Here is a 72,089-nt window from a genome sequence, read left to right on the forward strand (position 1 = left end):
GGGTAAGAAGGTAGAGACAACAATACATCATGCAAAGCAGCCACAGCTGTCAGTAAGAGTGTCCATTTTATTATTTTTCCTTTATTTAACTAGGCAAGTCAGTTAAGAATAAAAATGTATTTTCAATGATGGCCTAGGCTGCCTGTTCAGGGGCAGAATGACAGATTTGTACCTTGTCAGCTTGGGGGTTTGAACTCACAACCTTCTGGTTGCTAGTCCAATGCTCTAACCACTAGGCTACACTGCCACCTCTGTCCATGATTGAGTCTTTGAATGAAGAGATGGAGATAAAACTGTCCAGTTTGAGAGTGTTTTGCAGCTCGTTCCAGTCGCTAGCTTCTGAGCAGAATGTTTAGGTCTCTGGACAGAAGTCAGGCACTAAGTAGTGAAGACATCAAAACTATGAAAACACACATGTGGAATCATGTAGTAACCAAAAAAGAGCTAAACAAAATCAAAATATATGTTAGATTCTTTAAAGTAGCCACACTTTGCCTTGATGACAGCTTTTCACACTCGTGGCATTCTCTCAACCAGCTTTGTGAGGAAGTCACATGGAATGCATTTCAATTAACAGGCGTGCTTTCTTAAAAGTTCATTTGTGGAATGCCTTTCCTTCTTCATACGTTTGAGCCAATCAGTTGTGTTGTGACAAGGGGAGGGGGGGGTATACAGAAGATGGTATTTTACCAAATAGCGATAAGTCCATATTATGGCAAGAACAGCTCAAATAAGCAAAGAGAAACGACAGTCCATCATTACTTTAAGACATGAAGGTCAGTCTACTTTGAAAGTGCAGTCACAAAAACCATCAAGCGCTATGATGAAACTGGCTCTCATGAGGACCGGCACAGGAATGGAAGACCCAGAGTTCCCTCTGCTGCAGAGGATAAGATCATTAGAGTTTCCAGCCTCAGAAATTGCAGCCCAAATAAATGCTTCACAGAGTTCAATTAACAGACACGTCTCAGCATCAACTGTTCAGAGGAGACTGCGTGAATCAGGCCTTCATGGTTGAATTGCTGTAAAGAAACCACTACTAAAGGACACCAATAATAAGAAGAGACTTGCTTGGGCCAAGAAATACGAGTGATGGACATTAGACCGGAGGAAATCTGTCCTTTGATCTGATGAGTCCAAATGTGAGATTTTTTGTTCCAACGGCCGTGTCTTTGTGAGACGCAGAGTTGGTGAACGGATGATTTCCGCATGTGTGGTTCCCACCGTGAAGCAAGGAGGAGGAGGCGTGATGGTGTGGGGGAGCTTTGCTGGTGACACAGTGTGTGATTTATTTAGAATTCAAGGCACACTTAACCTGGCCTCCACAATCACCTGACCTCAACCCAATTAAGATGCTTTGGGATGAGTTGGACCGCAGAGAGAAGGAAAAACAGCCAACAAGTGCTCAGTATATGTGGGAAGTCCTTAAAGACTGTTGGAAAAGCATTCCAGGTGTAGCTGGTTGAGAGAATGCCAAAAGTGTGCAAAGCTGTCATCAAGGCAAAGGGTGGCTTCTTTGAAGAATCCAAAATATATTTTGATTTGTTTAACACTTTTTTTTACTACATGATTCCATATGTGTTATTTCATAGTTTCAATATCTTCACTATGTTTCTACAATGTAGAAAATAGTACAAATAAAGAAAAAGCCTTGAATGAGTAGGTGTGTCCAAACCTTTGACTGGTACTGCACTTTGACCCCTTTTGTAACTTAGGGGGACTGGGACAGCTGTGTTTGAACTACATGTTAATATCGAGCCTATGTGTACTAGTCTATCACCTAACTATCTGAGGTGCTGATAAAGCAACATGAAGAAAATACCAGGGGGAAAAGGGTCAAAACCACAAACAGATTGTAGCAATCTATAGTTGTATATCAAATAGAGAGAAACAAATCAAAATGGTACAATCTAAGGTGATTCATTCATGGAAAAACATTGGCCTATTGTCTCTGTTTGTACATTGTATGTACAATCAGTTCATTACTCTAATAACTGGTCAGATCAATAAAGGAACTAATTGTGATTTTATTAGTTTTGCAGAATTATTGTATGTAGTTAGATGATGTGACAAGCTAATATGTATCGAATAACTATGTTTTTAAATGATACCTGTGACCCATTGTTTTCTTGTCATTGGTTCTTCTTCTTGATGGTAAATCTGCCATACGATACACCATGTAACTGATAAAATAGTCAGAACACATGTTATGTTCATTTGATTAAAACAGTAACGTGTTGTAAATTATTTGTTTAAAACACTAACCACATTTCCATCCACAATTTTTTATGCAAAGTAAACTTGGAGTCACGTGATGATATGGTGAGTGGTCCTCCCACTACGGCTCGGGGAACCAGGCAGTTCATTAGCCCAAGGCCAGCCGATAGTGGGTGATATTGAGTCGTTTCCATCTTACCGTCCAGACGTAAGCCATTAAATCTAGTTAAGGAGAAAGTCGATGCCTTTGCAGCCTGAATGGAGAATGTTACTAACTGGCCCACGATGGGTGTGAGTGTATTGCCGGCTGCATACAATGAGTTCGCACAGTCAGATGAAACCGTCAATATCAGATTAATATCGCCATCTGCCGGCCTTTGGGCTTGCAGTTTATCAGGCTACAGATGAAATCAGTTATGATGAACTTCACAGGGTGGTGAAAGTGCTGAATCTTATTCTGGTGACATGATGTTCCATGCTTTACTGCCGTTTGACCAAATGGTGAGGGTTGGTGTAACAGTATAACTTTATTATACCCGGGCGCGAACCAGGGACCCTCTGCACACATCAACAACAGTCACCCACGAAGCCTCGTTACCCATCGAACCAGGGAGCCTCTGCACATGTCAACGACAGTCACCCACGAAGCATCGTTACCCATCGCTCCACAAAATCCGCGACCCTTGCAGAGCAAGGGGAACCACTACTTCAAGGTGAGCAAGTGACGTCACCGATTGAAACGCTATTTAGCGCGCACCACCTCTAACTAAGCTAGCCGTTTCACATCCGTTACATAGGCAACAACACATCTGCTACGCTGACCCTCAACACGGGGGTGCGTGCTCAGTCCCCATCCTATACTCCCTGTTCACCCACGACTGCGTGGCCAAACACGACCAACATCATCATTAAGTTTGTCGAGGACACGACAACGATGAGACAGCCTACAGCGAGGTGGTCAGAGACCTGGTGGTGTAGTGCCAGGACAACAACCTCTCCCTCAACAATGAGACAGCCTACAGGGAGGTGGGAAGAGGGGAAGGTCGAGCGCCATGCGTCTTCCGAAACACGAGCCCTCCGTGCACACAATTTGACAGAAATAAATATTTTGTGCATGAAACCAGCACTTTACATGTTGCAATTATAATACTGTTCAGTGTATATCCAAACCACATTGACCTCTTTACTGTATCTATCTATGCATGGAAACACGTTATAAGATCGAACGCCACACCAACAGTGTAGCGCGCAAAATACTGCACAGCGTCATTTGGATGTGTGCAACAAAAGTTGAATATTCGCATTATCAAATGTTATTTGTCACATACACATGGTTATCAGATGTAATTGCGAGTGTAGCGAAACGCTTGTGCATCAAGTTCCATTGGTGTCTCGAGCCGAACTGCGCATGTGTGCAGGCAGTCAAATCAAAAGGCACTCCATCAATATAAAGTTGTTTTTGACGAAAATGAAAAACGTGTCAGTTTGTCACTTTCACGAGGTTGGAGTAATAACATGTTCAACTATTTAAGACATTGGCTCGAATCGAGATTGTTCCTTTAGGTTTCGAGAAAATGAACAGCTAAGGAATAATGTTTCACTTCTCAAACCCAGGCCTGAGCTTCCCATTCTGTTTCTAAAGCGTTCCCGGAACTCTCGCGATGTTGCGCCTCCGAGTTTTACAAACCGTAGATAATTCTTCCGAGATCTTGGGGAAGAACTTCCTCCGTGCAGTCACAGCGGCATATGTAACCACTTAACGTGGCACTTCACACCATCTCAAGTCCATTTTATGTTCACACCCAGCCTTAAAAATGCTACTTGCCGCTTTACCGAGTAGGGTCAAGCTCATTTCTGGACGTTCGTTGGCGTTTACCGCCGCTCGGATGTGTTCTGCTGGCCCTGCCGCCGCCAACCCGGTCGTCTACTTTGACATTGCAGCTGACAACCAGCCCGTCGGAAGAGTAACATTCCAGGTGAGTTCAGTTGCCTTTACAAAGAACTTGATCCGATGGTTTACTTAACTGGGCTATTATTCAATAGTTAATTTGTGTTGGGCCTCGGCCTGTGAGATAACGAGTATGCGTCTGATAACGCATCAGATGCGACTGGAAACCGCCGTGAAGAATGCTCAGTTTGGACCTGAGTTACAGCACTAGTTAGTATGCCAGCCCTGTAGAACTGGGCCTACTGTACAAACTAGCTACTCGTCTGATTTCATCCGCAATTATCTGGTGTATATGGAGCCTGAAACGCATCTTTGCTAAATCTTATAAATATTCCTCATGTCCACCAGATGCATCAAACTCTTTGTGTTCCGGCGGAAGTCATTAATTGTCAAATGGAGCCGCATGTGTTCAATATGTTCAACTCGTGAGCTGTTTTACTGTGTGGTAGTACAGACTATAACTAACCAGAATTTAACTAGGGGAATGAAAAGCGAAGCCCGTGTGTCAATTGCGGGCTAGACATTAAGCAAAACAACGTATAATATGCTCCTGGTGGACATCGGAATTTAAACGCCAGAACGTTTAACAAAATTACATTTAAACGTATCCTTCAGTAGTTCGAGATTTTAAACAAAATAAAGTGTTGTTTACCAGACTTTTTAGTAGGTATATGGTTCACTTGGGCACCATGCCCACCAGATGTGTGTGTATGTTATGTTATGTATAACACACACAGTGCCTTCAGAAAGTATTCAGACCCCTTGACCTTTTCCACATTTTGATGTTATAGCCTTACTCTAAAATGGAGGACATATTGATTAAATAAATCTACCCACCATACCCCATAATGATAACAATGGGGTTTTAGTCATTTTATTAAAACAAAACAAATACAGATAAGTATTCAGACCCTTTGCTATGAGACTCAATTGAGTTCAGGTGCATCCTGTTTCCATTGATCATCCTTGAGATGTTTCAACAACTTGATTGGAGTCCACCTGTGGTAAATTGAATTGATTGGACATGATTTGGAAAGGCACACACCTGTCTATATAAGGTCCTACAGTTGACAGTGCATGTCAGAGCAAAGACCAAGCCATGAGGTTGAAGAAATTGTCCGTTGAGCGCTGAGATAGGATTATTTAGAGGCGCCGATCTGGCGAAGGGTACCAAAACATTTCTGCAGCATTGAAGGTCCCCAAGAACACAGGGGCCTCTATCATTCTTAAATGGAAGAAGTTTGGAACCACCAAGACTCTTCCAAGCGCTGGCCTCCCAGCCAAACTGAGCAATCGGAGAAGGACCTTGGTCAGGGAAGTGACCAAGAACCCGATGGTCACTCTGACAGAGCTCTAGAGTTCCTCTTTTGACATGGGAGAACTGGAAGGTCAACCATCTCTGCAGCACTCCACCAATTAGGCCTTTATGGCAGAGTGGCCAGACGGAAGTCACTCCTCAGTAAAAGGCACACAACAGCCCGCTTGGAGTTTGCCAAAAGACACCTAAAGACTCTCAGATCATGAGAAACACAATTCTCTAATCTGATGAAACCAATATTGAACTCTTTGGCCTGAATGCCAAGTCTGGAGGAAACCTGACACCATCCCTACGGTGCAGCATGGTGGAGGCCGCATCATGTTGTGGTGATGTTTTTCAGGGACTGGGAGACTGATCAGCATCAAAGCAAATATGAACGGAGCAAAGTACAGAGAGATCCTTGGTGAACCTGCTCCAGAGCGCTCAGGACCTCAGACTGGGGGTGAAGGTTCACCTTCCAACGTTACAAAGACCCTAAGCAGAGAACGGAAAATAGCTGTGCAGCAACGCTCCCCATCCAACCTGACAGAGCTTGAGAGGATGTGCAGAGAAGAATGGGAGAAACTCTCCAAATATAGGTGTACCAAGCTTGTACCATCATACCCAAAAGTAGACTTGAGGCTCTAATCGCTGCCAAATGTGCTTCAACAAAGTACTGAGTAAAGGGTCTGAATAATTATGTAAAATTTTGTTACATTTTTGCTAATTTATTCAAAATGTATGTGTGTGCGCTCCCGAGTGGCGCAGCTGTCTAAGGCACTGCATCTCAGTGCAAGAGGCGTCACTACAGTCACTGGTTCAAATCCAGGCTGAATCACATCCGGCCGTGATTGGGAGTCCCATAGGGCGGCACACAATTGGCCCAGCGTCGTTTAGGCAGTCATTGTAAATAAGAATTTGTTGTTAACTGACTTGCCTAGTTAAATAAGGGTGAGGGGAAACAATTTCAATACATTTTAGAATAAGGCTGTAAGGTAACATCGTGGAAAAAGTCAAGGGGTCTGAATACTTTCCCGAAAGCACTGATTTTGTTCTTCATCCTCTCATTGCTTCTGTTAGCTATTGACGAGAGAACTGCATATCCAACCGGCTCTCTAGAAAGTTAAAACAAAATACTTTCCTAACATTCCGTGCAGCAAAAGGACAACTGGTAGTGTTTTCTTTTTTAAATGTAATTGTATTCAACATTCACGTGATTTTTGCGGGCATTAGTTTCAGGCTTTATATACCAATTAATTGCGTATTACAGCATGATTTAATCAGATTGGCGAGCTGCCTGACTGACTGTCTCATAACGTATGCTATTTTTTTTATTTTGCAGCTGAATGCAGATGTTGTGCCCAAAACAGCAGGTAGGGGGAGAACAACTATTCATGATTCAGTCGTATTTAATCAAATCAAACTTTATTGGTCCGCATACATCATTTTTTTATCGCAGGTGTGGTGAAATGCTTATTAGGTGGTGGGCTGTACGAGGCCATCTGTTTGTACTTTTAGAGATTATCCATCTCTGTCGGGAGGAGCTGTGTTTTGTTTTTTTTACATATTGTGTATATTTATTTCTGAATGCATTTCTGTTTGTTGCCAATGTCAATTATGTATATTTTTTTAAATAAATACTTGTATGTTCTCAAGCTGGACATGCAAACAGACTCCCAAGTGGCGCAGCGGTCTAAGGCACTGCATTTCAGTGCATAAGGTGTCACTACAGTCCCTGGTTCGAAACCAGGTTGTATCACAACTGGCCATGATTGGGAGTCTCATATGGCGGCGTACAATTGGACCGGCGTCGACCGGGGTCGGCAGGAGCATTGTTTTGTGTGACACAACTGCACATTTTAGTGGCCTTTTGTCCCCAGCACAAGGTGCACTTGTGTAATGATCATGCTTTTTAATCAACTTTTTGATATGCCACACCTGTCAGGTGGATGGATAATCTTGGTGAAGGAGAAATGCTCCCTAACAGGGATGTACAACATTTGAGAGAAATAAGCTTTTTGTTTATGGAACATTTCTGGTATCTTTAGTTTCAGCTCATGAAACATGGGACCAACACTTTGCATGTTGTGTTTATATTAGTTTGATTTAGTAGGTTATAGTATATTTAAATTCTGCCTGAGACACCTTTGCTACATGCCACCGTACTCAAATGGTGACACACTTGACGATGATGGTCTTTGTTCGTATGTACAGTGCCTTCACAAAGTATTCGAACTCCTTGACTTTTTCCACATTTTGTTACGTTACAGCCTTATTCTCAAATGTATTAAATTTGCTGCCAAAGGTGTTTCAAAGTACTGAGTAAAGGGTCTGAATACTTGTGTAAAATGTGATATTTCCATTTATTTGTACTAAAATAGCAAAAATATCCCAAAAACTGTTTTTGCTTTGTCATTATGGGTTATTGTGTGTAGATTGAAGAGGGAGGAAAACTGCATTCCATTTTACAATAAGGCTGTAACGTAACAAAATGTGGAAATGGTCAAGGAGTTGAATACTTTCCGAATGATTTCAACTATTTGTATAATCATGCCAAATCCTGATTTCAACTATTTGAATTCACTGACAGGGGAGTGAGAGCTAATGAAACACAAATTGACATTTACAGTAGCTCGCTAGTCTAACCTGGCACATTGGCCAGCTGACAAATTGGCATTTACAGTAGCTCGCTAGTCTAACCTGCACATTGGCTACTGATAAATTGGCTAAATGCTCCACAGAGCTACCTCTTCATATGCTCAAGACAAGTTGTAATGCCTGCTCCATATTTCAAGTGCACTCAAACAGATATGTATCTAATTTCAGTCTTGGAGCAAGCTAGCTATATCTGATCCTCTTCAGTCTGGGAGCTAGCTAGCTAGCTATATCTGGTCCTCTTCAGTCTGGGAGCTAGCTAGCTAGCTATAGCTGGTCCTCTTCAGTCTGGGAGCTAGCTAGCTATAGCTGGTCCTCTTCAGTCTGGGAGCTAGCTAGCTAGCTAGCTATTGCTGGTCCTCTTCTAGCTAGCATAGCTGGTCCTCTTCAGTCTGGGAGCTAGCCAGCTAGCTAAATATAGCTGGTCCTTTCAGTCTGGGAGCTAGCTAGCTAGCTAGCTATAGCTGGTCCTCTTCAGTCTGGGAGCTAGCAGCTATAGCTGGTCCCCTTCAGTCTGGGAGCTAGCAGCTAGCAAAGCTGGTCCCCTTCAGTCTGGGAGCTAGCTAGCTAGCTAGCTATAGCTGGTCCCCTTCAGTCTGGGAGCTAGCTAGCTAGCTAGCTATAGCTGGTCCTCTTCAGTCTGGGAGCTAGCTAGCTAGCTAGCTATAGCTGGTCCTCTTCAGTCTGGGAGCTAGCTAGCTAGCTTATATAGCTAGCAAGCTATAGCTGGTCCTCAAGCTAGCTAGCTAGCTAGCTATAGCTGGTCCTCTTCAGTCTGGGAGCTAGCTAGCTAGCTATAGCTGGTCCTCTTTAGTCTGGGATAGCTCTATAGCTGGTCCTCTTCAGTCTTCAGCTAGCTATAGCTGGTCCTCTTCAGTCTGGGAGCTAGCTAGCTATATCTGGTCCTCTTCAGTCTGGGAGCTAGCTAGCTAGCTATAGCTGGTCCTCTTCAGTCTATATAGCTGGTTTCTAGCATAAGTCTGGGAGCAGCAGCTAGTTTATAGCTGGTTTTCAGTCTGGGAAGCTAGCTAGCTATAGCTGGTCCTCTTCAGTCTGGGAGCTAGCTAGCTAGCTATAGCTGGTCCTCTTCAGTCTGGGAGCTAGCTAGCTATAGCTGGTCCTCTTCAGTCTGGGAGCTAGCTAGCTAGCTATATCTGGTCCTCTAGCATAATCAGACAGCAGGTTCACGTTTTCACAAGAGGCTGTGTTTACGTCGTAGATAGAAGCATGTCATTGGTTGCCTTCATCACGAGGGGTATGTACATTGGCAAATTTGTCTGAGCAGCCGAGTGTTGAAATATACTTTTCATGAGAAAATGTGCAAGAGTTGAAGTTGCTAAGTTTTACTGTTTTATATACACAAAAAATCTGCTCCTCACTCGACAATCGATCGATCAACTTCAGTTTAATGCTTCACCACCTATGTTTCTAGCTCCAATAGTGCATACATTTCTAACAATACACATACAATCCAAATGTAAAAATAAAATAAAAGACATTAGAACCTATCAAAACGAGCAATGTCAGAGTTCAGTGTGTGTGTGTGTGTGTGTGTGTGTAATTCATACTTTGAATAAAAGTTATTGTATTCGTACATCCTGTTCATGTTGTAGCCCTATTAACAAGGGCTCTCCCACCGTGTTCCCGGAGAGCTACCGTCCTGTAGGATTCCACTACAACCTGGCAACCTCTAGCGCACCTGATTCTAATAATTAGCCGGTTGATTAACTGAAATCAGGTTAGTTTACAACTGGGGGTTAGAGTGAAAAACCTACAGGACAATGTCTCTCCTGGAACAGGGTTGGAGAGCCCTGGCTAAAGCATTATTTATCCCTCTCAGAGAATTTCAGAGCACTGTGCACAGGAGAACATGGTTTTGGCTACAAGGGATCCATCTTCCACAGGATCATCCCACAGTTCATGTGCCAGGCAGGTCAAGTAATGTTTTAGTTTGAGAACCCCTAATGATCACCCATAACTCTTTCATTATTATTGTGGTAGCTCATGGTATCTTTGCCCCAAACACAGCCTTTCTCTGGCCCCTCTAAATGTGTGTCGGTTTGACTCTGTAGGGGGGAGACTTCACTAATCACAATGGAACCGGAGGGAAATCTATCTACGGACTCAAATTCAAAGACGAGAACTTCAAACTGAAGCACACGGGACCTGGTAAGTGATTCACCCTTTCTCTTTTGTCTGGGTTCAAGTTGACCTGATCTAGCCTGAGTGTCAGTCTGTTTGTGCTATTATGCCAACTCCCAATCGCTCGTTATCATGTGAAAGAAATGGCTTGCCGACGACTGACTGCAATGGAATTGACAAGTGATAGATTAACATTCTAGATTAAAATGATCTGGGAACATTCTAGATTAAAATGATCTGGGAACATTCTGGATTAAAATGATCTGGGAACATTCTGGATTAAAATGATCTGGGAACATTCTGGATTAAAATGATCTGGGAACGTTCTGGATTTAAATGATCTGGGAACGTTCTGGATTTAAATGATCTGGGAACGTTCTGGATTTAAATGATCTGGGAACGTTCTGGATTAAAATGATCTGGGAACGTTCTGGATTAAAATGATCTGGGAACGTTCTGGATTAAAATGATCTGGGAACGTTCTGGATTTTAAATGTATTTCCAGAATACTGTAGCCTACCTTTTTTGGGTTATTTTTTGAGTCCCCTTCGTACCACTAGATGGCAGCATTGCATTGCGGATGTTTCAACGAGAGCCTTACTGCATAACCAACTTATTGTGGTTGAGGACGATTACATATTTCGGTTAACAAAGCCATAAAGAATCAATTGACCAAATCTAGCTGTTTCTGATTCTGAGTAATTAGGCCTCTTGATATTTCAGATCACGAACTTGAAATCAAGGATGTTGTCATACGAACTGAAACTCTGCTTGTCTTGAGCAGTGTTTGCGGACAGTACCTCAAGCTAACTTGACAGGCATCACTTAGTCATAATTACATAGTTATGTAATGTGTTGTTTGTTTTTCCATTTAGGCATTCTGTCAATGGCCAACGCTGGGCCCAACACCAATGGCTCCCAGTTCTTCATCTGCACCGACAAGACAGAGTGGTACGGACAGAGAAACAGACCGGGGCTGTGTTGAGTGTCGGACTGCAGATGTACAGCGCATTCTGAAAGTATTCAGACCCCTTGACTTTTCCCAAATGTTCTTACGTTACAGCCTTATATATATATATATATATATATATATATATTTTAAAGATCCTCAGCAATCTATCTACACAATACGCATAAACAGTTTTTTGTTGAAATTTTAGCAGATGTATTTAAAATAAACAAGTACCTTATTTACATAAGTATTCAGACCCTTTGCTACGAGACTTTAAAAACTCAGGTGCGCGGCCTCCCGGGTGGCGCAGTGGTTAAGGGCGCTGTACTGCAGCGCCAGCTGTGCCATCAGAGACTCTGGGTTCGCGCCCAGACTCTGTCGTAACCGGCCGCGACCGGGAGGTCCGTGGGGCGACGCACAATTGGCCTAGTGTCGTCCAGGTTAGGGAGGGCTTGGTCGGTAGGGATGTCCTTGTCTCATCGCGCACCAGCGACTCCTGTGGCAGGCCGGGCGCAGTGCGCGCTAACCAAGGTTGCCAGGTACACGGTGTTTCCTCCGACACATTGGTGCGGCTGGCTTCCGGGTTGGATGCGCGCTGTGTTAAGAAGCAGTGCGGCTGGTTGGGTTGTGTATCGGAGGATGCATGACTTTCAACCTTCGTCTCTCCCGAGCCCGTATGGGAGTTGTAGCGATGAGACAAGATAGTAGCTACTAACAATTGGATACCATGAAATTGGGGAGAAAAAGGGGTAAAATAAAAATAAAAAAAACCTCAGGTGCATCCTGTTTCCATTAATCATCCTTGAGATGTTTCTACAACTTGATTGGAGTTCACCTGTGGTACATTCAATTGATTGGACATGATTTGGAAAGGCACACACCCTTCTAGATAAGGTCCCACAGTTGACAGTACATGTCAGAGCAAAAACCAAGCCATGAGGTCGAAGGAATTGTCCATAGAGCTTTGAGACAGGATTGTGTCGGGGCACAAATCTGGGGAAGGGTACCAAAACATTTAGGCAGCATTGAAGGTCCTCAAGAACACAGTGGCCTCCATCATTCTTAAATGGAAGATGTTTGGAACCACCAAGACTCTTCCTAGAGCTGGACACCCGGCCAAACTGGGGACAAGGACCTTGGTCAGGGAGGTGACCAAGAACCTGATGGTCACTCTGACAGAGCTCCAGAGTTCCTCTGTGGAGATGGGAGAACCTTCCAGAAGGACAACCATCTCTACAGCACTCCACCAGCCCGCTTGGAGTTTTCCTAAAGACTCTCAGACCATGAGAAACAATATTCTCTGGTCTGATGAAACAAAGATTGAACTCTTTGGCCAAAATGCCAAGTGTCATATCTGGAGGAAACCTGGCACCATCCCTACGGTGAAGCATGGTGGTGGCAGCATCATGCTGTTTGGATGTTTTTCAGCGGCAGGGACTGGGAAACTAGTCAGGATCGAGGGGAAAGATTAACAGAGCAAAGTACGGTACAGAGATCCTTGATGAAAACCTGCTCCAGACTGGGGTGAAGGTTCACCTTCCCACAGGACAACGACCCTAAGCACACAGCCTAGACAATGCCGTTGTCTGTCTTCAGGTCAAGTTTCAATGTCCTTGAGTGGCCCAGCCAGAGCCCGGACTTGAACCTGATCGAACGTCTCTGGAGAGACCTGAAAATAGCTGTACAGCAACGCTCCCCATCCAACCTGACAGAGCTTGAGAGGATCTGCAGAGAAGAATGGGAGAAACTCCCCAAATACAGGTGTACCAAGCTTGTAGTGTCATACCCAAGACTGAAGGCTGTAATCGCTGCCAAAGGTGCTTCAACAAAGTACTGAGTAAAAGGGTCTGAATACTTATGTAAATGCATATTTCAGTTTTATTTGTAATAAATTAGCAAAAAAAGTGCATATTTTTGCTTTGTCATTATGGGGTATTGTATTGAGGGGAAAAGAGGATTTAATCCATTTGAGTCTGTAACTTAACAATCATGAAAGTCAAGTGGTCTGAATACTTTCCAGAGGCACTGTAGGATCAGTTTACATCATAAAGAATAATGTTGTGTGGGCAGGGAGGACCTGATCCTAGATCAGGACTACGCTGAGACGCTGTCTCCATACAGTACGTCCCCAGACAATTATAATTTTCTTTCTCAATCCAGGGGAAAGTTAATAAACCTCTTCCTCTTCTATCTCAGGCTGGATGGCAAACATGTTGTGTTTGGCAGCGTGACCCAGGGACTGGATGTGATCAGGAAAGTGGAGATGTTCGGATCTCGTTCGGGGCGTACCTCCAAGAGTATCACCATCGCGGACTGTGGAGAGCTTAAGTAGTCTGGGAGTCCCAAATTGTACCCTATATAGTGCAAGACATTGGGGAAATGGGACATGCCCACGAAGCAGGCATCATTGGTTTCTAATAGCCTGGTGTGATTTAAAAAATATATAATTTAATTTGTATAATTGTTGGACATAAAAGACCTAAAGACACGGGGAAATGAGTTCCAAGTTATTTTAATTTTAGAAATCTGTTCCCAAGTATAATATGATTGTGATTGTATACACATGTAAACAAGGTTTGAAATAAGATTTAGATCTTCCTCTTTAAACACAGTGACAATAGCGTGTTTAGTTTTTTTTTTCCAGGATATTGTGTCAAACACTGTTTTTAGTGGGAAAGTTATTCTGTGATTTGATCTTTTTTTAATAAATTATTTCTACCACTGGTCCTGTGTTAACTCATCCAATGTGAATGTTTCCAAGAAACAAGTTGTCTGTGCGTCAGGGGACCGGCACTAACATCGGAGATGTTTACATTTCCTCTTTATTGAGAAACGGCTTGGCTCTGAATGTGCTTTTTTTCTATGTTGTATTTCTCTCTTCCATTCCACCTTGGATCCTGTCAAGTCAGGAAGAACCGTTTTGGTTTGACTAATACAAGTAGGATACAAGAAGATTCAGTTTCTTATCGGGCTGATGTCTGAATGGAAGGATCTTTTGTTCCATCAGAACACCCTTCACAAAGTTCATTCAGAACACCCTTCACAAAGTTCATTCAGAACACCCTTCACACAGTTCCATCAGAACACCCTTCACACAGTTCCATCAGAACACCCTTCACACAGTTCCATCAGAACACCCTTCACACAGTTCCATCAGAACACCCTTCACAAAGTTCATTCAGAACACCCTTCACAAAGTTCCATCAGAACACCCTTCACACAGTTCCATCAGAACACCCTTCACACAGTTCCATCAGAACACCCTTCACACAGTTCCATCAGAACACCCTTCACAACGTTCCATCAGAACACCCTTCACAGTTCCATCAGAACACCCTTCACACAGTTCCATCAGAACACCCTTCACACAGTTCCATCAGAACACCCTTCACACAGTTCCATCAGAACACCCTTCACAGTTCCATCAGAACACCCTTCACACAGTTCCATCAGAACACCCTTCACACAGTTCCATCAGAACACCCTTCACACACAGTTCCATCAGAACACCCTTCACACAGTTCCATCAGAACACCCTTCACACAGTTCCATCAGAACACCCTTCACACAGTTCCATCAGAACACCCTTCACACAGTTCCATCAGAACACCCTTCACACAGTTCCATCAGAACACCCTTCACACAGTTCCATCAGAACACCCTTCACACAGTTCCATCAGAACACCCTTCACACAGTTCCATCAGAACACCCTTCACACAGTTCCATCAGAACACCCTTCACACAGTTCCATCAGAACACCCTTCACACAGTTCCATCAGAACACCCTTCACACAGTTCCATCAGAACACCCTTCACACAGTTCCATCAGAACACCCTTCACACAGTTCCATCAGAACACCCTTCACACAGTTCCATCAGAACACCCTTCACACAGTTCCATCAGAACACCCTTCACACAGTTCCATCAGAACACCCTTCACACAGTTCCATCAGAACACCCTTCACACAGTTCCATCAGAACACCCTTCACACAGTTCCATCAGAACACCCTTCACACAGTTCCATCAGAACACCCTTCACACAGTTCCATCAGAACACCCTTCACACAGTTCCATCAGAACACCCTTCACACAGTTCCATCAGAACACCCTTCACACAGTTCCATCAGAACACACAGTTCCATCAGAACACCCTTCACACAGTTCCATCAGAACACCCTTCACACAGTTCCATCAGAACACTTCACTTCCATCAGAACACCCTTCACAGTTCCATCAGAACACCCTTCACACAGTTCCATCAGAACACCCTTCACACAGTTCCATCAGAACACCCTTCACACAGTTCCATCAGAACACCCTTCACACAGTTCCATCAGAACACCCTTCACACAGTTCCATCAGAACACCCTTCACACAGTTCCATCAGAACACCCTTCACACAGTTCCATCAGAACACCCTTCACACAGTTCCATCAGAACACCCTTCACACAGTTCCATCAGAACACCCTTCACACAGTTCCATCAGAACACCCTTCACACAGTTCCATCAGAACACCCTTCACACAGTTCCATCAGAACACCCTTCAGAACACCCTTCACACAGTTCCATCAGAACACCCTTCACACAGTTCCATCAGAACACCCTTCACACAGTTCCATCAGAACACCCTTCACACAGTTCCATCAGAACACCCTTCACACAGTTCCATCAGAACACCCTTCACACAGTTCCATCAGAACACCCTTCACACAGTTCCATCAGAACACCCTTCAGTTCCACAGTTCCATCAGAACACCCTTCACACAGTTCCATCAGAACACCCTTCACACAGTTCCATCAGAACACCCTTCACACAGTTCCATCAGAACACCCTTCACACAGTTCCATCAGAACACCCTTCACACAGTTCCATCAGAACACCCTTCACACAGTTCCATCAGAACACCCTTCACACAGTTCCATCAGAACACCCTTCACACAGTTCCATCAGAACATCTTCACACAGTTCCATCAGAACACTTCACACAGTTCCATCAGAACACCCTTCACACAGTTCCATAGCCCTTCACACAGTTCCCAGAACACCCTTCACACAGTTCCCAGAACTTGTTCTCCTTTTACAGCCTTCACTGTGGCAGTTCCATCTATAGCCTTCACACAGTTCCCAGAACTTGGTCTCCTTCTATAGTTCCTGAACACCCTTCAGAACTTCCATCAGTCTCCTTCTATAGCCTGGTCACAGAGTTCCTGGTCACCAGTTCCATAGCCTTGTTCCCAGAACTGTGTTCCATCAGAACACCCTTCACAGCCTGTTCCCAGAACTTGTTCCATCAGAACACCCTTCACACAGTTCCATAGCCTTCACACAGTTCCCAGAACTTCACACAGTTCCATGAACACCCTTCCTTCCATCAGCCACAGTTCCCAGAACTTGTTCCATCAGAACACCCTTTTCCATCAGCCTGAGTTCCCAGAACTGTGGTCTCCTTCACACAGTTCCATCAGAACACCCTTTTATAGCCTGTTCCCAGAACTCACAGCCTTCACAGTTCCATAGCCTGTTCCCAGAACTGTCACAGTTCTCCAGTTCCATCAGAACACCCTTCACACAGTTCCATCAGAATACCCTGTTCCCAGAACTGTGTTCCATCCTTCACACAGTTTATAGCCTGGTCCCAGAACTGTGGTCTCCTTTTATAGCCTGGTCCCAGAACTGTGGTCTCCTTTTATAGCCTGGTCCCAGATATGTTTGTCTCCAGTTATAGCCTGATCCCAGAACTGTGGGCTCCTTCTATAGCCTGGTCCCAGAACTGTGGTATCCTTCTATAGCCTGGTCCCAGAACTGTGGTCTCCTTCTATAGCCTGGTCCCAGAACTGTGGTCTCCTTCTATAGCCTGGTCCCAGAACTGTGGTCTCCTTTTATAGCCTGGTCCCAGAACTGTGGTCTCCTTTTATAGCCTGGTCCCAGAACTGTGGTCTCCTTTTATAGCCTGGTCCCAGAACTGTGGTCTCCTTTTATAGCCTGGTCCCAGATATGTTGTCTCCTATAGCCTGGTCCCAGAACTGTGGGCTCCTTCTATAGCCTGGTCCCAGAACTGTGGTATCCTTCTATAGCCTGGTCCCAGATCTGTGGTCTGCTTTTACAGCCTGGTCCCAGATCTGTGGTCTGCTTTTACAGCCTGGTCCCAGATCTGTGGTCTGCTTCTATAGCCTGGTCCCAGAACTGTGGTCTCCTTTTATAGCCTGGTCCCAGATATGTTGTCTCCTATAGCCTGATCCCAGAACTGTGGTCTCCTTCTATAGCCTGGTCCCAGAACTGTGGTATCCTTCTATAGCCTGGTCCCAGATCTGTGGTCTGCTTTTATAGCCTGGTCCCAGATCTGTTCGTGGTCACCTGTCAAGCCACGGATTTGGCATGATAACACAGACTGGCACAAACAGATACACTTCCTTCTAATCCAAACATTCAAGAAGTAATGCATACACATGTAACCTATCCTATAACTGTAGGTACATTCAGGAAGTAATGCATACACATGTAACCTATCCTATAACTAGATACATTCAGGAAGTAATGCATACACATGTAACCTATCCTATAACTGTAGGTACATTCAGGAAGTAATGCATACACATGTAACCTATCCTATAACTGTAGATACATTCAGGAAGTAATGCATACACATGTAACCTATCCTATAACTAGATACATTCAGGAAGTAATGCATACACATGTAACCTATCCTATAACTAGATACATTCAGGAAGTAATGCATACACATGTAACCTATCCTATAACTAGATACATTCAGGAAGTAATGCATACACATGTAACCTAATGTAGGTACATCCCTTTTACTAGCAAGGAGGCAACATTTTTATTTCATACAAAAAGTTAACAAGTCAATTATTTTGTCAACAATTGCAGCATTACATTTTTTTTGTATTTATTTCATATAACACAGTGGTGAATTACTATCTAGTTCTGGTATCATTTCTGCTCTATTCATTCATGATAGCATTAGTGCTTCAATATCTTTAACAGAAACATCAATGGAATGGTAGCGTACATACCCTACACAATAAGCACCTTTTCACAGATAATAATATATAAGGCACTTGTTTGTTAATACAAATAGCATATTCCTAGATACACAGAACAGTTAATGGCTTTTCAAAGATATTCAAAATTATAATTGTTTTTTAAATTTAACTAGGCAAGTCAGTTAAGAACAAATTCTTATTTACACCCTTTGCCTTGATGACAGCTTTGCACACTCTTGGCATTCTCTCAACCAGCTTCACCTGGAATGCGTTTCCAGCTGTCTTGAAGGAGTTCCCACATATGCTGAGCACTTATTGGCTGCTTTTCCTTCACTCTGCAGTCCAACTCATCCCAATCCATCTCAATTGGGTTGAGGTCGGGTGATTGTGGAGGCCAGGTTATCTGATGCAGCACCTTCACTCTCCTTCTTGGTCAAATAGCCTTTACACAGCATGGAGGTGTGTTGGTTCATTGTCCTGTTGAAAACAAATGATAGTCCCACTAAGCCCAAACCAGATGGGATGGCGTATCGCTGCAGAATGCTTTGGTAGCCATGCTGGTTAAGTGTGTCTTGAATTCTAAATAAATCACTGACAGTGTCACCAGCAAAGCACCATCACACCTCCTCCGCCATGCTTCACGGTGGGAACCACACATGCGGAGATCATCCATTCACCTACTCTGTGTCTCACAAAGACACGGTGGTTGAAACCAAAAATCTCATATTTGGACTCATCAGACTAAAGGACAGATTTTCACTGGTCTAATGTCCATTGGTCTTGTTTCTTGGTCCAAGCAAATCTCTTCTTCTTATTGGTGTCCTTTAGTAGTGGTTTCTTTGCAGCAATTTGACCATGAAGGCCTGATTCACACAGTCTCTTCTGAACAGTTGATGTTGAGATGTGTCTGTTAATTGAACCCTGTGAAGAATTTATTTGGGCTGCAATCTGAGGTGCAGTTACCTCTAATGATCTTATCCTCTGCAGCAGAGGTAACTCTGGGTCTTTCTTTCCTGTGGCGGTCCTCATGAGAGCCAGTTTCATCATAGCGCTTGATTGTATTTGCAACTGCAAATGAAGAAACATTCAAAGTTCTTCAAATTTTCCAGATTGACTGACCTTCATGTCTTAAAGTAATGATGGACTGTCATTTCTCTTTGCTTATTTGAGCTGTTCTTGCCATAATATGGACTTGGTCTTTTACCAAAATAGGGCGATGTTCTGTATACCACCCCTACCTTGTCACAACACAACTGATTGGCTCAAACACATTTAGAAGGAAATAAATCCCACAAATGAACTTTTAACTTTTAACTTTTTCTAACAGGCACACCTGTTAAATGAAATGCATTCCAGGTGATTACCTCATGAAGCTGGTTGAGAGAATACCAAGAGTGCAAAGCTGTCATCAAGGCAAAGGGTGGCTACTTTGAAGAATCTCCAAATATAAAATTATATTTGTATTTGTTTAACACTTTTTTTGGGTTGCTACCTGATTCAATATGTGTTGATATCTTCACTATTATTCTACAATGTAGAAAATAGTTTTAAAAAATAAAGAAAAACCCTTGAATGAGTTGGTGTGACCAAACATTTGACTGGTGCTGTATAAGCATACCGCATCAGATTTAAATGTAAACTATTTGCCCTGCTTTCAAAAAGCTGCTGATTCCATAGTTTGATCCACATCTCGGAAGATGTATGAAAAGGGTGACACGATATTTAATCCTCGTGCTGATAACATTTCACAATGTAAAAACATAACTAGTAAATGACTCAATGAAATATGTTAGACTATTGAATACATAAACAGGAAACAACGTCTTCAGAATCCCTCTCTGAGTTGATATTATTTTATTATTGTATATTATTGTTATTATTACTATGACCCAACACCAACCTAATTCATTTCACTTGGGCCGGGATCCAATCAAGTGTGGGTTGTCAGCCAGTGTTACTGTGTCGCATTGCTGAATATGCCCCTTTAAAAAAAAGGCAATTTCTCTCCCCGACATTCTCAAGAGTTCTTATTCACGGTAAACGGTGTGGACGTCGACGCCAGCGTTAATGACTTTGAACAGTTAAGGCTATGCGCTTGTCGACAACACGCCTTTGGAATCCAGGGATATCGTCATAAAACACACACGACACACCAGGGTTTGGGTCAATTTCACTTCAATTCAGGAAGTAAACTGAAATTGGAACTTCAGTTTACTTCCTGAATTGACTGAGTTGAAATGGAATTGCCCCCAATTTACACACATGTAGGGAACACAAACAGGTAAATGTTTCACAGTACAACAGAGTACGGCAGGACAATCAGGCCTATTTTTACTGAGATTAAATATATATATATAACACATTTAGATGAGTTTTGCCTCTTCATAAACCACTGGAGGTTTAAGTGAACCTACGGCCAGGGCAGTGAACTTGGCTCCAGGATGAAGTTTACTCTAGGTACAGCTTCCCCTCCCCCAGACCTGACCTTAACCATTGGTGGAGAAAATGCTAAACTGACCCAAGATCAGTGTCTAGAGGGCAACTCCATGAACCAGATAACGACAGGTTATTATTGCACGCGACGACAGTAGTAGCCGAGGACCTTGCATCTTTCACACAGGTGCTGTGGGTGCTCTTTGCTCTGGTCTGAAACATCTAACCCATCAGGTTTCTCCAGAGGTCTCTACACAGAGAAACACAGGTAACACACTTTACATTAAGATATTTACAACACAATGTATTTAACCTTTTATTTATCCAGGCCCCATTGAGGTGTGAAGACCTCTTTCACAAGGGAGACCTGGCCACCGCTATTTATAGGATTTACAAAGGGCTTCATAAGTAGTTTATAAAGTGATAAGTATTAGTTTATAAAGTGATAAGTATTAGTTTATAATGCGCTAAGTAGTAGTTTATAAAGTGATAAGTATTAGTTTATAAAGCGCTAAGTATTAGTTTATAAAGCGCTAAGTATTAGTTTATAAAGTGCTAAGTATTAGTTTATAAAGTGATAAGTATTCGTTTATAAAGTGCTAAGTATTAGTTTATAAAGTGCCAATTATTAGTTTATATGTCAGTAACAAACACTTCAGTTACACAATCCGTTTAAATAATGAGCTATGTCCTTGAGCCAATAGGACAGTCTGATGGAGGAATGTCATGGTAACCTTGTCCTTGAGCCAATAGGACAGTCTGATGGAGGAATGTCATGGTAACCTGGTCCTTGAGCCAATAGGACAGTCTGATGGAGGAATGTCATGGTAACCTTGTCCTTGAGCCAATAGGACAGTCTGATGGAGGAATGTCATGGTAACCTGGTCCTTGAGCCAATAGGACAGTCTGATGGAGGAATGTCATGGTAACCTGGTCCTTGAGCCAATAGGACAGTCTGAAGAAGGAATGTCATGGTAACCTAGTCCTTGAGCCAATAGGACAGTCTGATGGAGGAATGTCATGGTAACCTGGTCCTTGAGCCAATAGGACAGTCTGATGGAGGAATGTCATGGTAACCTGGTCCTTGAGCCAATAGGACAGTCTGATGGAGGAATGTCATGGTAACCTGGTTTGAGCCAATAGGACAGTCTGATGGAGGAATGTCATGGTAACCTGGTCCTTGAGCCAATAGGACAGTCTGATGGAGGAATGTCATGGTAACCTGGTCCTTGAGCCAATAGGACAGTCTGATGGAGGAATGTCATGGTAACCTGGTCCTTGAGCCAATAGGACAGTCTGGTGGAGGAATGTCATGGTAACCTGGTCCTTGAGCCAATAGGACAGTCTGATGGAGGAACACATGGTAACCTGGTCCTTGAGCCAATAGGACAGTCTGATGGAGGAATGTCATGGTAACCTAGTCCTTGAGCCAATAGGACAGTCTGGTTAAAAGGAATGTCATGGTAACCTGGTCCTTGAGCCAATAGGACAGTCTGATGGAGGGATGTCATGGTAACCTGGTCCTTGAGCCAATAGGACAGTCTGATGGAGGAATGTCATGGTAACCTGGTCCTTGAGCCAATAGGACAGTCTGATGGAGGGATGTCATGGTAACCTGGTCCTTGAGCCAATAGGACAGTCTGATGGAGGAATGTCATGGTAACCTGGTCCTTGAGCCAATAGGACAGTCTGATGGAGGAATGTCATGGTAACCCTGCCCTTGAGCCAATAGGACAGTCTGATGGAGGAATGTCATGGTAACCCTTTCCCTTGAGCCAATAGGACAGTCTGATGGAGGAATGTCATGGTAACCTGCTCTCATATGTAGGCCTATATGCAAGACAGCACAAACAGATCTGAGACCAGGCTTATATCATGGATACTAAATGAAAATGTTACTATTTACCTGCTTCTGAGGGTAAACGTTGATGTGGCACTTGATGCATTCTTGTCCCATGTTGGCCCAGGAGTTTCCGCTCATCCACTTCCTCTTGCATTTAGGGCACTTGTATTCCCCGAAACATCTCTTCTTGCCCTGATATGGGGTCAGGCCTTCCCCTTTAGGCCGAGCCTGGAGACAAAGCAAATGGAAGAAAAGATTTTACAATGAGTTGTGCATTTATATCTGCATCTTGAACTGGCAATTCATCAGATAAATCAGCAAATGGTGATATTGTATTTACTGTAGGATATTGAGTGAATACTAAGTCTCTGTACACAGCAGGTTTTCTACATCCAGGCATTTCGCCGGACACAAGTAGTACTTAAAAAAACACAAGTAGTACTTAAAAAAACACAAGTAGTACTTAAAAAAACACAAGTAGTACTTAAAAAAACACAAGTAGTACTTAAAAAAAACACAAGTAGTACTTAAAAAAAACACAAGTAGTACTTAAAAAACAACAACAACTAAAACAGCGTAAAAACTACAAGCGACAGGTCCTGACTCTCAGTCCACATATATAGAGATATACTGTACATTACAAGCGACAGGTCCTGACTCTAGGTCCACATATATAGAGATATACTGTATATTACTTGCCCAAATTCTCAACGCTCACCCAGCTGTATGTAACACAGTACCTTCAGTAAGTACCCACAATACCCCATAATGACAGTGAAAACCTTTGCCAGCGATTACAGCTATGAGTCTTTCTGGGTAAGACTAAGAGCTTTGAGTCTTTCTGGGTAAGTCTCTAAGAGCTGTCCACGCCTGGATTGCGCAATATTTGCCCATTTATTAAATTCTTCAAGCTCAAATCGGTTGTTGATCGTTGCTAGACAACCATTTTCAAGTCTCGCCATAGATTTTAAAGTAGATTTAAGTCAACTGTAACTCAACAACTCAGGAACATTCCCTTTGTTCTCGGTAGTGTCACGTTTGACCTTTATGTCCTTTGTTTTGTCTTTATTTAGTATGGTCAGGGCGTGAGTTGGGGTGGGCAGTCTATGTTTTGTGTTTCTATGTTTTTCTATTTCTGTGTTCGGCCTAGTGTGGTTCTCAATCAGAGGCAGGTGTCGTTAGTTGTCTCTGATTGAGAATCATATTTACGTAGCCTGTTTTTCACTGTTGGTTTGTGGGTGTTTGTTTCCGTGTCTGTGTTTTTCACCACACGGTACTGTTTCGTCATGTCACATACTCGTTTATTGGTTTTCATAGTGTTCAGTGCTTTTGTTATTAAAAACGATATGGACACTTACAATGCTGCGTTTTGGTCGATCCCTGCTACACCTCCTCTTCAGACGAAATCAGGAAATCAGACATTACAGGTAAGCAATTCCAGTGTAGATTTACCCTTGTACTTTATGTTTTGTCCTGCTGAAAGGTGAATTACCCTCCATGTGTTCGTTGGAAAACAAGACTGAACCAGGTTTTCATCTAGGATTTTGCCTGTGTGCTGAGCCACCCTCAGATTACCATAACAGACTGTTATATTGAACGTGAGGATCCTGTCCACCAAGCTGCTGTACACCCTCTCCAGAACATTCTGGCACAACCCAAATCCCTTTCATTTCCTGAATATTTTTTTATTTTTTTTTAAGAGCAGGCGTTGGCTTGCTTTAAAAAAAAATAGTCTGCATTCTCTGTACAACTCAGCCTGTTATCAATTTGTGTCCCTCTGTATTTAAAACACTGGTTGGGAGAGTGGTTGGGACGTTGGTAAATTGTTGCCATTGATGATCAGCTCCTTTGTCTTTTCCACATTGATGTGGAGGGCCACTTGACCGACACCATTCTTGAAGGTTGTTGGTCTGTTTATAAATAGCTGTCCCCATCTGACGGAGCATGTTTAATAAAGAGCCCCACCAGAGCCATGTCATCCACGTACTTAAAAAGGCTCATATTGTTTCCTTGTTTCTTCATCTCGTTAGTGTAGATAGAGAACAACAACGGAGAAAGGACACACCCCTGGGGCGCCCCTGTATTCATGGTCAGTTCATCAGAGTATTAGTTTATAAAGTGCTACGTATTAGTTTATATTCATGAGGACCCTCTGTGGGCAGTAAATTAAAAAGTCCTTGATCCAACCAAGGAATGACGCCTGTATCTTTGTAGTGACTGGGTGTATTGATACACCATCCAAAGTGTAATTAATAACTTCACCATGCTCAAAGGGAGAGGTAATGTCTGTTTTTTGTTAGGTGCCCCTTGTGAGGCATTGGTCTTTGTATCTGTGTTTGAAATTCACTGCTTGACAGAGGGACCTTAAATGTATTTGTGCATGTGGGGTACAGAGATGAGGAAGTCACTCAACATGTAAACACTTATTGCACACGGAATGAGTTCATACAACTTATGTGATTTGTTAAGCACATTTTTACTCCTGAACTTATTTATTTGCCATAACAAAGGGGTTGAATACATATTGACTCAAGACATTTCAGCTTTTCATTTTTATTAATTTGTAAACATTTTGAAAAACATAATTCCACTTTGACATTATGGGGTATCAGTGACAAACGGCCTTTGGGTGGCCACATATCCTGGATCGGGGGGGACAATCCTGCATTTTGTCCCTTTGTCCCGCCAAAGAAACAATTATGTCCCAGATTTTATCAACAAACACCAGAAATTTAGATATATATATATTTTGTCCCGTATTTCAGTTAGACATTCCAAGCTGTCACTTGCAGTCACATTGTGCTTATGTAAAAAAAAATGTATATATGTATATGTATATATGTGGTAGCGGTGATGTTAAACACTTCTCCAATCGTTGCTGAGATCTGATATTCTGCGCAGAGCAAGAGGAGATGTAGGCCAATGTCATAGATCCCTCTCCATCCAATCACATTTCTCAAATCCTTTCGGGCTAAACTCCAGCCAAACTTTTGAGAGGACAGTTACCTATAACTACTTACAAAAAAAGCGTGCTTCTGACAAAGAGCTATAAAAGTTACTAAATAGCCATATTAGACTGAAAGATATGAGGTAATTTCATCAAACTTGTGAGACTCTCTACGCTCATTAGTTGCTCATTAAACATATGTGCTGCTACTTCACTCAATTCCATTTGAAAACGTACATTTGTCTCTCTGCCGTCAAGAGAAGGGCGACACATGTTTTGCACTTAGGTGGGTGCCCCCAAAACCAAACCTCACTTAGGGCCCCCAAATGTCTAGAGCTGCCCCTGCTCCTTCCAGCCTCTCTACCCACAACAAATAACCATGTTAAGTAGGTGACATGTCAAAACAATGTATTTGTTGGAGCTAGTATACTAACTGTAAATGTAATTGATTTGCAAGGAAAAAAAGTTTAGAAGTTTCTATAGTAAAAGTTTCCCAATAGAACACAAAGTGAGTACTATGGTTCCACTAGAACACCATGTGTGTTCTATGGTTCCTCCCTCCAGCTGTGTTCCTTGAGGAGTGTAACGGAGGCCCAGGCCCAGTGATGCACCAATCACAACTCTCCTCCTCTACAGGACACATACCTCAGCCTATCTGTCATCAATCCCAGCTGGCCTCTGTCGACCAATCAGGACTTGGGGGGAGGAAATCAACCCCAGATGCGCTTCACTCCTCTTGTATAACACGAGGAGAAGTCTAAGCCAATCAGAAATAAATCACTTCCACATCTACTGGCTTGAATTAAAAAGCATCCCGGAGGTTAAAAGAGCTGGGGCAACTAGACATTGTTAGGACAACCAGCCAAATTACATTGATTCTGTATCGTCTGATCAGTTGTCGTTAGGACACCCCTCAGAGCAGAGACACACTTTTGTAGGGTTGAATGAATATGAGTGACTTTTCTGCAACCATGTACAGTATCACTATAACAGTGAACAGATTTCAAAATGTCATTAAATACATTGTATTGAAATTATTGAAATAGTTGGGTACATTCATCCATCCAGCACATTGTATTCCATATCCACAAAGTCCAAGAAGCACCCCAGTGTTGTTCTGTTTGTGACCCTGCAGTATAGATGTTCTACCTCAGTGAGGCGCTGTCTATAGTCTAATTTTAAAAGCTCAGTTTATACCGCCGTTAACATGCGTCCTTCATCCTGATCTTGTCCTGATCTTGTCCGTTTACACTTATAAGATCTGATCACAATCAAATCACAATGCCTACACCTGTCTGAAAATGTGGGCACAATCAGAATGTGGACAAGATCAGGACAAAGGGCGCATGTTAGAACCAGGTGTAAATGGGGTTAGTGATGATGGCCTGTATCCTTTTTTTACCACTCTCCCTCTCATCAGCCCAGTTAGTCTGCATCCCAAATGGTACACTATGCCCTATATCGTCCACTACTCTTCACATATATGGGTGCCATTTGGGATGAGCTTCGACAGTGGGACAGCCAGAGAGAGAGCATGGTCTTCCTACTGAAGGTAACAGCTTTCACTCCACACAGCAAAACAAGCGATGCCACATAGAGAAGGTGAACAGGCCACTTCCTGTTGAAAGCGGAATGAGGAAGAGCTCGGCTTTGTTGTTTAGATAAGTTTTGAAAGTGGAAATTTCTTAGTAGCTAGATAACTTTTTAGTTTGGATCCCGGGACGCAGTTGGCATCAGTTGCTGGGACTGCTAGTCTCTGTCCAGTGATTCTGCCGACCAAGGACGGGTCTGAGGAGCTATTTGGCGTTGCTAGCTAGCTGTATATCAAGCTAGCGGGGTTTTCTTGAGGGCTTGAACGCAGCTCGTGACACAGTTAGCCATTGTGGCTGGGCCTGCAGATTATCCGGGGTTGTGGTTGTCTAGATCCCGGCTGGTTGTGTTTTCAATCTTCCCTGTGACCTGCCCTGTCTGGAACTGTGAGGAGTAACAGCCTAGCATACGTTGCCATGACAAAGACCAAAGCCGGTACCGTTGAAGACAGTGGTGTCTCTCTAACACAGGATGAAGGATCTTTTAAACAAACAAAAGTTCTGCAAGCAGTTGTTACAACAACAACAAAATAACTTCAAGTGTCCAAATACTGCAGGAGTCAACTAATAAAAGAATGGGCGACCTGACCAGAGAGGTTCAGGACCTGAAGAACAGTCTGCAGTTCTCCCAGGGTCAGTTAGACGAGTTGAAACAGGAGAACGGCAAGATGACAGCAACCTGTAAGTCAGTGAGGACGTCAGTTCTGTATGTGAATCCATGATAACAATGACGGATACATCAGACTCGAAGGACAATCAAGGCAGAACAACATGGTTGTGGACAGAATTGCAGAATCTTCACATGAGACCTGGACAGAGTCTGAGGACAAAGTGAGGGAAATGATCTCTGAGAAATTGAAGAAGACTGAGGTGGAGCGCGCCCACAGGACTGGAAAACCCACCACCGGCCCAGGTGACAGGCCCAGGCCGATGGTGATCCTGAGGTTCAAGGTAGCTGTTCTGGAAAGAGCCAAGAACTTGAGAGGAACGAATATCTTCCTCAACGAGAACTATCCTGAAGCTGTGCACCAGAAGAGGAAAGAACTGATCCCAGCCATGAAAGCTGCCAGAGCGCGTGGGGACATTTCTTACATCCGCTATGACAGGCTCATTGTCCACCCTTCATCCCAGAAGCCTGGAAGGGATGAGAGAGCCAAGCTTATGGGTTCGTAGCTTCAACCCCACAACACACACACACACACATCAATTGATTAATGGATTGATGAATGTATTTGTTTTGCTCTTTTCAGCATTATGTCTCTCTGATCAGCTACCCAGGAAAGGGCTGAAAATAGCCCATATTAATATATGTAGCCTTAGAAATAAGGTTCATTAAATCAATAACTTGCTAACATCAGATAACATTCATATACTAGCCATTTCTGAGACTCACTTAGATCATTAATTTGATGATACAGCAATAACAATACAAGGATATAACATCTATAGAAGAGACAGGAATGCTTATGGGGGAGGTGTTGCTGTATATATTCAGAGCCATATTACCTGTAATGCTTAGAAGATCACATGTCAAGTGTTATTGAAGTGTTGTGGTTGCAGGTTCACTTGGCACATCTAAAGCTTTATTTTAGGGTGTTGCTATAGGCAACCAAGTGCTAACAGTCGGTATCTAAATAATATGTGTGAAATGCTTGATAGTGTTCGTGATGTAAACAGAGGTCTACTTTCTTGGGGACCTGAATATTGACTGGTTTTCATCAAGCTGTCCGCTCAAGAGGAAGCTTCTTACTGTAACCAGTGCCTGTAATCTGGTTCAGGTTTTAATCAACCTACCAGGGTGTTTACAAACACTACAGGAACAAGATCATCCACATGCATTGATCTCATTTTTACTAATACTGTAGAACTTTGTTCTAAAGCTGTATCCGTACCCATTGGATGCAGTGATCACAATATAGTGGCTATGTCCAGGAAAGACAAAGTTACAACAGCTGGGCCTAAAATGTTAAAAATATTTGTGTCTGATGTGATTTATAAGGAGCATTCAGATGCTGGTCTGATGTGATTAATGAGGAGCATCCAGACGCTGGTTTGATGTGATTAATGAGGAGCATCCAGACGCTGGTCTGATGTGATGAATGAGGAGCATCCAGACGCTGGTCTGATGTGATTAATGAGGAGCATCCAGACGCTGGTCTGATGTGATTAATGAGGAGCATCCAGACGCTGGTCTGATGTGATTAATGAGGAGCATCCAGACGCTGGTCTGATGTGATGAATGAGGAGCATCCAGACGCTGGTCTGATGTGATTAATGAGGAGCATCCAGACGCTGGTCTGATGTGATTAATGAGGAGCATCCAGACGCTGGTCTGATGTGATGAATGAGGAGCATCCAGACGCTGCGGTTGATGTGGTTAATGAGGAGCATCCAGACGCTGGTCTGATGTGATTAATGAGGAGCATCCAGATGCTGGTCTGATGTGATGAATGAGGAGCATCCAGATGCTGGTCTGATGTGATTAATGAGGAGCATCCAGACGCTGGTCTGATGTGATGAATGAGGAGCATCCAGATGCTGGTCTGATGTGATTAATGAGGAGCATCCAGACGCTGGTCTGATGTGATGAATGAGGAGCATCCAGACGCTGGTCTGATGTGATTAATGAGGAGCATCCAGACGCTGGTTTGATGTGATTAATGAGGAGCATCCAGACGCTGGTCTGATGTGATTAATGAGGAGCATCCAGACGCTGGTCTGATGTGGTTAATGAGGAGCATCCAGACGCTGGTCTGATGTGATTAATGAGGAGCATCCAGACGCTGGTCTGATGTGATTAATGAGGAGCATCCAGACGCTGGTCTGATGTGATTAATGAGGAGCATCCAGACGCTGGTCTGATGTGATTAATGAGGAGCATCCTGATGTGATTAATGAAGAGCATCGGACGCTGGTCTGATGTGATTAATGAGGAGCATCCAGACGCTGGTCTGATGTGATTAATGAGGAGCATCCAGACGCTGGTCTGATGTGATTAATGAGGAGCATCCAGACGCTGGTCTGATGTGATTAATGAGGAGCATCCAGACGCTGGTCTGATGTGATTAATGAGGAGCATCCAGACGCTGGTCTGATGTGATTAATGAGGAGCATCCAGACGCTGGTCTGATGTGATGAATGAGGAGCATCCAGACGCTGGTCTGATGTGATGAATGAGGAGCATCCAGACGCTGGTCTGATGTGATTAATGAGGAGCATCCAGACGCTGGTCTGATGTGATTAATGAGGAGCATCCAGACGCTGGTCTGATGTGATTAATGAGGAGCATCCAGACGCTGGTCTGATGTGATTAATGAGGAGCATCTGGTCAGACGCTGGTCTGATGTGATTAATGAGGAGCATCCAGACGCTGGTCTGATGTGATTAATGAGGAGCATCCAGACGCTGGTCTGATGTGATGAATGAGGAGCATCCAGACGCTGGTCTGATGTGTTAATGAGGAGCATCCAGACGCTGGTCTGATGTGATTAATGAGGAGCATCCAGACGCTGGTCTGATGTGATTAATGAGGAGCATCCAGACGCTGGTCTGATGTGATTAATGAGGAGCATCCAGACGCTGGTCTGATGTGATTAATGAGGAGCATCCAGACGCTGGTCTGATGTGATTAACGAGGAGCATCCAGACGCTGGTCTGATGTGATGAATGAGGAGCATCCAGACGCTGGTCTGATGTGATGAATGAGGAGCATCCAGACGCTGGTCTGATGTGATTAATGAGGAGCATCCAGACGCTGGTCTGATGTGATGAATGAGGAGCATCCAGATGCTGGTTTGATGTGATTAATGAGGAGCATCCAGACGGTCTGATGTGATTAATGAGGAGCATCCAGACGCTGGTCTGATGTGGTTAATGAGGAGCATCCAGACGCTGGTCTGATGTGGTTAATGAGGAGCATCCAGACGCTGGTCTGATGTGATGAATGAGGAGTATCCAGACGCTGGTCTGATGTGGTTAATGAGGAGCATCCAGACGCTGGTCTGATGTGATGAATGAGGAGCATCCAGACGCTGGTCTGATGTGATGAATGAGGAGCATCCAGACGCTGGTCTGATTAATGCATCAGACGCTGGTTGATGTGATTAAGGAGCATCCAGACGCTGGTCTGATGTGATTAATGAGGAGCATCCAGACGCTGGTCTGATGTGATTAATGAGGAGCATCCAGACGCTGGTCTGATGTGATTAATGAGGAGCATCCAGACGCTGGTCTGATGTGATTAATGAGGAGCATCCAGACGCTGGTCTGATGTGATGAATGAGGAGCATCCAGACGCTGGTCTGATGTGATTAATGAGGAGCATCCAGATGCTGCAGTTGATGAATTTATGAAATTGTTTCTTCCAATTATTGATAAACATGAACCTGTTAAGAAACTGACTGTTAGAACTATTAAGGCTCCATGGATCAATGAGGAATTGAAGAACTGAATGGTTGAAAGCGATGGGGCAAAAGGAAGTGGCTAATACTGTAAGTCTGGCTGCACATCTGACCGGTTGACTTACTGCAAACTGAGAAATTATGAGACTAAACTCAACAAAAAGAAGAAACTGTATTATGAAGTTAAGATCACTGTTCTAAAGAACAATGGAAAAACACTTTGGAGTACTTTAAATGAAATGATGGGCAGAAAGACATTCAACTCCATCTTTCATCCAATCAGATGGCTTATTCATCACAAAACCATTTGATGTTGCCAGTTATTTTAATTATTATTTAATTGGCAAAGTGGGCAAACTTAGGCAGGAAATGCCAACAATGAACAGTGAGTCATCGTATTCATGCATAAAAAAAAACAAATAATGAAAGAAGTTTACATTTTGTAAAGTTATTTTGGGAGAGGTAGAAAAAGTATTGTTAATGATCAATAATGACATACCTCCTGGCATTGACAACTTAGAGTCAGCTACCATCCTCAGCTTTCCATCTATCTGTCATATCTTTAGTCTGAGCCTAGACAAAAATCTTTGTCCTCAGGCCTGGAGGGAAGCCAAAGTCATTCCGCTACCTAAGAGTGGTAAAGTGGACTTTACTGGTTCTAACAGCCGACCTATCAGCTTGCTGCCAACTTTTAGCAAATTATTGGAAAAAATAGTTTGACCAAATACAATGCTATTTCTCTGTAATCAAATTAACAACAGACTTTCGGCATGCTTATAGAGAAGGGCACTCAACATGTACTGCACTGACACAAATGACTGATGATTGGTTGAAAGAAATTGATAATAAGAAGATTGTGGGAGCTGTACTGTTAGATTTCAGTGCAGCCTTTGATATCATTGACCATACCCTGTTATTGAGAAAAGGTGTATATGTTATTGCTTTTCAACCATATCGTGGATTCAGAGCGATCTATCTAATAGAACTCGAAGGGTTTTCTTTAATGGAACCGTCTCTAATGTCAAACAGGTAAAGTGTGGTGTACCACAGGGCAGCTCTCTAGGCCCTCTACTCTTTTCTATTTTTCCCAATGACCTGCCACTGGCATTAAACAAAGCCTGTGTGTCCATGTATGCTGATGATTCAACCATATACACATCAGCAACCACAGCTAATGAAGTCACTGAAACCCTTAACAAGGAGTTGCAGTCTGTTTTAGAATGGGTGGCCATTAATAAACTGGTGCTGAACATCTCTAAAACTAAGAGCATTGTATTTGTTAAAAATCATTCCCTAAGTTCGAGACCTTAGCTGAATCTGGTACTGAATGGTGTGGCTGTTGAACAAGTTGAAGAGATTAAATTACTTGCCGTTATTTTAGATTGTAAACTGTCATGGTCAAAACCTATAGATTTAATGGTTGTAAAGATGGGGAGAGGTCTGTCTGTAATAAAGAGATGCTCTGATTTTTTGACACAACACTCCAAAAAGCAAACTCCATTTTGGTCTAATCTTGATTATGGTCCAATTGTGTGGTCCAAGGAAAGACCTGGCCCAGAACAGAGCAACACGTAATCAGAAAGAATGGAGATCAACGTGGTGATTGTGATCAGGAAGAATGGAGATCAACGTGGTGATTGTGATCATGAAGAAACCACGCCATCTGTAGATGTGAATAAAAAGCATATTTTCATGGTGCTTAGAGTGTCTGTAGAGTAACATGCTGCACATGACGTCAGAGCTCAGTTTCTCCACTTCACAGCTCTGTATGTGTTTTGACTGACCGCTGTTCTGAACTAGAGCGCTGTGAGTGACAAGAAGATGTCCCCTCATCCCTCCAGCTGACTGGGAAACTGTTGTTGTCTGAGTGGAGGGGAACTGCTGTAAACCGAGAGGAGAAACTGTTGAACATGTGTTGTTGTCTGAGTGGAGGGGAACTGCTGTAAATCGAGAGGAGAAACTGTTGAACATGTGTTGTTGTCTGAGTGGAGGGGAACTGCTGTAAACCGAGAGGAGAAACTGTTGAACATGTGTTGTTGTCTGAGTGGAGGGGAACTGCTGTAAATCGAGAGGAGAAACTGTTGAACATGTGTTGTTGTCTGAGTGGAGGGGAACTGCTGTAAACCGAGAGGAGAAACTGTTGAACATGTGTTGTTGTCTGGGTGGAGGGGAACTGCTGTAAATCGAGAGGAGTCGATGAATTTTGAAAAAATGAGACATTGAGGATTATAATAAATACCTCATAAAATAAATACAGCTCTGATGTCATACAAACACTTCAAAACACATCATAAAACTCACGTCGTACACTGTGCCAGCGTTCAGGTCCACTACGTGTGATGCAGAGCTCTGCTAAATGACTTAAATGTAATGTAATGTACAGTTACCAGATGACACAACGTCATTGTTGTTCTGAACAGCCCTGTGTTTGTTTATTGTGAAGAAAGTTTGGCGCACGCACCTGAATGCGTCATAACTCCGTCCTATAGATGAAGACTATTCTTTGAGTTATACAAGTGCATTGAAATGACTAAGGAATTGTGAACACTTTTGGAGAAGTGTGTGTGTGTGTGTGTCCACTTGGAGACACCATTTAGTCCTCTCACTCAAACCGTTGTCATTTTCTTGTCTTATGTTGCACATACCACAACATTTTTCCAGGAATATTCCTATCATGTTACTGACTGTATCCAGAGTATTTTCAGATTTCATTATTTTAACAAATGTGAAAAGTACAGTACATGCACATCAAATCAACAGTGTAATGTTAGGATTCAGTCTTGTGCCAGGTGAACTATTGTGTCCTCACATTTGGTCTATCGCCACCGGGCACAGCCAGAAGAGGACTGGCCACCCCTCAGAGCCTGGTTCCTCTCTACCCAGTACAGCTAGAAGAGGACTGGCCACCCCTCATAGCCTGGTTCCTCTCTACCCGGCACAGCCAGAAGAGGACTGGCCACCCCTCATAGCCTGGTTCCTCTCTACCCGGCACAGCCAGAAGAGGACTGCCCACCCCTCATAGCCTGGTTCCTCTCTACCCGGCACAGCCAGAAGAGGACTGGCCACCCCTCATAGCCTGGTTCCTCTCTACCCGGCACAGCCAGAAGAGGACTGGCCACCCCTCATAGCCTGGTTCCTCTCTACCCGGCACAGCCAGAAGAGGACTGGCCACCCCTCATAGCCTGGTTCCTCTCTACCCGGCACAGCCAGAAGAGGACTGGCCCACCCCTCATAGCCTGGTTCCTCTCTACCCGGTACAGCCAGAAGAGGACTGGCCACCCCTCATAGCCTGGTTCCTCTCTAGGTTTCTTTCTATGTTTTGTCCTTTTTTATAGGGAGATGTTCCCTAGCCACTGTGCTTCTACACCTGCATTGCTTGCTGTTTGGGGTTTTAGGCTGGGTTTCTGTACAGCACTTAGAGAAATCAGCTGATGTAAGAAGGGCTTTATGAATAAATTTCATTTGATAATGATGTTCCCATAATCTCCAAAACTGTTCCCTTTTCAATTACTACCATGGATATGCTTTCCATATTTCATCCTTCAGGAACATCTCAATTCAGCCCTATCCATAGAGGCCAATTCCCACGAGTGTAAAATGTTAATTACACTTGTCTGGTACATTCCTACATAATTATAGATATGGAAATAAAAATAGAAAATAATCCAAATGACATAAATAGCCGACAATTACGTCTGTTTTATGAGCTGTTCATTCCCAGTCTGCATCTCAAACACATCTCGGGCATATTTTGGGTTTTTTTCAACCAGACATTTCTGACTGATCACTGCCTTTTTTTTAAAGGCACTTAGGACTATATCTGAGAGAGCCCTCTGACTTTCTCAGAGGAAAATAAATAGAAACCACAGTGATGACTAAATCTCAGTCATGTTTTGGACACTTGCCGATTTCTGACTAATCACAGGCCTTCAGATCTCTGGCTTTCTCATAGAAGGATGAAATGATTTCATGACTTGGTAACTATAGAACACACACATACATATATATATATATAGCTGCTGAGTGAACAATACAGCCGTGGCTCTCTGACCTCTCTGTCCACGACGCCTTTAAAGAAACAAGAGTCCTTATGTAGCCGCGGCATGTTCCCACTCCCGCGGCATGTTACAGGCCAGCCCAGACTCGCGGCATGTTCCCACTCCCATCTTCTCAGCATGTTCATGGCTCAGCATGTTGATGGCATGTTCCCACTCCCGCGGCATGTTCCCACTCCCGCGGCATGTTCCCACTCCCGCGGCATGTTCCCACTCCCGCGGCATGTTCCCACTCCCGCGGCATGTTCCCATGTATCAAATGGTGAGTTTTACATAGCCTAAGAAGGTTCTGTTTTTCAGTAGGCCTAGAGTAATTATAGAGTGTGTGTGTTATTATTAGTTAACACTAGATACTCTATGGATACTTACAGATTAAACCAGCGTTTGATGAATTGACTGTAGAACATTCTTTCTGAAAACACCTTGGGACAGTTGTATTGCTCTGTCAACTGAAGTGATTTTCATTGCGGGTAGTAGCCAAGCAGTCAGTAAATCCACACAGTACATATAGACTTCATACACAATACCACAGTCCTCAACTTCCCAAGAACAAAAAGCAGTGTTCATTAGTTCCAGCCACAGCTTCATTAGTTTGCACACCCTCGCACACACATAACACACACACATACCACACACACCACACATACCATACACACCACACATGCCATACACACCACACATACCATACACACCACACACCACACATACCATACACACCCACATACCATACACATACCACACACGCTCTTGTACAGCTAACCTTGTGGGGACACAATTCAGTCCCATTGGAAATCCTAAACCCCCTGGAAATAATCTGACCTTGTGGGGACTAACAACCCCCCCCACACACACACACACACACGATTCCCAACCAGGCCAGCATAAAGTGTTTCCAGACTGCAGCACATTAAAAGGGGCGTGTCTCTGCTAGAAGGGAGGCATTACTATCTCTCTGTTTCCCCTGACATCTTCTCAGTCTCATGGGACATGGCTGGTGTATGTCCTCAGCATGTTGATGTAGCATCTACCGTTCCAATGCTCCATGGGACATGGCTGGTGTATGTCCTCAGCATGTTGATGTAGCATCTACCGTTCCAATGCTCCATGGGACATGGCTGGTGTATGTCCTCAGCATGTTGATGCATCTAGCAATCCATGGGACATGGCTGGTGTCCTCAGCGCATCTTCCAATGCTCCATGGGACATGGCTGGTGTCCTCAGCATGTTGATGTAGCATCTACCGTTCCAATGCTCCATGGGACATGGCTGGTGTCCTCAGCATGTTGATGTAGCATCTACCGTTCCAATGCTCCATGGGACATGGCTGGTGTATGTCCTCAGCATGTTGATGTAGCATCTACCGTTCCAATGCTCCATGGGACATGGCTGGTGTCCTCAGCATGTTGATGTAGCATCTACCGTTCCAATGCTCCATGGGACATGGCTGGTGTATGTCCTCAGCATGTTGATGTAGCATCTACCGTTCCAATGCTCCATGGGACATGGCTGGTGTATGTCCTCAGCATGTTGATGTAGCATCTACCGTTCCAATGCTCCATGGGACATGGCTGGTGTATGTCCTCAGCATGTTGATGTCCTCAGCATGTTGATGTAGCATCTACCGTTCCAATGCTCCATGGGACATGGCTGGTGTCCTCAGCATGTTGATGTAGCATCTACCGTTCCAATGCTCCATGGGACATGGCTGGTGTCCTCAGCATGTTGATGTAGCATCTACCGTTCCAATGCTCCATGGGACGGTAAAAGTTGTCAGGGGATACTCAGAATGTTGTCAACAGCATGTTGACGTAGCATCTACCATTCCAATGCATAGGGTAGCATGGATTATATTTATAAATTGTTGTAAACATTTTGACTGGCTGTAAATTGATTCTTAGAAGTCTTGGTTTTCTGACAGTTTTTTCCCCAGATAATGACATTAGATGACATTTACATTTTGACACAGTCATTTTAGTTAATTTATTTGCTATTTGACAAGGATTTGTCTCACATTCAAAAGCACTGAGGTTAAAGACAACATGAAACCATTGACATACAAACATGGCCGAGACTGAGGGAGGACTGAAACCAACAGGTCCACTGACTAAACTGTTTTCCAGATTTCGGATTTGCCCCATTTTTCTGCTTTTCCCCTCCAGTTTTTTCACACTTCTGTAACAGGAAAAACAACCAAATTGGATTTGATGTGGTTTAAGCATTGTTGTGAACACATCAAGGGGAAGACTTGAGGTCTGGGAAAAATCGAAGAAGCTTTCATTTGAGTGTAGTTGTCCTTTAATTCAGTGTGCATGTCCTGCACTGTTTGGTTAGCGGCGTTTCTATATTACTACATAATATTATTATATATTTCTATAGCTCAGTAAGAGCACATGTAATAAGTTCACAAATCAAATGCCCGCTGGACAGCGACAAATGAGTATATTCATCTTTATTTATTGTAATTGAAATGAGTTTGTAACAATGAACTGTTTCGTTAGATTACATAGCTACCTCAAATCGTTATTTCAAATCATTTCAGCGACTTCAGTTATAGCTAGCTAGCGGTTAAATAAAAATCCATCGAGAAACAACCACATCTCAGAATCACGTCATGAGAAAATGAAAAAAGAAGCATAATAATATGAAGCTACCACCTTTTGGATTTGCCATTTTGTATTGAAGGACTTCTCCTTTTTTACTTTATTAAATACACCGTCTTAAGTACTGCTGTCCTCATCTTCTGGGTGACAAAACTGTTTTCCCGGAGACCCACACACCTGATAACATTTCACTCATGAGAAAATAGTATAATTTGAAGGTAAATAGAGTATTTCTGTCCTCATCCAGGTGACAAAACATTTCCCAACACACCTGATAACTTTAACATTTCCAGCAGATATGAGGCACCAACAGCAACATCTCCAGCAATGAACCAATGGTCCTTCAGCTCAGGGAGCAGCTACACTATTCACAGCCCTGTGTAATGTAATTACATTAGTATAGTAGTGTTTTAATGTTGGACTTTTTGAAACTTCATGTATTTGTATTTTTTTTTTAAATGTAGAAATAAAATGGTTGTAAACTTTCTTTCATGTTTATTTGTTGTAGCTGTTAGTGATGATTCCCCTAAGCGTTGATACATTTGTGTTTCCCATCATTTAGCCTTTACTTGTGTTATGAACGATCAAATGGGTCTGACTTTTAGAGCAAGTACAGCGTCATGTGGATGAGTCTGTGGATGAGTCTATGGATGAGTCTATGGATGAGTCTATGGATGAGTCTATGGATGAGTCTATGGATGAGTCTATGGATGAGTCTATGGATGAGTCTATGGATGAGTCTATGGATGAGTCTATGGATGAGTCTATGGATGAGTCTATGGATGAGTCTATGGATGAGTCTATGGATGAGTCTATGGATGAGTCTATGGATGAGTCTATGGATGAGTCTATGGATGACCGAAGGTGTGTCATTTCAAAATAAGTATTACAGGACAACTAAAGTGTCAATAAATAGGTCATTAACGTTCTGCTGATTTTATGAACAGCCACAAAGTCATAATTATGGCTATTTCCACAATTTCTCTTCTTAAAAGTAGCTTTTTTACACCTAACGATAACGAATGAAAGCCAAATTGGATGCGTTTTGTCCACCAGACCTTCCGTGCACCCTACTTCAACTTGTTGCACCTGTCAGGTCTCGTCTCCTCTACCCTGTTCGTCTCTCAACCTCGCTGTTCAAATCAGTTGGCTCTTGGCACTTCATGCTTTAGAGGTTTTGATTTTGTTTTCAATGGATATCTTCAGGCTGTTTATGTCCCTCGTTTCCTCTCATATCACAGACCAGCAAGCTACTTGTTTTCACAACATTTCCTGGGCTGGAGGGCATCTCTCCAGGAACAGGGTTGGAGAGCCCTGATATAAACCTACAGGAGGGTATCTCTCCAGGAACAGGGATGGAGAGCCCTGATATAAACCTACAGGAGGGCATCTCTCCAGGAACAGGGATGGAGAGCCCTGATATAAACCTACAGGAGGGTACCTCTCCAGGAACAGGGTTGGAGAGCCCTGATATAAACCTACAGGAGGGTATCTCTCCAGGAACAGGGTTGGAGAGCCCTGATATAAACCTACAGGAGGGTATCTCTCCAGGAACAGGGTTGGAGAGTCCTGATATAAACCTACAGGAGGGTACCTCTCCAGGAACAGGGTTGGAGAGCCCTGATATAAACCTACAGGAGGGTATCTCTCCAGGAACAGGGTTGGAGAGCCCTGATATAAACCTACAGGAGGGCACCTCTCCAGGAACAGGGTTGGAGAGCCCTGATATAAACCTACAGGAGGGTACCTCTCCAGGAACAGGGTTGGAGAGCCCTGATATAAACCTACAGGAGGGCATCTCTCCAGGAACAGGGTTGGAGAGCCCTGATATAAACCTACAGGAGGGTACCTCTCCAGGAACAGGGTTGGAGAGCCCTGATATAAACCTACAGGAGGGCATCTCTCCAGGAACAGGGTTGGAGAGCCCTGATATAAACCTACAGGAGGGCACCTCTCCAGGAACAGGGTTGGAGAGCCCTGATATAAACCTACAGGAGGGTACCTCTCCAGGAACAGGGTTGGAGAGCCCTGATATAAACCTACAGGAGGGCATCTCTCCAGGAACAGGGTTGGAGAGCCCTGATATAAACCTACAGGAGGGCATCTCTCCAGGAACAGGGTTGGAGAGTCCTGATATAAACCTACAGGAGGGTATCTCTCCAGGAACAGGGTTGGAGAGTCCTGATATAAACCTACAGGAGGGTACCTCTCCAGGAACAGGGTTGGAGAGCCCTGATATAAACCTACAGGAGGGTATCTCTCCAGGAACAGGGTTGGAGAGCCCTGATATAAACCTACAGGAGGGCACCTCTCCAGGAACAGGGTTGGAGAGCCCTGATATAAACCTACAGGAGGGTACCTCTCCAGGAACAGGGTTGGAGAGCCCTGATATAAACCTACAGGAGGGTATCTCTCCAGGAACAGGGTTGGAGAGCCCTGATATAAACCTACAGGAGGGTACCTCTCCAGGAACAGGGTTGGAGAGCCCTGATATAAACCTACAGGAGGGCATCTCTCCAGGAACAGGGTTGGAGAGCCCTGATATAAACCTACAGGAGGGCATCTCTCCAGGAACAGGGTTGGAGAGCCCTGATATAAACCTACAGGAGGGTATCTCTCCAGGAACAGGGATGGAGAGCCCTGATATAAACCTACAGGAGGGTATCTCTCCAGGAACAGGGTTGGAGAGTCCTGATGTAAACCTACAGGAGGGTATCTCTCCAGGAACAGGGATGGAGAGCCCTGATATAAACCTACAGGAGGGTATCTCTCCAGGAACAGGGTTGGAGAGCCCTGATATAATCCTACAGGAGGGTACCTCTCCAGGAACAGGGTTGGAGAGCCCTGATATAAACCTACAGGAGGGTACCTCTCCAGGAACAGGGTTGGAGAGCCCTGATATAAACCTACAGGAGGGTATCTCTCCAGGAACAGGGTTGAAGAACCCTGGACTAGATATACACTACTGTTCAAAAGTTTGGGGTCACAAATTTCCTTGTCTTTGAAGGAAAAGCACATTTTTTTTGTTGATCATTAGAAAACCCTTTTGCAATTATGTTAGCACAGCTGAAAACTGTTGTCTGATTAAAGAAGCAATAAAACTGGCCTTTAGACTCGTCGAGTATCTGGAGCATCAGCATTACAGGCTCAAAACGGCCAGAAACAAATCACTTTCTTCTGAAACTCAGTCTATTCTTGTCTGAGAAATGAAGGCTATTCTATGCGAGAAATTGGCAAGAAACTGAAGATCTCATACAATGCTGTGTACTACTCCCTTCACAACCCCCGTACTTTATCACAGAGTTTTAGATCTTATTAATGATGGTTTAGTTGAATGGATATAGAAGTCCTAAAACTCTAGAACCCCCATACTTCATCAGAGTTTTAGATCTTAATGATGGTTTAGTGGAATGGATATAGAAGTCCTAAAACTCTAGAACCCCCGTACTTCATCAGAGTTTTAGATCTTAATGATGGTTTAGTGGAATGGATATAGAAGTCCTAAAACTCTAGAACCCCCGTAATTCATCAGAGTTTTAGCTCTTATCAGAAACATGATATCAGCGTGTGTGAGCTCTTCAGATTCATTGTGATTTTGAGTCTTGTAACATCAAGTGACATTACTATTGACAAACCATTAATACTGCTTAGTTATGTAACCGCTAACCATCTTTCCTCAACAGTTCATCATTAGGCATTTGTTTTCAAAGCAGACCAAGGTGTCTGCACTGTACTGTACTGTAGCTGGTTTGCTTCAGAAGGGCCCATGCCCGGCTCACCTGAGAGGAGTGTGTGTGTGTGTGTGGAGGGGCCATGCCCGGCTCACCTGAGGGTAGTCATTGATGGCGTGTATGTGTGAAGGGGCCATGCCCGGCTCACCTGAGGGTAGTCATTGATGGCGTGTATGTGTGAAGGGGCCATGCCCAGCTCACCTGAGGGCAGTCTTTGATGTAGTGTCCTTTGTTGAAGCAGAGATGGCACAGGTAGTTGGGCGGCGGTTGCTTGCTGGATTTGCGTGGCTCAGAGGAGACGGAGAGGTCAGAGAAGTGGTCTGTCAGAGAACTCAGGCCGTCTATGATGTTGTTGAGTGAGGAACTTTTATACAAGTTGCTGTTTAAGGCCTGCGGATAAGAAACGGTGCTCTAGTCAATCCATAGCACTGAACATCCTCTTTATAGCGACAAAGGCAATGTGGTCGAGGAGACCGCGTTCACGGTAAACGCTGCATAATGACCTTTACATTTTTACACAGATCTTCAGCGATACTTCTGAGATACAGATTGAATAGAGCCCTGAGAAGAATATGGGAATATAATTCATAAAGTCAATAAAATAATGGGAAAGAATCTAGTCTTTCTGAAAACATCAACTACAGATGAGCCTGTCTCTAACACAGAGTGAATAACACATGGTTTAGAGCATGTTAAAGGCCCGATCTGGGATATTAGACACATTCCTGTTCTTTTAAGGTCAAACATTGAGATTTTTGCCCTTCAATGAGGCTTCCAGAAGTGTAAATTGCACAGAATATATATTTGCAGTATGTTAGCTTACCATGATCAACAGGAATGACATTTCCTCTCACGGGTGGCAAATGAGATCTATCTGAAAGCCATGCCTCTAATAAACCACGCCTCCTGAAAATCACCTAAGGATTACGATTGGTCAACCCAGCATGAGAGAATAAAAGACCCAGCTGATTGGTCAACCCAGCATGAGAGAATAAAAGACCCAGCTGATAGGTCAACCCAGCATGAGAGAATAAAAGACCCAGCTGATAGGTCAACCCAGCATGAGAGAATAAAAGACCCAGCTGATAGGTCAACCCAGCATGAGAGAATAAAAGACCCAGCTGATAGGTCAACCCAGCATGAGAGAATAAAAGACCCAGCTGATAGGTCAACCCAGCATGAGAGAATAAAAACCCAGCTGATAGGTCAACCCAGCATGAGAGAATAAAAGACCCAGCTGATAGGTCAACCCAGCATGAGAGAATAAAAGACCCAGCTGATAGGTCAACCCAGCATGAGAGAATAAAAGACCCAGCTGATAGGTCAACCCAGCATGAGAGAATAAAAGACCCAGCTGATAGGTCAACCCAGCATGAGAGAATAAAAGACCCAGCTGATAGGTCAACCCAGCATGAGAGAATAAAAGACCCAGCTGATAGGTCAACCCAGCATGAGAGAATAAAAGACCCAGCTGATAGGTTAAATTAGCTCATGTTTGGGTAATCCCAACAACCCAGCATGAGAGAATAAAAGACCCAGTTGATGGTTAAATTAGCTCATGTTTGGGTAATCCCAACAACCCAACTGGCTGGATCAAGACATCCCAGTGTGTGTTCTGTCCAATATTTACCCAGCACTGGGTTACCAAAGAACCCAATGTGGGTTGTTTTTAACACAGCAATCATGTTTTTAAAAAGCTGTAAGGGGCCTTATTCAAGGTGCCAAACCTCCCCTGGCAACCCACTGACAGAACAGTCTCAACACACACCAGGCACTATGTACAAGAGGGGGTCATTCAGATCCCTTGTTGATGCTACATGGAACCTTCCCTAAGGTTCTATAAAGAACCATACTCCCCAGGTTCTAAATGGAATCTGTATGGTGCTATAAAGAACCCTTTTCCCTAAGGTTCTATAAAGAACCATACTCTCAGGTTCTAAATGGAATGACCCAGTCAACAGTTCTAAAACCCTTCCCTAAGGTTCTATAAAGAACCATACTCCTCAGGTTCTAAATGAAATCTGTATTGTGCTAAAAAGAACCCTTTTCCACTGACCTCGTCAACAGTTCTCAAACCACTGACCCAGTCAACAGTTCTCAAACCACTGACCCAGTCAACAGTTCTCAAACCACTGACCCAGTCAACAGACCACTGACCTCATCAACAGTTCTCAAACCACTGACCTCATCAACAGTTCTCAAACCACTGACCCAGTCAACAGTTCTCAAACCACTGACCCAGTCAACAGACCACTGACCCAGTCAACAGTTCTCAAACCACTGACCCAGTCAACAGTTCTCAAACCACTGACCCAGTCAACAGACCACTGACCCAGTCAACAGTTCTCAAACCACTGACCCAGTCAACAGACCACTGACCCAGTCAACAGTTCTCAAACCACTGACCCAGTCAACAGTTCTCAAACCACTGACCCAGTCAACAGTTCTCAAACCACTGACCTCGTCAACAGTTCTCAAACCACTGACCTCGTCAACAGTTCTCAAACCACTGACCCAGTCAACAGTTCTCAAACCACTGACCCAGTCAACAGTTCTCAAACCACTGACCCAGTCAACAGTTCTCAAACCACTGACCCAGTCAACAGTTCTCAAACCACTGACCCAGTCAACAGTTCTCAAACCACTGACCCAGTCAACAGTTCTCAAACCACTGACCCAGTCAACAGTTCTCAAACCACTGACCTCGTCAACAGTTCTCAAACCACTGACCTCGTCAACAGTTCTCAAACCACTGACCTCGTCAACAGTTCTCAAACCACTGACCTCGTCAACAGTTCTCAATTGATACAAGGCCATACATGAGTCTTCCACAAGACACCATCCCTAGCCATTGTCATATTTAACATGTAATGACATAACACAATAGATTGAAAACACTGGAATGACACTTTCACCACGCCCTACTATTGTAAGTAGCCTCCGCCCCTACATTTTAATTGACACTAAAAGATCCAAGGACCCTTTTGTGAACTGCAAAGAACCATGTAAGGACTCAAATGGTTATTTGAGTCATTGTGGTTCCACATAGAACTATCACCTATTCCAAAGAACCCTTGAGGAAACCTCTTTTCCTAGTGTGTATTACAGCCTACATGTACAGTATGGTGGAGCTAGGGGTTTACTGTACAGTATGGTGGAGCTAGGGGTTTACTGTACAGTATGGTGGAGCTAGGGGTTAACTGTACAGTATGGTGGAGCTAGGGGTTTACTGTACAGTATGGTGGAGCTAGGGGTTTACTGTACAGTATGGTGGAGCTAGGGGTTTACTGTACAGTATGGTGGAGCTAGGGGTTTACTGTACAGTATGGTGGAGCTAGGGGTTTACTGTACAGTATGGTGGAGCTAGGGGTTTACTGTACAGTATGGTGGAGCTAGGGGTTTACTGTACAGTATGGTGGAGCTGGGGGTTTACTGTACAGTATGGTGGAGCTAGGGGTTTACTGTACAGTATGGTGGAGCTAGGGGTTTACTGTACAGTATGGTGGAGCTAGGGGTTTACTGTACAGTATGGTGGAGCTTTACTGTACAGTATGGTGGAGCTAGGGGTTTACTGTACAGTATGGTGGAGCTGGGGTTTACTGTACAGTATGGTGGAGCTAGGGGTTTACTGTACAGTATGGTGGAGCTAGGGGTTTACTGTACAGTATGGTGGAGCTAGGGGTTTACTGTACAGTATGGTGGAGCTAGGGGTTTACTGTACAGTATGGTGGAGCTAGGGGTTTACTGTACAGTATGGTGGAGCTTGGGGTTTACTGTACAGTATGGTGGAGCTAGGGGTTTACTGTACAGTATGGTGGAGCTACAGTATGGTGGAGCTAGGGTTTACTGTACAGTATGGTGGAGCTAGGGGTTTACTGTACAGTATGGTGGAGCTACTGTACAGTATGGTGGAGCTAGGGGTTTACTGTACAGTATGGTGGAGCTAGGGGTTTACTGTACAGTATGGTGGAGCTAGGGGTTTACTGTACAGTATGGTGGAGCTAGGGGTTTACTGTACAGTATGGTGGAGCTAGGGGTTTACTGTACAGTATGGTGGAGCTGGGGTTTACTGTACAGTATGGTGGAGCTTGGGGTTTACTGTACAGTATGGTGGAGCTAGGGGTTTACTGTACAGCTAGGGTTTACTGTACAGTATGGTGGAGCTAGGGGTTTACTGTACAGTATGGTGGAGCTAGGGGTTTACTGTACAGTATGGTGGAGCTAGGGGTTTACTGTACAGTATGGTGGAGCTAGGGGTTTACTGTACAGTATGGTGGAGCTTGGGGTTTACTGTACAGTATGGTGGAGCTACTGTACAGTATGGTGGAGCTTGGTGTTTACTGTACAGTATGGTGGAGCTTGGGGTTTACTGTGCAGTATGGTGGAGCTAGGGGTTTACTGTACAGTATGGTGGAGCTAGGGGTTTACTGTGCAGTATGGTGGAGCTTGGGGTTTACTGTACAGTATGGTGGAGCTTGGGGTTTACTGTACAGTATGGTGGAGCTACTGTACAGTATGGTGGAGCTTGGGGTTTACTGTACAGTATGGTGGAGCTAGGGGTTTACTGTACAGTATGGTGGTGGGTTTACTGTACAGTATGGTGGTTTACTGTACAGTATGGTGGAGCTAGGAGTTTACTGTACAGTATGGTGGAGCTAGGGGTTTACTGTACAGTATGGTGGAGCTACTGTACAGTATGGTGGAGCTACTGTACAGTATGGTGGAGCTTGGGGTTTACTGTACAGTATGGTGGAGCTAGGGGTTTACTGTACAGTATGGTGGAGCTAGGGGTTTACTGTACAGTATGGTGGAGCTAGGGGTTTACTGTACAGTATGGTGGAGCTAGGGGTTTACTGTACAGTATGGTGGAGCTTGGGGTTTACTGTACAGTATGGTGGAGCTAGGGGTTTACTGTACAGTATGGTGGAGCTAGGGGTTTACTGTACAGTATGGTGGAGCTAGGGGTTTACTGTACAGTATGGTGGAGCTAGGGGTTTACTGTACAGTATGGTGGAGCTAGGGGTTTACTGTACAGTATGGTGGAGCTAGGGGTTTACTGTACAGTATGGTGGAGCTATGGGGTTTACTGTACAGTATGGTGGAGCTAGGGGTTTACTGTACAGTATGGTGGAGCTAGGGGTTTACTGTACAGTATGGTGGAGCTAGGGGTTTACTGTACAGTATGGTGGAGCTAGGGGTTTACTGTACAGTATGGTGGAGCTAGGGGTTTACTGTACAGTATGGTGGAGCTAGGGGTTTACTGTACAGTATGGTGGAGCTAGGGGTTTACTGTACAGTATGGTGGAGCTAGGGGTTTACTGTACAGTATGGTGGAGCTAGGGGTTTACTGTACAGTATGGTGGAGCTTGGGGTTTACTGTACAGTATGGTGGAGCTTGGGGTTTACTGTACAGTATGGTGGAGCTAGGGGTTTACTGTACAGTATGGTGGAGCTAGGGGTTTACTGTACAGTATGGTGGAGCTAGGGGTTTACTGTACAGTATGGTGGAGCTAGGGGTTTACTGTACAGTATGGTGGAGCTAGGGGTTTACTGTACAGTATGGTGGAGCTAGGGTTTACTGTACAGTATGGTGGAGCTGGGGTTTACTGTACAGTATGGTGGAGCTAGGGGTTTACTGTACAGTATGGTGGAGCTAGGGGTTTACTGTACAGTATGGTGGAGCTAGGGGTTTACTGTACAGTATGGTGGAGCTAGGGGTTTACTGTACAGTATGGTGGAGCTAGGGGTTTACTGTACAGTATGGTGGAGCTACTGTACAGTATGGTGGAGCTAGGGGTTTACTGTACAGTATGGTGGAGCTAGGGGTTTACTGTACAGTATGGTGGAGCTAGGGGTTTACTGTACAGTATGGTGGAGCTAGGGGTTTACTGTACAGTATGGTGGAGCTAGGGGTTTACTGTACAGTATGGTGGAGCTAGGGGTTTACTGTACAGTATGGTGGAGCTAGGGGTTTACTGTACAGTATGGTGGAGCTAGGGGTTTACTGTACAGTATGGTGGAGCTAGGGGTTTACTGTACAGTATGGTGGAGCTAGGGGTTTACTGTACAGTATGGTGGAGCTAGGGGTTTACTGTACAGTATGGTGGAGCTAGGGGTTTACTGTACAGTATGGTGGAGCTAGGGGTTTACTGTACAGTATGGTGGAGCTAGGGGTTTACTGTACAGTATGGTGGAGCTAGGGTTTACTGTACAGTATGGTGGAGCTAGGGGTTTACTGTACAGTATGGTGGAGCTAGGGGTTTACTGTACAGTATGGTGGAGCTAGGGGTTTACTGTACAGTATGGTGGAGCTAGGGGTTTACTGTACAGTATGGTGGAGCTAGGGGTTTACTGTACAGTATGGTGGAGCTAGGGGTTTACTGTACAGTATGGTGGAGCTAGGGGTTTACTGTACAGTATGGTGGAGCTAGGGTTTACTGTACAGTATGGTGGAGCTAGGGGTTTACTGTACAGTATGGTGGAGCTAGGGGTTTACTGTACAGTATGGTGGAGCTGGGGGTTTACTGTACAGTATGGTGGAGCTAGGGGTTTACTGTACAGTATGGTGGAGCTAGGGTTTACTGTACAGTATGGTGGAGCTAGGGGTTTACTGTACAGTATGGTGGAGCTAGGGGTTTACTGTACAGTATGGTGGAGCTAGGGGTTTACTGTACAGTATGGTGGAGCTAGGGGTTTACTGTACAGTATGGTGGAGCTATGCAGGGGTTTACTGTACAGTATGGTGGAGCTAGGGGTTTACTGTACAGTATGGTGGAGCTATCTGGGGTTTACTGTACAGTATGGTGGAGCTTAGCCTCGGGGGTTTACTGTACAGTATGGTGGGGCTAGGGGTTTACTGTACAGTATGGTGGAGCTAGGTATTGGGGGTTTACTGTACAGTATGGTGGGAGCTAGGGGTTTACTGTACAGTATGGTGGAGCTAGGGGTTTACTGTACAGTATGGTGGAGCTAGGGGTTTACTGTACAGTATGGTGGAGCTAGGGGTTTACTGTACAGTATGGTGGAGCTAGGGGTTTACTGTACAGTATGGTGGCACATTGGATTGGTACCCTTGCTGAAAATGGGAAGGTAATATTCATAGCCCTATATGGGATGAGTACAATAACTTATTAGAATCAAAAACCAAATGATATAAGAAGATATTTGTGCATGCTTCAAGTGAATGTGCAGGCATATGCAGCGTTTGTGTTAATTATAACATTGTCATTCACATGATTAAACCTCCTTTTTTCTCAAGTTTGTTCCATGTATGACATAATACATTACTGGATTCAGTTTTTAATACAAGTTCTTTGGCATGACATGATGGAATTCTTACAAATAACATATCTGAAGTGAAATACAATTCTACCTCATTCCTCTGAAGTTGCACGAAGTTGATGAGATAGTTGGAGTTGAGCGCAGTGCTCAGGTCGACAGCAGCCTCGGACCGCTGTTTGTTGTTCCGGTCGCGTGGAGAACTGTCCGATTCCGTTCGGAACGCATCGAAGGTATTGGTTTGTTGCGTGTCATGTAGTGACGTGTAAAGCCAGTTCAGTAGTTTTGCTGGTTGGTACACAGAGGTACCCGTGTCAATGGCAGACATCATGTCGATCTTTGGAAGAGGAACACACAGCGCGTCTTGGAGTTGAAGCGCCACCGTATTTTTTTTTGTGTGCAGAAGTAGCCAAACCAAATCACAAAAAAATAATTTTTTGTTTATCATTCGACCCCTTCAACCTGATAAACAAATAAATCCTTGCATTCACCTCACATAGCTATATGGGACTCCAATCCCTGGTTTATGGTCACGGGAGAACCGTAGTGAAGGCATGACAGGGCGAAAAGTTTGTGTCAGTCAAAAACATGTGTGGACTCCCTTCCAGTACTACTGTCACAGCAGGACACGGCAGGGATGAGCTCATTGCATATTTTCTCTCGGTCATTGGAGTGCGTCATTACGAATGTAGGAGGTCCGATGCTTGGAGCGCTTCAGTGAGTATGGAAGGATATGAATGGCCAATTACTGAGGAATTAGTTTCCAAATGGCAGTAATACTGGTAAAACAATACCAGTACTAAAGTAGTAATACAATTAAGTCAATTAATTTGTTGTAAGTCTGTTAGCCTAATCACGCATTTCATATTCATACACCCCTCGAAATTAACATTCAATTGTGTGTATCTTGAGTGGCACAGTAAGTGTTTGGATGTTAAATAACGAGACAGAGGCATTGATGCGAGTAACCAGTCTTGTTCAGTACATTGCAATACCTCCGTGTATCTCAAGCACACCGGTAAAAACACTGGAGTTGCAGTAATCAACATTTACCAACAGATGGCATCACTGTGCCATCTTTCACCCATAACAGGAAGTTAGACATTCACATCACTGTGCCATCTTATTACCCATAACAGGAAGTTAGACATTCACATCACTGTGCCATCTTATACCCATAACAGGAAGTTAGCCATTCACATCACTGTGCCATCTTATTACCCATAACAGGAAGTTAGACATTCACATCACTGTGCCATCTTATTACCCATAACAGGAAGTTAGACATTCACATCACTGTGCCATCTTATTACCCATAACAGGAAGTTAGCCATTCACATCACTGTGCCATCTTATTACCCATAACAGGAAGTTAGACATTCACATCACTGTGCCATCTTATACCCATAACAGGAAGTTAGACATTCACATCACTGTGCCATCTTATACCCATAACAGGAAGTTAGACATTCACATCACTGTGCCATCTTATACCCATAACAGGAAGTTAGCCATTCACATCACTGTGCCATCTTTCACCCATAACAGGAAGTTAGACATTCACATCACTGTGCCATCTTATTACCCATAACAGGAAGTTAGACATTCACATCACTGTGCCATCTTATTTATACCATAACAGGAAGTTAGACATTCACATCACTGTGCCATCTTATTTATACCATAACAGGAAGTTAGACATTCACATAACTGTTGTAATAAAAGTGTTATATCAAATCCCTAGAATGTTTATGTAAATTTGAGCTTTGCTAATTAGAAGAAAGAAACATATGACCCTGAAATATACTGGAATAAACTTTGGTAAATTACATTGAGTGACTTAATAGGTCTACCTCAAATCAAATCCAATGTTATTGGTCACATATTTATCAGATGTTATTGGTCACATACACATATTTATCAGATGGTATTGCGGGTGTAGCAAAATGCTTGTGTTTCTAGCTCCAACAGTGCAGTAATATCTAACATTTCACAACAATACACACAGATCTAAAAGAATGGAATTAAGAAATATATCAATATTAAGATGAGCAATGTCAGAGTATTGAGTATAAATGTGTGTGTGTTTTAGAGAATTTCAATTGCGCACTCTTGCAAAACTGCACATTTTAGAGTGTGTGTATATACAGCAATAGTTGAATAGGATGGCATTGACTATAATACAGTATACACATATGAAATGAGTAAAACAGTATGTAAACATTATTATTAAAGTGACCAGTGTTCCAGGTCTTTGTACTGTACATAGGGCAGCAGCCTCTGGCGTGCAGGGTAGAGGAACCGGGTGCTTCAAAGGCATTTACCACAGAGGGGCAAGCACATTTAGCCTGTACAATTTACTATTAAATAACAGATGACTCGATAAAGTGAAAGTATTTCATTGTAACTCCAAAAGTTACATTACAATTCTGGACTCAAGTTACAGAAGCCTACTAACTTCTCTCAGTCAGGACATGACCGCCATCTACTGTTCATGTGAATTATTGTAAAAAAAAAATATATATATTTAAAAAGTGCAGATCGCATCGGATATTTTTTAAAATTGAAATCCAGTGATTTGAAATGCATTCAAAACGCATTAAAATGTCTGATAAATGATATAAATACTGACTGTATACATTTCATACACCCTACATATCGCTTTTCCTACCCATGCTGTTTACTGATGTTAATGAGGAGGGGTGGAAAGACAATCGAAGGTGTGACACAGTCCTGGCTAAAGATCATGTTTGTACCGAGGTAACCAAGACAACACCATACATTACCAGATGCCTACTGAGTACATCCAACCCCACTTTTACCTTTGCACAAAGAATTGCCCAAATGCATACACACACACACACAGAGGTACACAAACACAGGGGACTGCATACACACACACAAATGAATGACTAGCTGGTGAGATCTCACTCTGCCTCCCTCTCTGTCCCTCCATCCCTCCCTCCATCCCCCTCCCTATCCCTCCCTCCCTCTCTGTCCCTCCATCCCTCTATCTCTGTCCCTCCATCTCTGTCCCTCCATCCCTCCCTCTATCTCTGTCCCTCCATCCCTCCCTGTCTATCTCTGTCCCTCCATCCCTCCCTCTCTCTCTGTCCCTCCATCCCTCCCTCTCTCTCTGTCCCTCCATCCCTCCCTCCCTCTCTGTCCCTCCATCCCTCCCTCTATCTCTGTCCCTCCATCCCTCCCTCTATCTCTGTCCCCTCCATCCCCCCCCTATCTCTGTCCCTCCATCCCCCTCTCTGTCCCTCTATCTCTGTCCCTCCATCCCTCCCTCTATCTCTGTCCCTCCATCCCTCCCTCTATCTCTGTCCCTCCATCCCTCCCTCCTCTATCTCTGTCCCTCCATCCCTCCTCTATCTCTCTGTCCCTCCATCCCTCCCTATCTCTGTCCCTCCCTCTATCCCTCCATCCCTCCCCTATCTCTGTCCCTCTATCCCCCATCCCTCCCCTATCTCTGTCCCTCCATCCCTCTATCCTGTCCCTCCATCTCCCTCTCTATCTCTGAGGTTAGGTCCCTCCATCCCTCCCTCTATCTCTGTCCCTCCATCCCTCCCTCTATCTCTCTGTCCCTCCACTCTCCTCTGTGTTTGCCAATAAACAGGACCTTCCTATCAATTCAATTCAAGGGGCTTTATTGACATGATAAACATGTGTTTACATTGCCAAAGCAAGTGAAATAGATAATAAACTAAAGTGAAATAAACAATAAAAATTAACAGTAAACATTACACTCACAGAAGTTCCAAAATAATAGACATTTGTCACATTATGAATAGACAAATGTCATATTATGTCTATATACAGTGTTGTAACGATGTGCAAATAGTTAAAGTAGAAAAGGGAAAATATTGTTCTTCACTGGTTGACCTTTTCTCATGGCAACAGGTCACAAATATTGCTGCTGTGATGGTACACTGTGGTATTTCACCCAGTAGATAGATGGGAGTTTATCAAAATTGGGTTTGTTTTCAAATTCTTTGTGGGTCTGTTTAATCTGAGGGCGATATGTGTCTCTAATATGGTCATACATTTGACAGGAGGTTAGGAAGTGCAGCTCAGTTTCCACCTCATTTTGTGGGCAGTGAGCACATAGCCTGTCTTCTCTTGAGAGCATTTCTTAATATTACTCAGTTCCTTTGGCTTTGATGCCTCATGATTGAGTATTTCTCTGTTCAAGTGTGATTTTGCTGTGATCTGATAGGGGTGTCAGTGGGCTGACTGTGAACGCTCTGAGAGACTCTGGGTTGAGGTCAGTGATAAAGTAATCTACAGTACTACTGCCAAGAGATGAGCTATAGGTGTACCTACCATAGGAGTCCCCTCGAAGCCTACCATTGACTATGTACATACACAGCGTGCGACAGAGCTGCAGGAATTGTGGCCAATTTTTGTTGGTTATGTTGTCGTAGTTGTGCCTAGTGGGACATATGTGGGAGGGAATGCTGTCACCTCCAGGCAGGTGTTTGTCCCCCTGTGTGCTGAGGGTGTCAGGTTATTGTCCAGTTCTGGCATTTAGGTCACCACAGACTAGTACATGTCCCTGAGCCTGGAAATGATTGATTTCCCCCTCCAGGATGGAGAAGCTGTCTTCATTAAAATATGGGGATTCTAGTGGCGGGATATAGATAGCACACAGGAGGACATTTTTCTCTGTTAAGATAATTTCCTTTTGAATTTCTAGCCAAATGTAAAATGTTCCTGTTTTGATTAATTTAATAGAGTGAGTTAGGTCTGCTCTATACCAAATTAGCATACCCTCTGAGTCCTGTCCCTGTTTCATACCTGGTAGTTTGGTGGATGGGACAACCAGCTCTCTGTAACCTAGAGGACAACCAGTGGGTCCATCTCCTCTATACCACCCACCTGGTAGTGTGGTGGATGGGACTACCAGCTCTCTGTAACCTAGAGGGCAACCAGTGTGTCCGTCTCCCTTATACCATGTTTCTTGTAGGATGACTGTATTGCCGAGGTTCCTGCTCTTCAGGCCAAAGGCAGATGACCTCAGGCCTTGGATATTCCAGGATGAGATAGTGAAGGCTTTGTGTTCCATGAAGTGTCCAATGTTCTTGGTTGTGTGGTTTGGCCTCAGGCCACTAAGTGTGACCAGAGCCTGCTGAGCATCTGGTACATTCCATTGGCATGGGCTAGTGTAAGAGTGGGGGTTGGGCCTGTTTGCCTGCTCACGGCCTGGGCGTATGTGTGACTTTCATGTTGAGGCCCTCTTTGCGGGAGTGGGGGGAATGGGGTGGGCAGGAGTGGCATAGGTCTGATCTGAGGGGGCCTAAATGGGGTGTGGGCATGGTTGACTTGGGGTGTGGGCATCTCTCTCTCTCTCTCTCTCTCTGTAGAGATTGTTTGTCAATAAACAGGACCTTCTTGGATCCCTAAATAAAGAGGGATCATATTGCTCATTAGGGCTGGGGATCTCACGATAAGATATTATCACGATACTTAGGTGCCGATACGATATGTATTGCGATTCAATACTGTGATTTTATTGTGATTTGGTGTTCCAAACTTTATTGCTCACCATGTGTCTGCTGCAGAGGGACAAGCGAGGACATTTTGATCAGTCATGGAAATAAAAGTGGCAAAAAAGAATTGGCTTCTTCTTTAAAAAGAAGATGGACAACAAGTAATGAAGGAAAGATTGGGGAATTTTAGTGCAGGAAAAGCAAAAGAGGGGGTTTATCCCCTCCCAAGGATTTTATTATCAAATATAAGCTCATTTATTGCATTTCTATACAATTTAAGTTGCCCTTTAAATCGGGACTGGAATGATTTTAGTAGCCTATTTTAAATGGTTGGTGTTGAGCTAGGGTATTGGTGTTGAGCTAGGGTATTGGTGTTGAGCTAGGGTATTGAGCTAGGGTATTGAGCTAGGTATTGGTGTTGAGCTAGGGTATTGGTGTTGAGCTAGGGTATTGGTTGTATTGAGCTAGGGTATTGGTGTTGCGCTAGGGAGGGTATTGGTGTTGAGCTAGGGTATTGGTGTTGAGCTAGGGTATTGTTGAGTGTTGAGCTAGGGTATTGGTGTTGAGCTAGGGTATTGGTGTTGCGCTAGGGGATTGAGGGTATTGGTGGCTAGGGTGTTGCGCTAGGGTACTGAGCTAGGGTATTGGTGTTGAGCTAGGGTATTGGTGTTGAGCTAGGGTATTGGTGTTGCGCTAGGGTATTGAGCTAGGGTATTGGTGTTGGATTGAGCTAGGGTAGCTGAGCTAGGGTATTGGTGTTGAGCTAGGGTATTGGTGTTGAGCTAGGGTATTGGTGTTGCGCTAGGGTATTGAGCTAGGGTATTGGTGTTGGGGTATTGGTGGTAGGGGATTGAGCTAGGGTATTGGTGTTGCGCTAGGGTGTTGCGCTAGGGTACTGAGCTAGGGTATTGGTGTTGAGCTAGGGTATTGGTGTTGAGCTAGGGTATTGGTGTTGCGCTAGGGTATTGAGCTAGGGTATTGGTGTTGAGCTAGGGTATTGGTGTTGCGCTAGGGGATTGAGCTAGGGTATTGGTGTTGCGCTAGGGTGTTGCGCTAGGGTACTGAGCTAGGGTATTGGTGTTGAGCTAGGGTATTGGTGTTGAGCTAGGGTATTGGTGTTGCGCTAGGGTATTGGTGTTGAGCTTGGGTATTGGTATTGGCTGTATTGAGCTAGGGTATTGGTGTTGAGCTAGGGTATTGGTGTTGAGCTAGGGTATTGGTGTTGAGCTAGGGTATTGGTGTTGAGCTAGGGTATTGGTGTTGAGCTAGGGTATTGGTGTTGAGCTAGGGTATTGGTGTTGAGCTAGGGTATGACACCCCTGGTGTTACTACGATCTGATGTGTGCTATCTGGAGCAGCTGTGCTTTGCTCATGCTGACACGGTCAGGCTGAGGGAGGCAGGCCTTAGGGGGGCAGAGTACCTGAAACAAGTCTCTGATTCGCTTAGAGCTTTGATTGACGCGGTGGGAGGCCAATAACCACTTCCTGGATAGTTCCTCTGGCTGAAGATTATCTCTGACACACTGAAATACTAAATCACATACTCTACCACCCTAGGTAGCAGCTATCTATACTTTGTTACTCTCTCCCTCTTCGTTCCTCCACCATCTAACATCTTCTTCTCGCTCTCTTTCGCTCCCCCTTATCTTATCCCTCTTGCTCGCTTTCGCTCCCCCTTATCTTATCCCTCTTGCTCTCTTTAGCTCCCCCTTATCTTATCCCTCTTGCTCTCTTTCGCTCCCCCTTATCTTATCCCTCTTGCTCTCTTTAGCTCCCCCTTATCTTATCCCTCTTGCTCTCTTTCGCTCCCCCTTATCTTATCCCTCTTGCTCGCTTTCGCTCCCCCTTATCTTATCCCTCTTGCTCTCTTTAGCTCCCCCTTATCTTATCCCTCTTGCTCTCTTTAGCTCCCCCTTATCTTATCCCTCTTGCTCTCTTTAGCTCCCCCTTATCCCTCTTGCTCGCTTTTGCTCCCCCTTATCTTATCCCTCTTGCTCTCTTTCGCTCCCCCTTATCTTATCCCTCTTGCTCTCTTTCGCTCCCCCTTATCTTATCCCTCTTGCTCTCTTTCGCTCCCCCTTATCTTATCCCTCTTGCTCTCTTTCGCTCCCCCTTATCTTATCCCTCTTGCTCTCTTTAGCTCCCCCTTATCCCTCTTGCTCTCTTTAGCTCCCCCTTATCTTATCCCTCTTGCTCTCTTTCGCTCCCCCTTATCTTATCCCTCTTGCTCTCTTTCGCTCCCCCTTATCTTATCCCTCTTGCTCGCTTTTGCTCCCCCTTATCTTCTCCCTCTTGCTCTCTTTAGCTCCCCCTTATCCCTCTCGCTCTCTTTAGCTCCCCCTTATCTTATCCCTCTTGCTCTCTCTATCATCTTCTCTCTCAATTCAATTCAATTCAAGGGGCTTTATTGGCATGGGAAACATATATTATCATTGCCAAAGCAAGTGAGGTAGATAATATAAAAAAAGTGAAATAAACAATAAAAATGAACATTAACATTACACAAGTTTACAAATGTCATATTATATATATATATATATATACAGTGTTGTAACGATGTGCAAATAGTTAAAGTACATAAGGGAAAATAAATAAGCATAAATATGGGTTGTATTTACAATGGTGTTTGTTCTTCACTGGTTAACCTTTTCTGGTGGCAACAGGTCACAAATCTTGCTGCGGTGAGCCACAGGACCAACTTGCTTACGGGACTCTTCTTCCTGTCACTATCATTTTCTCCCTCTCTCTAGTATTGGGTTGTCAAAAGTCTCTAAGAAGTAATACGACACAACTTAATACTGAGGTGTGAAAATCTGTTTCACACATTTAATATCGTCCAAAGCTTTAACTTGTACATGACCTTGATTTCTAATGTTATACTGACATGAAATAAAACATACATTTATTAATTAATTAAAACGTTTGTCAACTTTATTGAGAGTTCCTCTTCGTCTGGAAGTCTCGCAAGCTTACATTCTGTTTCACTATGCACACAGATAATGAGTCTGGTAATTCATTGCTTCATAAATAACGGGTGTAGACTGAAGCCTCGATCATATTACCCATAAGCACTCCGTTACGTTACGATGGATGCCATGCATTTCGATGGAGACGTCCACAACGGAATGAAAACACAACGCACGAGCGTCGTCTTCAAGCCAGCCAGAGTCCGTCAAAGAACAGGAAGTTAGTAAAACATATGTGGTTTCGGCCGATAGCTTTATGGGATAGCTAGCAACGTGTACACAATGGCCCATTCCTATAAGTGAGTACTATTTTAATAGTAATGTTAAATAATACACATTGGCTTTTAAGCCAATTATACTGTAGAACTGTTGCATCCCGTTTTAGTTTGTGATGGTAATGACAATTGTTTTTAATTATTAGGTGGCGGTCGCTATCTTCAACCGAGCCTAGTTATTAGCTACCTACATGGTATCTTCAACCTAGCCTAGTTATTAGCTACCTACATGGTACCTTCAAGTTTTTAGGGTCTTCCTCTGACACCGCCTGGTATAGAGGTCCTGGATGGCAGGGGGCTTGGCCCCAGTGACGTACTGTACCGTATGTACTACCCTCTGTAGCGCCTTGTGGTCGGAGTCCGAGCAGTTACCATACCAGGCGGTGATGCAGCCATCCGTACCAGGCGGTGATGCAGCCATCCGTACCAGGTGGTGAAGCAGCCATCCGTACCAGGCGGTAATGCAGCCAGCCGTACCAGGCGGTGATGCAGCCAGCCGTACCAGGCGGTGATGCAGCCAGCCGTACCAGGCGGTGATGCAGCCAGCCGTACCAGGCGGTGATGCAGCCAGCCGTACCAGGCGGTGATGCAGCCAGCCGTACCAGGCGGTGATGCAGCCAGCCGTACCAGGCGGTGAAGCAGCCAGCTGTACCAGGTGGTGAAGCAGCCATCCGTACCAGGCGGTGATGCAGCCATCCGTACCAGGCGGTGATGCAGCCATCCGTACCAGGTGGTGATGCAGCCATCCGTACCAGGCGGTGATGCAGCCAGCCGTACCAGGCGGTGAAGCAGCCAGCCAGGCGGTGAAGCAGCCATCCGTTCCAGGCGGTGATGCAGCCATCCGTACCAGGTGGTGAAGCAGCCATCCGTACCAGGCGGTGATGCAGCCATCCGTACCAGGCGGTGATGCAGCCAGCCGTACCAGGCGGTGAAGCAGCCATCCGTACCAGGCGGTGAAGCAGCCATCCGTACCAGGTGGTGAAGCAGCCATCCGTACCAGGCGGTGAAGCAGCCATCCGTACCAGGTGGTGAAGCAGCCATCCGTACCAGGCGGTGATGCAGCCATCCGTACCAGGCGGTGAAGCAGCCATCCGTACCAGGTGGTGAAGCAGCCACCAGGTGGTGAAGCAGCCATCCGTACCAGGCGGTGAAGCAGCCATCCGTACCAGGCGGTGAAGCAGCCAGCGTACCAGGCGGTGATGCAGCCAGCCGTACAGCCAGCCGTACCAGGCGGTAATGCAGCCAGGCGTACCAGGCAGTGATGCAGCCAGCCGTACCAGGCGGTGATGCAGCCAGGCGTACCAGGCAGTGATGCAGCCAGCCGTACCAGGCGGTGATGCAGCCAGCCGTACCAGGCGGTGATGCAGCCAGGCGATGCAGCCAGCCGTACCAGGTGGTGAAGCTGCCAGCCGCCAGGCGGTGATGCAGCCAGCCGTACCAGGTGGTGAAGCAGCCAGCCGTACCAGGCGGTGAAGCAGCCAGCCGTACCAGGCGGTGATGCAGCCAGCCGTACCAGGGCGGTGATGCAGCCATACCAGGCGGTAATGCAGCCAGCCGTACCAGGCGGTATCAAGCAGCCAGCTGCCAGCGGTAATGCAGCCAGGCGTCAGGGCAGTGATGCAGCCAGCGTACCAGGCGGTAATGCAGCCAGGCGTACCAGGCGGTGATGCAGCCAGCCGTACCAGGCGGTGATGCAGCCAGCCGTACCAGGCGGTAATGCAGCCAGGCGTGACCAGCAGTGATGCAACCAGCCGTACCAGGCGGTGATGCAGCCAGCCGTACCAGGCGGTGATGCAGCCAGGCGTACAGCCAGCCGTACCAGGCGGTAATGCAGCCAGGCGTACCAGGCAGTGATGCAGCCAGCCGTACCAGGCGGTAATGCAGCCAGGCGTACCAGGCAGTGATGCAGCCAGCCGTACCAGGCGGTGATGCAGCCAGCCGTACCAGGCGGTGATGCAGCCAGGCGTACAGCCAGCCGTGACCAGGCGGTAATGCAGCCAGGCGTACCAGGCAGTGATGCAGCCAGCCGTACCAGGCGGTAATGCAGCCAGGCGTACCAGGCAGTGATGCAGCCAGCCGTACCAGGCGGTAATGCAGCCAGGCGTACCAGGCAGTGATCTAGCCAGCCGTACCAGGCGGTGATGCAGCCAGCCGTACCAGGCGGTGATGCAGCCAGCCGTACAGCCAGCCGTACCAGGCGGTAATGCAGCCAGCCGTACCAGGCGGTGATGCAGCCAGCCGTACCAGGCGGTGATGCAGCCAGCCGTACCAGGCGGTGATGCAGCCAGCCGTACAGCCAGCCGTACCAGGCGGTAATGCAGCCAGCCGTACAGCCAGCCGTACCAGGCGGTGATGCAGCCAGCCGTACAGGTAGCCATACCAGGCGGTAATGCAGCCAGCCGTACAGCCAGCCGTACCAGGCGGTAATGCAGCCAGCCGTACCAGGCGGCCAGTCAAGATGATCTCAATGGTGCAGCTGTAGAATCAAATCAAATCAAATGTATTTATATAGCCCTTCGTACATCAGCTGATATCTCAAAGTGCTGTACAGAAACCCAGCCTAAAACCCCAAACAGCAAGCAGTGCAGGTGTAGAAGCATGGTGGTTAGGAAAAACTCCCTCGAAAGGCCAAAACCTAGGAAGAAACCTAGAGAGGAACCAGGCTATGTGGGGTGGCCAGTCCTCTTCTGGCTGTGCCGGGTGGAGATTATAACAGAACATGGCCAAGATGTTCAAATGTTCATAAATGACCAGCATGGTCGAATAATAATAATAATAATAATAATAATAATAATGAGGCAGAACAGTTGAAACTGGAGCAGCAGCACGGCCAGGTGGACTGGGGACAGCAAGGAGTCATCATGTCAGGTAGTCCTGGGGCATGGTCCTAGGGCTCAGGTCCTCCGAGAGAGAGAGAATTAGAGAACGCACACTTAGATTCACACAGGACACCGAATTGGACAGGAGAAGTACTCCAGATATAACAAACTGACTCCAGCCCCCCGACACATAAGCTACTGCAGCATAAATACTGGAGGCTGAGACAGTAGGGGTCAGGAGACACTGTGGCCCCACCCGAGGACACCCCCGGACAGGGCCAAACAGGAAGGATATAACCCCACCCACTTTGCCAAAGCACAGCCCCCACACCACTAGAGGGATATCTTCAACCACCAACTTACCATCCTGAGACAAAGCTGAGTATAGCCTGCAAAGATCTCCGCCATGGCACAACCCAAGGGGGGGCACCAACCCAGACGCACCCCTTCCAGGGACGACATGAGAAAGCCCCAGTAAGCCAGTGACTCAGTCCCTGTAATAGGGTTAGAGGCAGAGAATCCCAGTGGAAAGAGGGGACCGGCCAGGCAGAGACAGCAAGGGTGGTTCGTTGCTCCAGAGCCTTTCCGTTCACCTTCCCACTCCTGGGCCAGACTACACTCAATCATATGACCCACTGAAGAGATGAGTCTTCAGTAAAGACTTAAAGGTTGAGACCGAGTTTGCGTCTCTGACATGGGTAGGCAGACCGTTCCATAAAAATGGAGCTCTATAGGAGAAAGCCTGCCTCCAGCTGTTTGCTTAGAAATTCTAGGGACAATTAGGAGGCCTGCGTCTTGTGACCGTAGCGTACGTGTAGGTATGTACGGCAGGACCAAATCAGAGAGATAGGTAGGAGCAAGCCCATGTAATGCTTTGTAGGTTAGCAGTAAAACCTTGAAATCAGCCCTTGCTTTGACAGGAAGCCAGTGTAGGGAGGCTAGCACTGGAGTAATATGATCAATTTTTTTGGTTCTAGTCAGGATTCTAGCAGCCGTATTTAGCACTAACTGAAGTTTATTTAGTGCTTTATCCGGGTAGCCGGAAAGTAGAGCATTGCAGTAGTCTAACCTAGAAGTGACAAAAGCATGGATTACTTTTTCTGCATCATTTTTGGACAGAAAGTTTCTGATTTTTTGCAATGTTACGTAGATGGAAAAAAGCTGTCCTTGAAATGGTCTTGATATGTTCTTCAAAAGAGATCTGTTTTGGGGATCTGAGGACCCATGCTGAATCTTGTCAGGCTCCTGATTGAGAAGAGGCGTTGTCATGCTTTCTACACGACTTGTGTTGGTGTGTGTAGACCATGATAACTCCCTAGTGATGTAGACACTGAGGAACTTGAAGCTCTCGACCCACTCGACCTGTCAACATGCCTGTTCAACCCTAGCCTTAACTCTCACACACAGAAACAGTATGTAGCCTACTGTAAATCAATTGGAAAAATGGGGTAGCATGCCAGCAGTTGGGCAAAGGGGTACCTACTCAGTTGACCAACAAAGGGGGATACCTACTCAGTTGACCAACTGAATGCATTCAACTGAAATGTCTTCTGCATTTAACCCAACAGCTCTGAATCAGAGAAGTGCGGGGGGGTTATATGATGTGGTTATTATGCATTATGATGTGGTTATAATGCGTTATGGGGTTATTATGCATTATGATGTAGTTATAATGCATTATGATGTGGTTATTATGCGTTATGGGGTTATTATGCGTTATGGGGTTATTATGCATTATGATGTGGTTATTATGCGTTATGATGTGGTTATAATGCGTTATGTGGTTATTATGCATTATGTGGTTATAATGCATTATAATGTGGTTATAATGCGTTATGATGCATTATGATGCGTTATGATGCATTATGATGCCGTTATAATGCATTATGATGTGGTTATAATGCGTTATGATGTGGTTATGATGTGGTTATAATGCGTTATGATGTGGATATTATGCATTATGATGTGGTTATTATGCGTTATGATGTGGTTATAATGCGTATATGTGGTTATTATGCATTATGTGGTTATTATGCATTATGTGGTTATAATGCATTATAATGTGGTTATAATGTGTTATGATGCATTATGATGTGGTTATAATGCATTATGTTGTGGTTATTATGCATTATGATGTGGTTATTGGATGCATTATGATGTGGTTATTATGCATTATGATGTGGTTATAATGCATTATGATGTGGTTATAATGCGTTATGATGCATTATGATGTGGTTAAAATGCATTATGATGGGGTTATAATGCGTTATGATGTGGTTATTATGCGTTATGATGGGGTTATAATGCGTTATGATGTGGTTATTATGCATTATGATGTGGTTATAATGCGTTATGATGCATTATGATGCATTATGATGTGGTTATAATGCGTTATGATGCATTATGATGTGGTTATTATGCGTTTTGATGGGGTTATAATCAAATCAAATCAAATCAAATTTTATTTGTTACATACACATGGTTAGCAGATGTTAATGCGAGTGTAGCGTTAAATGCTTGTGCTTCTAGTTCCGACAATGCAGTAATAACCAACAAGTAACTAACAATTCCTAAACTACTGTCTTATACACAGTGTAAGGGGATAAAGAATATGTACATAAGGATATATGAATGAGTGATGGTACAGAGCAGCATAGGCAAGATACAGTAGATGGTATCGAGTACAGTATATACATATGAGATGAGTATGTAAACAAAGTGGCATAGTTAAATTGGCTAGTGATACATGTATTACATAATGATGCAGTGAATGATATAGAGTACAGTATATACGTATGCATATGAGATGAATAATGTAGGGGTAACATTATATAAGGTAGCATTGTTTAAAGTGGCTAATGATATATTTACATCATTTCCCATCAATTCCCATTATTAAAGTGGCTGGAGTTGAGTCAGTGTCAGTGTGTTGGCAGCAGCCACTCAATGTTAGTGTGGCTGTTTAACAGTCTGATGGCCTTGAGATAGAAGCTGTTTTTCAGTCTCTCGGTCCCAGCTTTGATGCACCTGTACTGACCTCGCCTTCTGGATGATAGCGGGGTGAACAGGCAGTGGCTCGGGTGGTTGATGTCCTTGATGATCTTTATGGCCTTCCTGTAACATCGGGTGGTGTAGGTGTCCTGGAGGGCATGTAGTTTGCCCCGGTGATGCGTTGATGCAGACCTCACTACCCTCTGGAGCCGTACCACGGTTGAGGGAGGAGCAGTTGCCGTACCAGGCGGTGATACAGCCCGCCAGGATGCTCTCGATTGTGCATCTGTAGAAGTTTGTGAGTGCTTTTGTGACAAGCTGAATTTCTTCAGCCTCCTGAGGTTGAATGCGTTCACGATGCTGTCTGTGTGAGTATACCAATTCAGTTTGTCTGTGATGTGTATGCCGAGGAACTTAAAACTTGCTACTCTCTCCACTACTGTTCCATCGATGTTGATAGGGGGTTATCCCTCTGCTGTTTCCTGAAGTCCACAATCATCTCCTTAGTTTTGTTGACGTTGAGTAGGTTATTTTCCTGACACCACACTGTATGGGCCCTCACCTCCTCCCTGTAGGCCGTCTCGTCGTTGTTGGTAATCAAGCCTACAGCCACTGTTGTGTCGTCCGCAAACTTGATGATTGAGTTGCGTGCGTGGCCGCAGTCGTGGGTGAACAGGGAGTACAGGAGAGGGCTCAGAATGCACCCTTGTGGGGCCCCAGTGTTGAGGATCACCTGGGAGGAGATGTTGTTACCTACCCTCACCAGGGGTGCCAGTCAGGAAGGCGTTATGCGTTATGATGCATTATGATGTGGTTATAATGCGTTATGTGGTTATAATGCGTTATGATGCATTATGATGTGGTTATAATGCGTTATGTGGTTATTATGCATTATGATGTGGTTATAATGCGTTAAGATGCATTATGATGTGGTTATAATGCGTTATGATGTCGTTATTATGCATTATGATGTGGTTATAATGCGTTATGATGTGTTTATTATGCGTTATGATGTGTTTATTATGCGTTATGATGTGGTTATTATGCGTTATGATGTGGTTATAATGCGTTATGATGTGGTTATTATGCGTTATGATGTGGTTATAATGCGTTATCATGTAGTTATTATGCGTTATGATGTGGTTATGATGTGGTTATTATGCGTTATGATGTGGTTATTATGCGTTATGATGTGGTTATAATGCGTTATGATGTGGTTATAATGCGTTATGATGTGCCAGTTATATGTAGTTATGATGTGGTTATGATATGGTTATGATGTGGTTATTATGCGTTATGATGATGGTTATGATGTGGTTATTATGCATTATGATGTGGTTATTATGGTTATGATGTGGTTATAATGCGTTATGATGTGGTTATAATGCGCTATGATGTAGTTATTATGCGTTATGATGTGGTTATGATGTGGTTATTATACATTATGATGTGGTTATTATGCATTATGATGTGGTTATAATGCGCTATGATGTGGTTATTATGCATTATGATGTGGTTATTATGCATTATGATGTGGTTATAATGCGTTATGATGTGGTTATAATGCGTTATGATGTGGTTATTATGCGTTATGATGTGGTTATTATGCATTATGATGTGGTTATTATGCATTATGATGGGGTTATAATGCGTTATGATGGGGTTATAATGCGTTATGATGGGGTTATAATGCATTATGATGGGGTTATAATGCATTATGATGGGGTTATAATGCATTATGATGATGGGGTTATTATGCATTATGATGTGGTTATTATGCATTATGATGGGGTTATAATGCATTATGATGGGGTTATAATGCATTATGATGGGGTTATAATGCATTATGATGGGGTTATTATGCATTATGATGGGGTTATTATGCATTATGATGGGGTTATTATGCATTATGATGGGGTTATAGGTGTTATAGTGCGTTATGATGGGGTTATAATGCATTATGATGGGGTTATTATGCATTATGATGGGGTTATAATGCGTTATGATGGGGTTATAGTGCGTTATGATGGGGTTATATGCGTTATAATTGGTTATTATGCTGTTATGATGTGGTTATTATGTTATGATGTGGTTATAATGCGTTATGATGTGGTTATAATGCGTTATGATGTAGTTATTATGCGTTATGATGTGGTTATGATGTGGTTATTATACATTATGATGTGGTTATTATGCATTATGATGTGTTATAATGCAGTTATGATGTGGTTATTACGTTATGATGGGGTTATAATGCGTTATGATGGGGAATGCGGTTATTATGGTTATGATGTGGTTGTTATGCATTATGATGTGGTTATAATGCGGTTATGATGTGGTTATTATGCGTTATGATGTGGTTATAATGCGTTATGATGTGTTTATTATCGTTATGATGTGGTTATTATGCGTTATGATGTGGTTATAATGCGTTATGATGTAGTTACTGAGTTATGAGTGGTTATGATGTGGTTATTATACATTATGATGTGGTTATTATGCATTATGATGTGGTTATAATGCGGTTATGATGTGGTTATTATGCATTATGATGGTTATTATGCATTATGATGTGGTTATAATGCGTTATGATGTGGTTATTATGCATTATGATGTGGTTATAATGCATTATGATGGGGTTATAATGCATTATGATGGGGTTATTATGCATTATGATGGGGTTATTATGCATTATGATGGGGTTATTATGCATTATGATGGGGTTATAGTGCGTTATGATGGGGTTATAGTGCGTTATGATGTGGTTATGATGTGGTTATTATACATTATGATGTGGTTATTATGCATTATGATGTGGTTATAATGCGCTATGATGTGGTTATTATGCATTATGATGTGGTTATTATGCATTATGATGTGGTTATAATGCGTTATGATGTGGTTATTATGCATTATGATGTGGTTATTATGCATTATGATGTGGTTATTATGCATTATGATGTGGTTATTATGCATTATGATGTGGTTATTATGCGTTATGATGGGGTTATTATGCGTTATAATGCGTTATGATGGGGTTATAATGCATTATGATGGGGTTATAATGCATTATGATGGGGTTATTATGCATTATGATGGGGTTATTATGCATTATGATGGGGTTATAATGCATTATGATGGGGTTATAGTGCATTATGATGGGGTTATAGTGCATTATGATGGGGTTATAATGCATTATGATGGGGTTATAGTGCGTTACGATGGGGTTATAATGCGTTACTATGGGGTTATAATGCGTTATGATGGGGTTATTATGCGGTTATTATGCGGTTATGATGTGGTTATTATGCATTATGATGTGGTTATAATGCATTATGATGTGGTTATTATGCATTATGATGGGGTTATAATGCATTATGATGTGGTTATTATGCGGTTATGATGTGGTTATAATGCGTTATGATGGTTATTATGCATTATGATGTGGTTATAATGCGCTATGATGTAGTTATATGTTATGATGTGGTTATTATGCGTTATGATGTGGTTATGATGTGGTTATTATACATTATGATGTGGTTATTATGCATTATAATGTGGTTATAATCGCTATGATGTGATTATTATGCATTATGATGTGGTTATTATGCATTATGATGTGGTTATAATGCGTTATGATGTGGTTATTATGCATTATGATGTGGTTATTATGCATTATGATGTGGTTATTATGCATTATGATGGGGTTATTATGCATTATGATGGGGTTATAATGCGTTATGATGGGGTTATAATGCGTTATGATGGGGTTATAATACGTTATGATGGGGTTATAATGCATTATGATGGGGTTATAATGCATTATGATGGGGTTATAATGCGTTATGATGGGGTTATGATGCGGTTATTATGCGGTTATGATGCGGTTAGAATGCGGTTATGATGGGGTTATAATGCGGTTATGATGCGGTTATTATGCGTTATGATGCGGTTATAATGCGTTATGATGCGGTTATAATGCGTTATGATGTGTTTATTATGCATTATGATGTGGTTATTATGCGTTATGATGTGGTTATTATGCGTTATGATGTGGTTATTATGCGTTATGATGTGGTTATTATGCATTATGATGGGGTTAAAATGCATTATGATGGGGTTATAATGCATTATGATGGGGTTATAATGCGTTATGATGTGGTTATAATGCGTTATGATGTGGTTATGATGTGGTTATTATGCATTATGATGTGGTTATAATGCATTATGATGTGGTTATAATGCGTTATGATGTGGTTATTATGCGTTATGATGTGGTTATTATGCGTTATGATGTGGTTATTATGCGTTATGATGTGGTTATTATGCATTATGATGGGGTTAAAATGCATTATGATGGGGTTATAATGCATTATGTTTGGGTTATAATGCGTTATGATGTGGTTATAATGCGTTATGATGTGGTTATTATGCATTATGATGGGGTTAAAATGCATTATGATGTGGTTATTATGCGTTATGATGTGGTTATAATGCGTTATGTAGTTATTATGCATTATGATGTGGTTATTATGCATTATGATGTGGTTATAATGCGCTATGATGTGGTTATTATGCATTATGATGTGGTTATTATGCATTATGATGTGGTTATAATGCGTTATGATGTGGTTATAATGCGTTATGATGTGGTTATTATGCATTATGATGTGGTTATTATGCATTATGATGGGGTTATAATGCGTTATGATGGGGTTATAATGCATTATGATGGGGTTATAATGCATTATGATGGGGTTATAATGCATTATGATGGGGTTATTATGCATTATGATGGGGTTATTATGCATTATGATGGGGTTATAATGCATTATGATGGGGTTATAATGCATTATGATGGGGTTATAATGCATTATGATGGGGTTATTATGCATTATGATGGGGTTATTATGCATTATGATGGGGTTATTGTGCGTTATGATGGGGTTATATGTTATGATGGGGTTATAATGCATTATGATGGGGTTATTGTGCATTATGATGGGGTTATTATGCGTTATGATGTTATAGTGCGTTATGATGGGGTTATGTTATGATGGGGTTATAATGCTGTTATTATGTGGTTATGATGTGGTTATTATGCGGTTATGATGTGGTTATAATGCGTTATGATGTAGTTATTATGCGTTATGATGTGGTTATGATGTGGTTATTATACATTATGATGTGGTTATTATGCATTATGATGTGGTTATAATGCGGTTATGATGTGGTTATTATGCGTTATGATGGGGTTATAATGCGTTATGATGTGTTTATTATGCGTTATGATGTGGTTATTATGCGTTATGATGTGGTTATAATGCGTTATGATGTGTTTATTATGCGTTATGATGTGGTTATTATGCGTTATGATGTGGTTATAATGCGTTATTATGTAGTTATTATGCATTATGATGTGGTTATAATGCGGTTATGATGTGGTTATTATGCGTTATGATGTGGTTATTATGCGTTATGATGTGTTTATTATGCGTTATGATGTGGTTATAATGCGTTATGATGTGGTTATAATGCGTTATGATGTAGTTATTATGCGTTATGATGTGGTTATGATGTGGTTATTATACATTATGATGTGGTTATTATGCATTATGATGTGGTTATAATGCGGTTATGATGTGGTTATTATGCATTATGATGTGGTTATTATGCATTATGATGTGGTTATAATGCGTTATGATGTGGTTATTATGCATTATGATGTGGTTATTATGCATTATGATGGGGTTATAATGCGTTATGATGGGGTTATAATGCGGTTATTATGCGTTATGATGTGGTTATAATGCGGTTATGATGTGGTTATTATGCGTTATGATGTGGTTATAATGCGTTATGATGTGTTTATTATGCGTTATGATGTGGTTATTATGCGTTATGATGTGGTTATAATGCGTTATGATGTAGTTATTATGCGTTATGATGTGGTTATGATGTGGTTATTATACATTATGATGTGGTTATTATGCATTATGATGTGGTTATAATGCGGTTATGATGTGGTTATTATGCATTATGATGTGGTTATTATGCATTATGATGTGGTTATAATGCGTTATGATGTGGTTATTATGCATTATGATGTGGTTATTATGCATTATGATGTGGTTATAATGCATTATGATGGGGTTATTATGCATTATGATGGGGTTATAATGCATTATGATGGGGTTATTATGCATTATGATGGGGTTATTATGCATTATGATGGGGTTATTATGCATTATGATGGGGTTATAGTGCGTTATGATGGGGTTATAGTGCGTTATGATGGGGTTATAATGCGTTATGATGGGGTTATTGTGCGGTTATTATGCGGTTATGATGTGGTTATTATGCGGTTATGATGTGGTTATTATGCGTTATGATGTGGTTATTATGCGTTATGATGTGGTTATAATGCGTTATGATGTAGTTATTATGCGTTATGATGTAGTTATTATGCGTTATGATGTGGTTATGATGTGGTTATTATACATTATGATGTGGTTATAATGCGTTATGATGTGGTTATTATGTTATGATGTGGTTATAATGCGTTATGATGTGGTTATGATGTGGTTATTATGTTATGATGTGGTTATTATGCGTTATGATGTGGTTATTATGCGTTATGATGTGGTTATAATGCGTTATGATGTAGTTATTATGCAGATGTTATGATGTGGTTATGATGTGGTTATTATACATTATGATGTGGTTATTATGCATTATGATGTGGTTATAATGCGCTATGATGTGGTTATTATGCATTATGATGTGGTTATAATGCGTTATGATGTGGTTATTATGCATTATGATGTGGTTATTATGCGTTATGATGTGGTTATTATGCGTTATGATGGGGTTATTATGCGTTATGATGGGGTTATAGCATTATGTTATGATGGGGTTATAATGCATTATGATGGGGTTATAATGCATTATGATGGGGTTATAATGCATTATGATGGGGTTATTATGCATTATGATGGGGTTATAGTGTGTTATGATGGGGTTATAGTGCGTTATGATGGGGTTATAGTGCGTTATGATGGGGTTATAATGCGTTATGATGGGGTTATAATGCATTATGATGGGGTTATAATGCATTATGATGGGGTTATAATGCATTATGATGGGGTTATTATGCATTATGATGGGGTTATTATGCATTATGATGGGGTTATAATGCATTATGATGGGGTTATTATGCATTATGATGGGGTTATTATGCATTATGATGGGGTTATAATGCATTATGATGGGGTTATAGTGCATTATGATGGGGTTATAGTGCATTATGATGGGGTTATAATGCATTACGATGGGGTTATAGTGCGTTACGATGGGGTTATAATGCGTTACGATGGGGTTATAATGCGTTACTATGGGGTTATAATGCGTTATGATGGGGTTATTATGCGGTTATTATGCGGTTATGATGTGGTTATTATGCGGTTATGATGTGGTTATAATGCGTTATGATGTGGTTATTATGCATTATGATGTGGTTATAATGCGCTATGATGTGGTTATAATGCAAACAGTGTTATGATGTGGTTATTATGCTGTTATGATGTGGTTATGATGTGGTTATTATACATTATGATGTGGTTATTATGCATTATAATGTGGTTATAATGCGCTATGATGTGATTATTATGCATTATGATGTGGTTATTATGCATTATGATGTGGTTATAATGCGTTATGATGTGGTTATTATGCATTATGATGTGGTTATTATGCATTATGATGTGGTTATTATGCATTATGATGCGGTTATTATGCATTATGATGGGGTTATTATGCATTATGATGTGGTTATTATGCATTATGATGGGGTTATTATGCATTATGATGGGGTTATTATGCATTATGATGGAGTTATAATGCATTATGATGGGGTTATAATGCGTTATGATGGGGTTATAATGCATTATGATGGGGTTATAATGCATTATGATGGGGTTATAATGCGTTATGATGGGGTTATGATGCGTTATTATGTTATGATGTTATGATGGGGTTATAATGCATTATGATGGGGTTATATGCATGGTTATGATGGGGTTATAATGCATTATGATGGGGTTATAATGCATTATGATGGGGTTATAATGCGTTATGATGGGGTTATGATGCGTTATTATGCGGTTATGATGGGTTAGAATGCGGTTATGATGTGGTTATTATGATGTGGTTATAATGCGTTATCGGTTATAATGCGTTATGATGTGTTTATTATGCATTATGATGTGGTTATTATGCGTTATGATGGGGTTATTATGCGTTATGATGGGGTTAAAATGCATTATGATGTGGTTATTATGCGTTATGATGTGGTTATTATGCGTTATGATGGGGTTATAATGCATTATGATGGGGTTATAATGCGTTATGATGTGGTTATAATGCGTTATGATGTGGTTATGATGTG

At 43.3% G+C, this 72,089-nt stretch overlaps 2 protein-coding genes across 3 annotated transcripts; one reads left to right on the forward strand and one right to left on the reverse strand.

The window, feature by feature from the left end:
• The first annotated feature begins 3,901 nt into the window (after positions 1-3,901).
• On the forward strand, positions 3,902-13,935 carry LOC135518430 (peptidyl-prolyl cis-trans isomerase A-like). 2 transcript variants are annotated; one of them, XM_064943605.1, is made up of 6 exons: positions 3,902-4,193; positions 6,805-6,835; positions 9,958-10,046; positions 10,190-10,286; positions 11,135-11,278; positions 13,408-13,495. In XM_064943605.1, exons 1-5 carry the CDS (start codon positions 4,032-4,034, stop codon positions 11,242-11,244), a joined length of 489 nt encoding a protein of 162 aa, XP_064799677.1. In that variant the 5' UTR covers positions 3,902-4,031; the 3' UTR covers positions 11,245-11,278; positions 13,408-13,495. The 2 variants fall into 2 exon arrangements, with proteins under 2 accessions (XP_064799677.1, XP_064799676.1); XM_064943604.1 differs by having other exon boundaries at positions 3,904-4,193; positions 11,135-11,210; positions 13,408-13,935.
• Positions 13,936-18,910: 4,975 nt separating this feature from the next.
• Positions 18,911-49,694, reverse strand: LOC135516933 (zinc finger CCHC domain-containing protein 24-like). Its single transcript, XM_064941001.1, has 4 exons — positions 49,192-49,694; positions 42,021-42,209; positions 22,561-22,725; positions 18,911-20,904 (listed from the first exon to the last, which is right to left on the reverse strand). The coding sequence occupies exons 1-4, from the start codon at positions 49,543-49,545 to the stop codon at positions 20,791-20,793; spliced, it is 822 nt and encodes a 273-aa protein (XP_064797073.1). The 5' UTR covers positions 49,546-49,694; the 3' UTR covers positions 18,911-20,790.
• Between the last annotated feature and the right edge of the window lie 22,395 nt (positions 49,695-72,089).

Source organism: Oncorhynchus masou, chromosome 28 (genome assembly GCF_036934945.1).
Source record: "Oncorhynchus masou masou isolate Uvic2021 chromosome 28, UVic_Omas_1.1, whole genome shotgun sequence".
Lineage (NCBI taxonomy): Eukaryota > Metazoa > Chordata > Actinopteri > Salmoniformes > Salmonidae > Oncorhynchus > Oncorhynchus masou.

Excerpts from the sequence above, each read along its gene's own strand:
- LOC135518430 (XM_064943604.1), top strand. The coding sequence starts at position 4,032 with ATGCTACTTGCCGCTTTACCGAGTAGGGTCAAGCTCATTTCTGGACGT. Across the intron at positions 6,836-9,957 it reads TGTTGTGCCCAAAACAGCAG|AGAATTTCAGAGCACTGTGC; the intron begins GTAGGGGGAGAA and ends TATCCCTCTCAG. Across the intron at positions 10,047-10,189 it reads TCCCACAGTTCATGTGCCAG|GGGGGAGACTTCACTAATCA; the intron begins GCAGGTCAAGTA and ends TTGACTCTGTAG.
- LOC135516933 (XM_064941001.1), bottom strand. The coding sequence starts at position 49,545 with ATGATAAACAAAAAATTATTTTTTTGTGATTTGGTTTGGCTACTTCTG. Across the intron at positions 42,210-49,191 it reads TGCAACTTCAGAGGAATGAG|GCCTTAAACAGCAACTTGTA; the intron begins GTAGAATTGTAT and ends TCTTATCCGCAG. Across the intron at positions 22,726-42,020 it reads ACATCAAAGACTGCCCTCAG|GCTCGGCCTAAAGGGGAAGG; the intron begins GTGAGCTGGGCA and ends CTTTGTCTCCAG.